Below are 72,089 nucleotides of genomic sequence, written 5' to 3' on the forward strand. Positions count from 1 at the left end.
AGAACTTGTTCTCAACTTGCCTACCTGGTTAAATAAAGGTGAAATAAATAAAATAAATAAAAATGTTGAAACACCTAAAAGTACACTCAGTTAGGAAGATACGACAATCTTAATTTTGTCATTCAAAGGTTATTTCTACCTCATCTCTGTCTGCATATCCTCCCCCCTCTCTTTGGCAGGGCAAAATTATTCTTAGGCTGTCATTTTTCACTGTTTGCTTATGTTTCACTCCTCAACTCTCCGCCGCGTGCCCACTTGACTCTGAAAGGATTTGGCCAGTGGTCATCGTATAAAAAACAACTCCGTCGCAGAGCTCAACACAGTCTGCCAGAGCTCTGCCAGCTCTGATCTATCTTCAAACGTCTGCTATTGGCAGAACAGTAAATCTTCTGTCACCACGGCACTTCAATTACCGAAAACAACAGTAATGTACAACCCCATTTACACCGAAAGTACTGGGCCGGAGAGGTGAGATCCTTCCCAGAATGCCAATGACAGAGCTCCCTTCTCCTTGGTCCATCCATAATGTCTGCGTCCCAAATGGAAGCCTATTCTTTATGTAGTGCACTACTTTTGACCAGAGCTGTATGTAGTGCACTATATTTGGGTGTGGGGAATAGGGTGCCATTTGGGACGCGGGCGCTGTGACCTCTAGCTGTAGGTCGTGCAGACAGATTCACTCCCAGAAGCAGGGTTTATAGATCTATCCCTCCCAATATCGATTAACACTGAAACATCCCAACAGACCCATTCATTTACTCTGCATTCTGCCCCATTCAGCACATTGGGGTTACTGGTCGTGGTGGTGCTGGGGCAGAATGAATTAGTTGTGGACCTCGTGGGGTTGAATTGAATGAAATACTTTCTGAGGGCTTCAATAACGCACGTAGACCACTTCACCACGTTTCTCCCATGTTTCTTGGAAAGATCATTATATAAATTATCTAGTAACCTTAATTAGACACAGAGCAGTTAACTGCCTCGTAAAATTGGATTTTACGACTGAGAATTCATCCCCTTTCCCTAGGCGTAATATGAGAGGAAATTGTAATATACAATAATACTGCATATAGTCATGCGTGCATACATATACACATATATGATGTATAGACAAATATTCTCCATGGCACTCCCTCCAATCCATCTTCCTGATTGATTCGGGTTTTATTTACAAATGTTGGGTCACCTCCAGTCTCTCCCTGACCTACTTTGTAAACACATACACACACACACGCATGCACACACGCACACACACGCCCAGTTTCTAGCTCGGAAACATGCAGGCATTCAATCTCGCTGACACACGCCCTGACCCTAGCAGCATGCCCCTTATTCTACCCACCAAAACGTATTATTATACTTATTGATTCATCACCGAAGCCGTCTCCGACAACACAGCTTTTATGCATCATTTCTCTTATTTGAACCTTCGAGGTCATATTCATATCTGTGTACAGCCATGAACATGGATTGACGTCATAAAGGTAAACTTGATCATGCTCCCTTTGAGCCCTGGTCAAGAGTAGTGCACTTTATATGGAATAGGGTGCCATTTGGGACAATGCTCTTCCTTTCCAGTACGCTTCCATGCCTGGGTTTGACATTTACAGGCTCTTATTCATCGATCACTGGTTTCATGCGCTGTCTACCACATTGACACTGACTGCACATATATCATCACACACACACATCAACACACACACACATCAACACACACACACATGACACACATGCATAGTTCAATAGCCTACATGACATTTATACCAATGCTTACTTGGTTCAGTAGGCTAAGTGACGGCTGCAGTGCCTGGTCAGTCTCAAGTGGTGATTAAGCTTTGGTCGATTTACTGAAACCCAGAAACTCACTCTACTGTATCTGCCCAGTCTTAGCCCTATTAAGTAAAAAAAATAAGTGAATTTCCCTGTGCAGTGTAAAAACAGTTCAGGTTGTGCTTTGGCACACATATTTTGTGCAATGCAAAAAAATAACAAGAGTTTCAACTCACTTTTATGGTTTATTTGGAGGTTATTATTAATCTATGCTGTCAGGTTGTGGAGATTGTTGTGTGCTGTTTCCTAAGTAGAATCTATTTTCTTAGTTATCATACCTCCCCATATACCCATGGTACCAGTGTTCTTTGTGCTCAGCACAATCTAAGAAAAGAAGAGATATTGCCTCATAGTGTTTAATTATTCAACTCTGCAGATTTTTTTATATATATATATATATTTGCTGTGCAAACAATTACCGCATCGGCTCACCGCAGTCACACAAGGGACAACCTCACAAAGACCTGCATACGTGCAATAAATCGAGTGACATCCTCCCTAAACCCCAGCAGAACACCAGCAGAAGATAAAAGGGGAACAACAATGAAGCTATTGTTGAACGAAGGCATTTTTAGCCAAACATTATGACCAGTAAACATATTTGTGTGAAAGCACATTTGCACGGAAATGAGGGGTTTGAATTTGATGCACAACTATTTCACAAAAGTTATACTATACTTACCCTGCTATAAATGACTACAGGGAAGAATATAACTGAGCAGAAGCAACCAAGTAAGGCCCTTATTCCCAGGAGAAAAGCTAACAAAAACGTGGTCTTTTAAAACATATTTTACAAAACGCTACAACCTTGTGGGCAGTTTAAGTCAGTACATAATGCGATACTTGAATTTTGGGTAAACTACTACTAACAACTACACAACACACATACCTGCTACTCAGTGGAGGCTGCTGAGGGGAGAACAGCTCATAATAATGGCTGGAACGGAGCCAATGGAATGGCATCAAACCGTGTGTTTGATGTATTTGATGCCATTCCGCCAGTACTTCTCCAGCCATTACCGCGAGCCTGAATGAAATCAAAAGTGATTAGGAAACAGATCATCCGAACAAATCATGCTTCTTAAACACCGACATGCATTTCCCCATGCGTCCCCATAAAACTAAACCTCCAGTGGTCCCAGTGGATTCTGGCTCCTATCAGATTGTGTTGTTGCTCAGGTTAACGCCACACAGATATATAATAAACAACAGCGGCTCCTAATAAACACCCCTGTACGAGAGGAGAGGGATAAAAGCCTTGATCTCAAGGGCCAGAGCCCTTACATTGTGTGGAGGGAACAAAGCTTCATCAGACAAAACCATCAGCAAGAAACAGTCCTTCTGCATAATTCATCAGTATAGATCTATTCATGATTGTAATTTTGAAAGAGACACAAGCTGAAAGAGAGGTGAAGACCAGGACGTCCATCTGAATGATGGGCAGCTCTGACAGCACAGCTGCCTCTTCCCTAGTGTGACACTAACATGACCTCTTCATTAACAGCTCACCTGGAGAGAAAATGGGCCTTGTATGACTTGCTGTTCACACATGGCACCCTATTCCCTTTATAGTGCACTACTTTTGACACCCGCCCATAGGGCCACGGCCCATGGGGCTCTGGTCAAAAGTAGTGAGCTATAGAGGGATGCAGCTTGTTTGTTCACACAACAGGAAGTGAAGAACAGGAAGAGAACAGTCAGACCAGATACTAGGACCATGTTCAGTAGGCAGGGAGGTACCACCTGAAAATGCGAGCTAATTTCAGTTTCAAAACGTTTTGCATGACCCAGATGTTTCAGATAAAGATGTTACGTACAGTACATCATAATCTCTTTGTAAATGAACTACGCCAATGACAAGGCTTCAAAGAGCTTAGAGCCAGTCTGAAATCTGATTAGCATGGTCAAGAACAGCCGAGGAGGTGTGGAGTTGCCAAGGTAACCAAACATGAAAGCAAAGCCACGTCTGACCCCCTAACAAGGTGGTAGTTACAGTAGTTACAATACAGTAGTTACAATTCTGGACCTAGACCACCATTGACGATGTAAGATCCAATCTATGCCAAACACAACTCAATCTTACCCTGTACTAGAAAAAACTTTTATTGAAAGAAGCAATTAATTTGTAAAATACATGTACATGTTTCAAATAATTACTTTTTTTCTTGAAATGCCTATTTTTAATTTCTTACAAATGTCTTTAGCTTTTCAGAGTAATGGTACACAAAGTCCAAATAAAGTAAGAACTTCCTTCATAGAATATCACAAAGACCTGCCAGAGCAGAGGAGGAGGGGATATTTAATAATATTTTAAAAACCTAAAATTCGAAAAAGTTTTATGACAGGAGGAATGTCTAGATTGTTCAATTTGAACTATTATTTGATATGATAAAAAAAAAATAGCTCAATAAAAAGATACTTTTTTTTTTACAACAACAAAAGCTAATAAAATATATCTCTACTCTTCAAGTGATACTTGAAACATCAGATTGAGACGGGCACACACTCACTGGTAAATACTGATCACCTGGCAAGAGCATTGACTTCACTGGAAAGTTCTCACAGACAGTTGTTATTGGCTGACTTTCCTACGTGTCAGCACTTTTCAAAATCTATTGAAATAAGATCTTCGCCTAGGTAGAGTGAGCTCAGGGACAATGAATTGAGTATTACTGAATAGTAGCTAACGTTAGACCTATCCACTGTATGTAAAGCGCCACTGTGTTTGCTTAACAGTAGCCAATAGAAAAGGTACCAATTTCATAGCACGCGCAGAGACATTTCAAGCTGAGGTGAGGTTACGAATCAAACTCTGCTACATTGTGTGCCCACCCACTGGCGTCAGCCGGCCGTCCGCGTTGTGCTAGCTAGCTGGACTGACGGCAGCAGGTCAGAATCAGGGCCGTGGGGATGTCTTTGTTGAGCTCCTTGTAGGCTGTGAACAACAACATCTCTATTCACAGCGCAGCTAACTGAACTGAGAGAGGCAATTTCATGTCTGAGAAGAGGTGACATGGAGTGTTTGAACATGACGTCTCTCTAGCGTCTGGTCATTTAGGTAGAGTTGAATAAACAATAGAAACTTGAGCTAGATAGACAATAGAAAACGACGGTGGAAGGAAAGACATCAACAGATTCATGTCTGTATCGTCAACACAAAATACTGTCATAAACAACAACAAACAAAAAGTTGAAATATTAGATTAATTTAAGGAAAGAACATTGAAATAAGGTGAGACATGCCGCTAAACAAAATGATGCCCAACTGCTATGGTAAAATATTCAACTGCACACAAAGTGTGTGGAACTGGTTAAGTAAAGCCTTCCAGCTTCCGAAGAAACCCTCTCTTCAAGAAGACACATATAGTCTTTTCCATTCGTCAATCCGCCAGTCTTTAATTTGAAAGTTGTGGATCCACGCACCGACACATCTGTAGGTGCAGTGTAGGTAGGCACAGACATAGAGGTCAGCCCCTATAGAGAGGTCATCCTGGGGAACTCTGTCCCCTGGCCCTGTGCAGCTGTCTGTTGTTGTGTCCCAAATGGCATCCTATTCTCTAAAGGGCCCTGGTCAAAAGTAGTACACTATACAAGGAACAGAGTGCCATTTGGGATTCAGCCCATATATAAGTACAGAACTTCCTCCAGATTGATGGGTGGGCAGGGGGCTTCGGCCAGACCAGGCCAGACCAGGCTGCTCACCCAGTGGTCTGTTCTGAGTTAGGGGGCGGGTTAGGGGGCGGCTCAAGAGTCTCAGCGATCTCCCCCAGTTCATCCAGCAGCTCTATGAATGCCGGCCTCCTGAAGGACTCCATCTGAAAACACAGAGGAAACATAAGGATCACCACCGGGTCTTGTCTGGGGTTTAAAACAAAATCAGAGCCTGTATACACAAACCGTCTCAGAGTAGGAGTGCTGATCTAGGATCAGTCTTTAAGATAAATGGACAGGAAAGACCTGATCCTAGATCAGCACTCCTACTGTTTTGTGAATGTGGGTCCTGAAATACTACTTCTGACATATGAAGTCTGTCTGGCATCAGACCAGAGACAAAGAGATTTTGGCTTTTCATTTAAGTTTACATATAGCTAGGGCTCTATACTGGTCATCAGGCTGTAAGCAGCCATGTAACGTTCACTACAGTAAAGTTATGGTACCTAATTCTGTATCTACTACAGTAAAGTATACTGTATCTGTAGGCAGCCATGAACCGTACTGTAAAGTATACTGCACTGTGTCTACTCACCAGGCAGCAGCTGGCTGCCAGCTCCAACACGCGCTGAGGACACCCGCTCGCCAGCTCCCTAAACGCACTCACATCCAGGCCGTAGTCCTGTCAAACACGCACATGCACAGCAGACATTACACATGGTGCATACGGCAGAGCTTCCACACAGGGTACACGGCAGAAAACCTGGATCGATGTCCAGTCGTGCTCTATGTCTCCTGCAGCTCTCTATTCAGTATGTGTGTTTGTGTGAGTGTATATCAAAATGAACAAAGCTTTTTCACTGTACGGTCGTGCATAAGGTGAATACAGAGTTGAGCTTTACCTGGGTTCTTGGTAGAATCTCTGGGTCTGCAGAGATCCTTGCCAGTATTTCACAGAGTACAATCCCAAAGGAGAATACGTCCACCTGGTGACAACACAGACCCACATGCCAATCATCCAACCAACAATGAGCTGTGTTCAAACAACGAGAAAATGAAGAAAAAAACCAGAATCTTTCCGTTAGCCTCCAAAAGAGTGTTCTTAACCACATCTTATCCAATGAAGGGTCTTGGTGGCATGTATACCTTCCGGTCGTAGGGTTCCCCGCGAAGCATCTCCGGGGCCATCCAGAAGGCAGATCCCACCAGGGAGAGCTTCCTCTCTGGGTCTTTAACCGGCAGCTCCACCACCTCTCTGGCCAGGCCAAAGTCTGTGACTAGGGCCTCCCTGCCCCGCGCTGTCACACGGATCAGACAGTTCTGCAGAGACAGACATAAGAAATCATATGTGAGTATACAGTGCCTTCGGAAAGTATTCAGACCCCTAGACCTTTTCCACATTCTGTAATGTTACAGCCTTATTCTAAAATTGATCAAATAAATAAAGCAATCTACACACAATACCCCATAATGACAAAGCGAAAACAGGTTTAGACATTTTTGCAAATGTATAAACAAAAAAAAATGTCATACCTTATTTACATAAGTATTCAGAACCTTTGCTATGAGACTCGAAATTGAGCTCAGGTGCATCCCGTTTCCATTGATCATCCTTGAGATGTTTCTACAACTTGATTGGAGTCCACCTGTTGTAAATTAAATTGATTGGACATGATTTGGAAAGGCACACACCTTTCTATATAAGGTCCCGCAGTTGACAGTGCATGTCAGAGCAAAAACCCAAGCCATGAGGTTGAAGGAATTGTTTGTAGAGCTCAGAGACAGGATTGTGTCGAGGCACAGATCTGGGGAAGCGTAGCAAAAAATGTCTGCAGCATTGAAGGTCCCCAAGAACACAGTGGCCTCCATCATTCTTAAATGGAAGAAGTTTGGAACCACCAAGACTCTTCCTGAGAAATCGGGGGACAAGGCCCTTGGTCGAGGAGGTGACCAAGAACTCGATGGTCACTCTGACAGAGCTCCAGAGTTCTTCTGTGGAGATGGGAGAACCTTCCAGAAGGACAACCATCTCTGCAGCACTCCACCAATCAGACCTTTATGTTAGAGTGGACAGACGGAAGCCACTCCTCAGTAAAAGGCTCATGACAGCCCGCTTGGAGTTTGCCAAAAGACCCTTAAAGACTCTCAGACCATGATAAACAAGGTTCTCTGGTCTGATGAAATCAAGATTGAACTCTTTGAGCTGAATGCCAAGCGTCACATCTGGAGGAAACCTGGTACCAACCCTACGGTGAAGTATGGTGGTGGCAGCATCATGCTGTTGGGAAGTTTTTAAGCGGCAGGGACTGGGAGACTAGTAAGAATTTAGCAAAGATGAACAGAGCAAAGTACAGAGAGATTCTTGATGAAAACCTGCTCCAGAGCGCTCAGGACCTCAGACTGGGGCGATGGCTCACCTTCCAACAGGACAACGACCCTAAGCACACAGCCAAGCCAATGCAGGAGTGGCTTCGGGACAAGTTTCTTTAATGTCCTTGAGTTGCCCAGCCAGAGCCTGGACTTGAACCCGACCAAACATCTCTGGAGAGACCTGGAAATAGCTGTGCAGCAACCTGACACAGCTTGAGAGGATCTGCAGAGAAGGTGAAAAACTTCCCAAATACAGGTGTGCCAAGCTTGTAGCGTCATACCCAAGATGGCTCGATGCTGTAATCATTGCCAAAGGTGATTCAACAAAGTACTGAGTAAAGGGTCTGAATACTTATGTAGATGTCATATTTCTGTTTATTTTTCATTTTTATTAGCAAACATTTGTAAAAAACTGTTTTTGTTTTGTCATTATGGGTTATTGTGTGTAGATTGATGAGGGAAAATAACGATTTAATACATTGGCTGTGGCACTTGGATGGGAACCTGGTGATATGGTCATATGAGACAAAAATAGAGGTCTTTGTCCACGCACAACAGTGGTGGGTTTGGTGTCAAAAGAAAGATGCATGTGCAGAAATGAACCTCATGCCTACTGTAAAATATGTTGGTGGATATTTGGTGTTATGAGGCTATTTTGCATCCACTGGTCCTGGGGCTCAAATTAAGGTCAACGGCATCGTGAACTCTACAAAGTACCAGGGAATGTTAGCCAAAAAACCTGGTTGCCTCTGCCAGGAGGCTGAAACTTGGCCACAAGTGGATCTTCCAGCAAGACAATGACCCCAAGCACACATCAACATCCACAATGAAATCTACATTTTCCTATGTCTATCCCATGTGGTTTGAATTGAAGAGGGCAGTCCATAAGTGCCGACCAAGTGATATCAAGAATCTGGCATGTGTTCTCCAATCATAAAACATTATAGAATAGGGCTCGGTGCCATTATCCTTACAAGAGGAGAATGCACAATGTATTGAAAACGACGGTGCCAATAAGTTTGATCCCTATCTTTCTGAGTGAGAAAAATAGGACTTGTTGTCGAACAAAATATCTTTCTCTGAGCAATTGTATTAGTATATAATTTTTTGTTTTTTTGTTTGAGTATACAATATAGCTCAGTATTTCTATTATTTCTTTTATACAGTATTTTTTTTGCTCATCTTTATTAAGGGTGCCAATCATTTTGGAGGTTACTTTATGCCATTAAGCAGACACTTTTATCCAAGGTGACTTACAGTAGTGTCTGCATACATTTTCATATGGGTGGCCCAGTGGGAATTAAACACCCAACCCTGGCAATGCCACAATGGACTACAGTATACACATCAATATACCAATAACATGTATCAATATATACTATATAGAAAATGACTTTCCCCAATACACACCAGTATGCCAAGACATTTCAACATGACGTGGCTAGATCCAGCCAAATAAACAACATGTCATATTAAGGAGATTTCATTATGTCCCTTTTTTCCCAATACAGTAGTCCTGCCACCAGTAAAGCATTTCTGTTATGACATCTGCTTGCCAGCAGAGGGTAGTGTAACACTGTTATAGTACGATCACGGCAATAATCAAGCTCTACCATACTGTAACACATTGAGTAAAGCAAATGTGTCTGAATATACAGACAACTCAACTGAACATTCTCTGCCTTGGAATCTCACACATGAACCTGACGTGTTCAACATTACACTTGTCTGTAGGTCTACTTAATGCTTTAGCTACCTGAGCAAATCAAATCAGGCGTTTTGAATGCTGAGAAAAACGTGATGACAGACATGTCATGGAACGACTCTTAATTCTCTCCGTAGTATAAGCAGATATAACTGTATGTTCCTCATAGGGTTCTGGAAATATGAGTGCCGTTTGGGACGAAGCCATTATGAAGGGGATAACCCAGACCAGACACTCTTAAATAGCCTGACTCAATGGAATCTGCACTCATCACCTCCCCGCCATGCTAAATGATTCAGTTCTGACCTGGGATCTGTTGGTGGGCTACAGAGGTGACAATCCACCTGCTTTGGCATCTATGCTTACAGAGAACAAAGCCCAACTGTGTGTTCGGTGGTGATTACCATAGCAGACTATTTATTGTAAGTGTGGAGAGAGTGCATGGGAGATGACTGGGGCCTGGGCTCAGTAGCAGTAGGTAACCTACTATAGAGGACCCAAGATTCAATAGTGGAGTGGTTACATAAGCCGAGCAGGTAAAGAGACAGGCAGGCAGGCAGGCTGACAGGTAGAGAGACAGGTAGGCAGGCAGGCAGGCAGACAGACAGGCCGGCAGGCAAAGAGACAGTCAGTCAGGCAGGGCAGGCAAGCAGACAGACAGCAATATAGGCAGGCAGACAGGCAGACAGGCCGAGAGACAGTCAGGCAGGCAGAGCGGTTAGGGTGTAGAAAGGCAGACAGACAGGCAGGCGGAGAGAGAGTCAGGAAGAGAGGCAAGTCGGTAATAAGAAGGCAGGTAGACAGGCAAGCAGACAGACAGGCAGACGGTGGTGTGGAGCAGAGACATCCCAAGAGAGACAGAAAGGCAGGCAGGCAGGCAGGCAGGCGGGCAGGGGTGTGGAGCAGAGACAGCCCAAGAGAGACAGACAAGCAGAAAGGCAGGCAGGCAGGCAGGCAGGCAGACAGGGGTGGGGAGCAGAGACAGCCCAAGAGAGACAGACAAGCAGAAAGGCAGGCAGGCAGGCAGGCAGACAGGGGTGTGGAGCAGAGACAGCCCAAGAGAGACAGACAAGCAGAAAGGCAGGCAGGCAGACAGGGGTGTGGAGCAGAGCAGGAACTGCTGATGAGGGAAAGCAGGCGGAGGGAGGGAGGGAGTGAGGGAGGGCCCTGTTGGCTGACATCCTCTAAGCATCTGGATCCCATTATAGAGGGAGCCACAAGCTCTCTCTCCCGCTCCAGCGTTTCCATTCAGTAGCCTGTTATTATCTGGAGATCGCTCCAAGCACCAGACCTGACCGCTAAACTTAGCATGGGCCCTCACCCCAGAGCCAAAGAAAGGAACAGATTTAGAATGGAGAGTTTGAGGGGAAATAAAAAAGGTCTGTGCCACTGGAACTCTGAGGAATTGGCATGAACTGCAACCAAGGCTGTGTCCCAAATGGTACCCCTATTCCATATACAGTGCATTCCTTTTGGCCAGAGCCCTATGATCCCAGTAGTGCACTATAGTGGATAGGGTGCCATTTGACCTTCAGAGCTAACTCTGGATTCCAGTTACTCATGTAAAGCTCACTTGTAAAGCTCACTAAAATGATCTATGTTTGCAATTGCATCCACCATGCCTTTCCTTACCGTGGTCATTTTACACTGTAATGACTGCTTCTACAGGAGAGATGTCAGAAGCCCTGCGCTGTGCAGCCAAACCTCATGTCTCTAACTGAAGCAGTGATTGGTTTAACCTTACATTACCTCTTCAGAAAATACACTGCACATGTCTTATTGGACGTAGTGAATGACCTTGCATGTCTGGCTTGGATCCTTTGCTATTTATAGGCGTGGAAGTCCCTTCTTTCATGATTTAAATAGATTGCACATGAGAAGATGCCTCGTCTTGTCTATATGCTTCTGTCATACATCCTTACAGTGCTCTTTTGAAAGACTCTGCAATTGTTTGTTGGTCATAAGATAGATGTTTGCATCCTAGTGCCAGCTCTAATGATACCGATGGGGGGGATCTAGGGGGGAAAAAAACAACAGTATTATGTTGCAGAAACACAAATTCGTTTCCGGTAAAATGCCACCATTGAGACCAGAGCAAAATGGATTGTCTTTCTGGGTGACGTGCTAAACGTCAATATGGAACACGCCAGTGTCACCATCAGTGTCCCCAGTGTTAGAGCAGCGAGGGAGAAAGAGAGGGTTCGCTGTGAAGACTTGTGCAGAGAGAGAGAGAGAGAGAGAAAATATATGGGTGATGGTTCCTCTACTATTGATTCACTGACCCGACTTTCCCAGACTAAGCGAGACTGGCTGGCTGGATGTGCGTTTGTGCATGCGTGTGTGTGCAGAGTTGGGTAGGTTACTTTCTAAATGTAATCTGTTATGGTTACTAATTACCTGTCCAAAATTGTAAACAGTAACATACATTTTGGATTACCCACATTTAGTAAAGTAATCTGATTACTTTCCCCTTAAGATGCAACCAGAAGAAGACAAAAAAGATCCATCAAACGCATTTGGTATTTCATCATAGTGGTCTCTGGCTGTATTGAATATCATTGAGAAAACAGAAACCTGTCATAATGTATTTGTTTCTCTCACAAACATCCTTTCTGAATTTAAAAGTAATCCATTAAGTAATCATTTCGTTTTTCGAAAGTATCCGTAATTGGCTATTTTTGTGTGTGCTGGTAACATAACTGATTACAGTTACAGGTTTTTAGTAACCGATTACATGTAATCAATTACTCCCCAACCCTGTGTGTGTGTGTGCGTTCATGTGTGTGTACATGTCTGTGTGTGTGTACAATAACACCGCTCAGAGTGGGAGGACATTAGCATGACAATGGACTGTGCTTGTTGCTTGGCTCCTCTGCATAACATAACTGACCTGCACTTCTGAGGAACCTGGCAACCGGGAGAGAGAGTCAAATGATTTTTCTACGCTGCTGTCTTCTCCACATGGGACAGAGTTATCCTCAGCTTCAGTCTGACTACTGAATAAGCCACAATTCAACCTTATCCTGCATTGTCCACAACAACAAAAAACTATTTATTTAACCTTTATTTATTCAGGAGATCAGGAGACCTCTTTTACAATGGAGACCAGCCAGTTGGATCACTACATTATGCCACAGCACTGATGTTGCAAACGTTTGACGTAAGAGTAGGGGTTTACCCAACGTCAAAGAGAGTAGTCAGTGGCTGTTGCCACGCCAAAAGTAGTGCACTATATAGGGAATAGGATGCCAGTTCAGTGACAGCCAGTGTGTGAGATGACATCTCCTACTGTTTTTCCTGAGTGTGGACCTTTCTACTGTTCCTGTTCATAAATGGTTACCTTTTGGTCTATGCACCACAAATACGACAATAATCTACAATTAGATGTGTGTGCAGTTTTCCTTTTTTCAGTGACGTCCCTGGTCTACTGTACCTTGGAGTTGGGGACCCCGGTCTACTGTACCTTGGAGTTGAGATCCCTAATCTACTGTTCCTTGGAGTTGAGGTCCTTGGTCTACTGTACTCTGGAGTTGAGGTCCCTGATCTACTGTTCCTTGGAGTTGAGGTCCCTGGTCAACTGTACCTTGGAGTTGAGATCCCTAATCTACTGTTCCTTGGAGTTGAGGAACCCGGTCTACTGTACCTTGGATTTGAGGTCCTTGGTCTACTGTACCTTGGAGTTGAAGACCCCGGTCTACTGTACCTTGGAGTTGAGGTCCCTAGTCTACTGTACCTTGAAGTAGAGGTCCCTAGTCTACTGCACCTTGGAGTTGAGGTCCCTGGTCTACTGTACCTTGGAGTTGAGGTCCCTGTGATAGATGTTCTTGTAGTGCAGGTAGATCATTCCCCTGGTGATGTCACAGGCCAGGTCCACCTTCTCCCTCCAGCACAGAGACACATCCTTCCTGGCTAACAGCTCTTCCAGACAGCCCCCACTCACGTACTGCAACAGATAAACAACCCATCAGCCCCCAATAACAAACTGAGAACAGACCAAGAGACCAATCAGCCTCACTTACTCACTTACTAGGTTTAAGTTCAAAGGAAAAGGAACACTGCCACTACCTTACTCTCCAACCAATGTGAATGAATTGAGTAGCAAACTGAAGTGAAGAGGAAATTCTTGGAAGTTGATAAAACTGCTTCTTTATTGAAAAACCAACATGTTTTGGCTGCTGCAGGCCATATTTTCCCAGATGAAGGGGCTCACACAGACACACAACCCAACCTTATATACACAACATGACCAAAAGTATGTGGACACCTGCTCGTCGAACATTCCAAAATCATGGGCATTAGTATGGAGTTGGTCGTCCATTTGCTGCTATAAAAGCCTCCACTCTTCTTTCCACTAGATGTTGGAACATTGGTGCGGGGACTTGTTTCCATTCAGCCACAAGAGCATTAGTGAGGTCAGGCACTGATGTTTGGCGATTAGGCCTGGCTTGCAGTTGGCGTTCCAATTCATCCCAAAGGTTTTGATGGGGTTAAGGTCAGGGCTCTGTGTAGGCCAGTCAAGGTCTTCCACATCGATCTCGACAAACCATTTCTGTATGGACCTTGCCTTGTGCACAGGGGCATTGTCATGCTGAAACAAGAATGGGCCTTCCCCAAACTGTTGCCACAAAGTTGAAAGCACAGAATCATCTAGAATGTCATAGTATGCTAGCCCGAACCATTAAAAACAGCCCCAGACCATTATTCCTCCTCCGCCAAACTTTACAGTTGGCACTATGCATTCGGGCAGGTAGTGTTCTCCTGGCATCCGCCAAACCCAAATTCGTCTGTCAGACTGCCAGATGGTGAAGCGTGATTATTCACTCCAGAGAACACATTTCCACTGCTCCAGAGTCCAGTAGTGGTGAGCTTTACGCGACTCCAGCCGACGCTTGGCATTGCACATGGTGATCTTAGGCTTGTGTGAGGCTGCTCGGCCCGACGAACAGTTCTTGTGCTGATGTTGCTTCCAGAGGCAGTTTGGAACTCGGTATTGAGTGTTGCATCCGCCGAGGACAGATGATTTTTACGCGCTATGTGCTTCAGCACTCGGCGGTCCCGTTCTGTGAGCTTGTGTGGCCTACCACTTCGAGGCTGAGCCGTTGTTGCTCCTATATGTTTCCACTTCACAATAACAGCACTTATAGTTGGCTGGGGCAGCTCTAGCAGGGCAGAGAGTTGACAAACTAACTTTTTGGAAAGGTGTGACGGTGCCACGGTGCCACGTTGAAAGTCACTGAGCTCTTCAGTAAGTCCATTCTACTGCCAATTTTTGTCTATGGAGATTGCATGGCCGTGTGCCCATTTCAAGGGGTGTCCATATACTTTTGCATATCAAATCAAATGCTATTTGTCACATACACATGGTTAGCAGATGTTAATGCGAGTTTAGCGAAATGCTTGTGATTCTAGTTCCGACAGTGCAGTAATATCTAACAAGTAATCTAACAATTCCCCAACAACTACCTAATACACACAAATCTAAAGGGGTGAATGAGAATATATACATGTAAGTATATGGATGAGCGATGGCTGAGCAGCATAGGCAAGGTGCAATAGATGGTATAAAATACAGTATATACATGTAATATGAGTAATGTAAGATATGTAAACATTATTAAAGTGGCATTATTTAGAGTGCATTGTATAAAGTGACTAGTGATCCATTTATTACAGTGGCCAGTGATTGGGTCTCAATGTAAGCAGCAGCCTCTCTGAGTTAGTGATTGCTGTTTAGCAGTCTGATGTCCTTGAGATAGAAGCTGTTTTTCATTCTCTCGGTCCCAGCTTTGATGCACCTGTACTGACCTCGCCTTCTGGATGGTAGCGGTGTGAACAGGCAGTGGCTCGGGTGGTTGTTGTCCTTGATGATCTTTTTGGCCTTCCTGTGACATCGGGTGCTGTAGGTGTCATGGAGGGCAGGCAGTTTGCCCACGGAGAAGCATTGTGCAGACCGCACCACGCTCTGGAGAGCCTTGCAGCCGAGGGCAGTGTAGTTGCTGTACCAGGCTGTGATACAGCCCGACAGGATGCTCTCGATTGTGCATCTGTAAAAGTTTGTCAGGGTTTTGGGTGACAAGCCAAATTTCTGTTGCGCCTTCTTCACCACACTGTCTGTGTGAGTGGACCATTTCAGTTTGTTCGTGATGTGTACGCCGAGGAACTGAAAACATTCCACCTTCTCCACTGCTGTCCCTTCGATGTGGATGCCCACGATCATCTCCTTTGTTTTGTTGACGTTGAATGAGAGGTTGTTTTCCTAATTGTGTGCATACGTACAGTACATGACTCAGAAATAGACATTAGAGTGTGAACATGTCATGAATCCAAGGTGGAGAAAGTAACAATCACCTCTAAAATAGGGTAGAGTTTATCTTCTTTCACACAGATCCCCAGGTACCTAGAACGAATGACAACAACAGAATTATAATGGGGAAACATAATGGAATTCAGAATATACACTACCGTTCAAAAGTTTGGGGTCACTTACAAATTTCCTTGTTTTTGAAAGAAAAGCAAAATAAAATGTCCATTGAAATAACATCAAATTGATCAGAAATACAGTGTAGACATTGTTAATGTTGTAAATGACTATTGTAGCTGTAAACGGCTGATTTTTAATGGAATATCTACATAGGCATACAGAGGCCCATTATCAGCAACCATCACTCCTGTGTTCTATTGGCACGGTGTGTTAGCTAATCCAAGTGTATCATTTCAGAAGGCTAATTGATCATTAGAATACCCTTTTGCAATTATGTTAGCACAGCTGAAAACTGTTGTCCTGATTAAAGAAGCAATAAAACGAGCCTACTTTATACTAGTTGAGTCTACGGAGCATCAGCATTTGTGGGTTCGATTACAGGCTCAAAATGTCCAGGAACAAAGAACTTTCTTCTGAAACTTGTCAGTCTATTCTAGTTCTGAGAAGTGAAGGCTATTCCATGTGAGAAATTGCCAAGAAACTGAAGATCTTGTACAATGCTGTGTACTACTCCCTTCACAGAACAGCGCAAACTGTCTCTAACCAAAATAGAAAGATGAGTGGGAGGCCCCGGTGCACAACTGAGCAAGAAGACAAGTACATTAGAGTGTCTAGTTTGAGAAACAGACGCCTCACTGGCAGCTTCATTAAATAGTACCAGCAAAACACTAGTCTCAACGTCAACAGTGAAGAGGCGACTCTGGGATGCTGACCTTCTAGGCAGCATCTCTTGTGGACAGACAAAATGTCGAGAAACTCGCCTGGGCTGCCGAGATTAACAACCTAAAAACACCATCCTTCACTGAAAGGTTATTACTAATTACATGAACAAGTCAGTCTCCATTTTATTATATTGCTCTGACGTCGGAGCCTGAGAACATTGCCTTCCTCAAACACAGTGAGTTTGTCCCAAATGGCACCATATGGGCCCTGGTAAAATAAAAGGGGCACTTTATGGGTAATAGGGTCCATTTGGGATTCAACCACTGTGTCTGAGGAAGGCAATGTTTTCACATCCTTGTTTGAGTAGTGCCCACTCACAGAGGGATGGATGGCCTGTCTGTGCCAGGTACATATTGTACTGGACTCAGATTCGCTTTTATCACAGCTCTCTATGCTCTGACATCAGCAGATAAACTGTGCCGTTTGATACCCACTGATACTGTGACCTTGCAAAAAGGCTAATAAGATTGCTTGGACAAACACTATGCCTTCACACCTTATGTAATCACTTCATAGGGGTAGAATGGGTCTACGTGACTATCAAAAACCATGCCAATCATTATCATATTTCCCAGCATGCTCTATTGTAGGTTCATTTTTAGAATTGTTTGTTTCAATATGTGTGTTTTTGCATTTACATTGATTGATTGATTGATTGATAGATCTTACGCTACACAAAGATAAATAACATATATTTTTCTAAACTAACCCAATCTGTTAGTAGTTGGGCCTGTTACAGAGATGGTTGTTCCCTTTTAGATGGTTTAGGTAGTCTCATTTATCAATTTTTCCTACCTTGGCAGTCATTCTAAATACATGTTGTTGGTGATTAAAACTTCAAATTTTGGGATATCCTAACTCTGCCTGTATTCCAATAGGAATTACAAGACAACATAATGTGACTTGCCCAATGTGGCCTGCAAACCAAAAGTTTCAGACCACTGTTAGGGTAAACAAAAAATGTACTTGAAAGGCACACTGGGAAAAAGCCTTTACACCCTACAGTGTTAAAACCATACCCTCAAAAACGTTTTAGAGGTAAATACACCCTACAGTGTTAAAACAACACCCAATTTTTGCCATTTAAAAGGAATAAATGGCTTTGTCACTGTGGTGGTACAAGCAGATGTGTACTTTTTCCAAAGGTACGCTTTTGTGCCTGTACTACCTTGTTCCCTAAAGTACACTATTGGCACTTTTAAAGTACGAACTGCAAAGGTACAATTATGTACCTATAACTTAAGGTACTACAGTGACAAGCGTTTGTGCCCCTTTAAGAACACATTTCTGAGTGTACAGCGTAATATAAATCAAATCAAATCAAATTGTATTTGTCACATACACATGTTTAGCAGATGTTATTGCGGGTGTAGCGAAACGCTTGTGTATATAAATATGTAAATACAGTATACAGATAATACAATGTAATACAGTATAATACAGTATGCCATGATTCTGTGGTGCATTTAATAATATCCACCTGAAACTATGCCTTCACAGCTTATCTAACCACTTCAGAGGGGTAATTGAACTAATTGAACTATTAAATTCCTGTGCCATTGACTGCACCACATAGTAGACAAAGCATACATTCCCTGCGTTCCAATTGTTATCAATAAGGACATATACCAAAATGTAAAGTGATCATCAAAAAGGTGTGAGTAACTGACTAATACCTGACTATGTTGGGATGGGAGAGCTTCTGCAGTAGGCTGATCTCACGCACGATGCTATCCTGGTCCACGTCATTCTTATATATCTTCACCACCATCACCTTACGGGTCGTACTGTGAATCACCTGAGAGAAACAGACAAGGGTTTACAGTTTAAAGGTCCAATGCAGCCGTTTTTATATCAATATCAAATCATTCTGGGCAACAATTAAGGACCTTATTGTGATTGTTATCAATTAAAATAAACAAAAATGCTAATAAGATTGCTTGGACAAACACTATGCCTTCACACCTTGTGTAACCACTTCATAGGTGTAGAATGGGACTACGTGACTATCAAAAACTATGCCAAGCATTATCATATTTCCCAGCATGCTCTATTGTAGGTTCATTTTTAGAATTGTTTGTTTCAATATGTGTGTTTTTGCATTTACATTGATTTATTGATTGATCTTACGCTACACAAAGATAAATAACATATATTTTTCAATTAACTGTGACTGTTATTAACTGTGATTGTTATTTTTCAATTAACTGTGATTGTTAGCAATTAAAATAAACAAAAATCTCAGCAAAGGTGATCTTTTCAAATAGCTCATACACTGAAAGAGCATTATCCTAATTTCCACAATCTCACAGTACTATTCCAACCTTACAGTGTGGAAATATGTATAAAACACAGGAAATCCAGTTTTTGACTGCCCTGGGCCTTTAACCACTAAAAGACCTGCTCAAGACCTAGTCATGTAACGGTGTACAAAAAAAACAAAAAACAATTAGGTGTCTGAAAGGAGCTGTTTTTGCAGGTAAATTAATTAAGACCTCCATTAATTGACACACCCCTCATTTTAATTCTGAATAGCCCCCATGGTTTAACAGTGACCTCTGACGTGCTACCTCACCATCTCACTGGCACTGCTCAATTCTATTCATATTTTAATGTGATTAAATTATCACATAACATAAAACGGATTAATGGCCAGTATTATCTCCAGCAGTGTTCTCTCTACTCAGAACATCCAGTGTTCAAATCTAGTAGACTAATAGATTCATTCTGTAATCATCCCATCTGTCTTTCTCCCCAGGCCCATTCCGCTTCAAAATCTGAAAGCATGCCTTGATACTCCTCCATTGGCTCTGCTTCTGTACAGAGTGCAGATTGGGGAAGTTATGTTAGCTGAAACACAGTGGGGTACCATTGCTCATAGGGCTCTGTTCTAAAGTAGTGCACTATAAAGGTAATAGGGTGCTATTTGGGATGCATCCTACGCTCAATACAGATGGCTAGGGAGGGACCAGGTACCTTGTAGACTTTGGAAAAGAAGCCGCTCCCGATGAGCTCGGCTGTGAAGTTCTCCCAGAACTCCAGCTTGCGGACGGCGGTGCGGAGCTTCTGCCAGCGGTCCACATGGTAGTATTTGTCAGAGGACTCGCCGTAGAGCGTGGGGCTGGTGGGCTCCGAGGACACGTCCACGTCACAGTCACACATCCTGGAGTGGGGAGTGATGTCTGCTATGGTACACAAACACACACGAACATGAAGATGCAAGCATGCGTGCACACACAAACAAATACACGCACGCACGCACGCACACACACACACACACCCCTCTGTGACAGATTACATTGAAAGAAGGGCTGTCCTTAAAGAGTCTGCAAAACCCCCAAATAACCCCATGCAGAAATAAAGTACAGTGGATGAAAGACAGAGCAGATTAGAACACAATAATTCAATCACACACTCGTTAACTAGATGGGAGGGAAAATGCCTACCCTTCGTGCCTCCCCTCTATGGAGTGAAACAAAGAGACACTAATGGTTCCTTAAAATAGAGAGTAGCAGGCCTGGTCAGTGCAGGTGAGAGACTGTCCAGTGTAGCCTACTCTAGTCAAGTGACTTGTTTTGCATCCTTGTTTATCATATCAACAAAGATGGAGAGGGGTTCTATTTATTTTTAATGAGATGATATGAGTGGCACATGAAGCCCACACACAGGATGAGAGGGAGACATTCGAAAATAAAATGTGTTCTTTTTTAAAATTTTATCTGGAGATGTATATTTTATTCATTTGTAACCAGTTTTTTTCCCTCATAAGATTATGTTCCTCTATTGCATTATTTATACATGTCACTGTGTGATTCTATCTTTAAGGTTTTGAGGCCTTCTTTCACCAAGCCCTTATCAAACACAAATTATTGGAATCGCCTGTCACAGGAAACTGTCGCTGAGAAGAGAACCTCTAACAGGAAGCTTGTGCAGCAAACCAAACCACACTGTCATTGTTTTTATAGCAGTAGGATAGGCACCTATGCTGTGTGGCGCAGACATGTGGTTTACAACATACATAACTGTCCACCCCTTACAACTGTAATGAATACGATGGAGAGACAGAGAGCTGGTTTCAAGCGCAGGGCGCAGCAGGTGTTTATTGCTAAGGACCACAGGAGGAGACAGGTAGCTGGGTCCAGGGGCAGGCAGAAGGTCATACACAGGGACGCCAAAAAGGCAACAGTACAGGCATGGAAAAGGCTAATAACGTAGTCCGGGAGATCAGGCAAGGGGTTGACGACAGGAAATCTGACAGGCAGAAGTACAGGCAGGGAATAGGCAAGGTGTCGTTAGTGAGGATGGCCAAAAACTACGATACACGGGAGGACTAACGCGGAAATAAAACAGAGCTCCGAATAGAACATGTAACAAAACATCACAACGATGGGGTGCAAAGAACTGAACTATATAGTGTGTGTAAACGACATACAGGTGTGTGAACAGGTGATTGGGATCTGGAGAGTGAGCTGCATTCAGGGGATCTGTGTGTCTGAGAGTGTGAGTTGGAAGCAGACAGTATTTTCTCTATTGAATCAAACAAAGTTTATTTTACAAGAACAATGTTCACCCACTGGACAATCACAAGCCTCTAAGCACGTCACTACATCTTACTTAAAGGTTCTTAACTTTCGGTATTAGGGGAACATAATTAAGGGCAGTGGGAGTTTGTTTTCCAGAAAAACAAACCCAGTCCTGACAATGACACCAGCGAACAGCACAGACTGACATGCTGACACAAGTGGGAATCAAAGCTAGCCCACACACACTTTTCAGCTCAACTGCACCACCCTAACCCAACTGGCGGTCAGAGAAAACGCTTACAGTGCAGCCTTATGTCTCTCGCTGACAACCCATGGTATATCATAAAGACACCCTCCTCAATCGCAGTTACTTTCACAGACACAGACGGATGCATCCAGACTCTCATCCACATCCCGTATGGCACCCTAGTCCCCATATCGCGCACTACTTTTGACCAGAGCCCTAATGTAGTGCACTATGTAGGGGATAGGATACCATTTAGAACACTGTTTTGCATGAATACATGTTGGTAGATTGATCAGGTCATTGTGACAGGCCTCCTTAGTGTCACGTCGGTCTAAAAGGGTTGGGAGACAGACGCAGGAATGTGTAATAGGGGTTTCTACTGACCCAAATTACAGCGTGCCGTGTAAAGGCACGGGGACGAAGACCAAACAAACACGTACACAAAACACAGGGTTGAAACCCAAACAACAAAAAAAAGCGAAGAGTACCTCGAATAAATACACAAGTGCACAATGATACCACATGGGACCAGACCCGTAATCATCTGCGTGATACAAGTGGCACGAAAGCCAAAACAACAGAGCACAGGTACTCACACGACCAACAGACATTAGAACAAAAATCGACAGCCTAATGGTGAAACAAAGGGCACATTTATACAATTACAATCAGTGGGAATGGGGACCAGCTGTGCGTAATGACACAGTTCCGGAGGGATCCGTGACACTTAGCATCAGTTTGCTTGCACTTCACGTTAATTGAGACTGAATCTCGGTGTGCAAACAACAAATCTCTGTCTCTAAATGGAATTTCATAATGTTTGGTTTCAATTTGGTCTATTTTAGCTTTATCTTAGAAAGTGCTTTGTTACTGAGCCAAGAGTTGCAAAAAAAGGAAGACACTTGTTAGTGGGTGTCCTAAATAGCTCCCTATTCGCTATATACTACTTTAGATCAGGGCCTTAGTAAAGTGATCTCCCGTGGAAAGGCCTGTTATCACACGAAACGAGTTTGACCTTTGACTAAGTGTCCGACCACAGAGACCTTTATGAGAAACACCACCAGTGGGACCGCCCTACTGACGTCCCACCTACAGATAAGGAATGTGAGTTATGAGACTTTAACAGTGAGATCAGTCCACACCAGGGTGAGGCTGTTCCTCAGGGGAATAACTCTCTTTCTGAGGAAGTTCCACAGATCTGACTGCTTTCTCAGTTCAGGGCAGAGAGAGCGGGACAGTGTTTCTAGTGAATACGCTGTGTGATAAATGTGGCCATAGAGAGAGAGAGAGAGTCAGAGGCATCTGAACGAAATACTTCAGCAAAGCCATTTCCGGACTGAGATTAAATCACGTCAACAGGTGATGTCTGAAGGGATTACACAGCCTTCACACAGACATGCAACCGACATAAGTTTCACTACAGAAATTCTGATATGATCCCTGACACTTTCGAGCTGCAACCTTTCACACACAAAGAAAGTGACTCTGCCACAGGAGCCCTGATGCTTCCTGTATACGTCTGCAGTTCTGTGATCAACACAGGAACAGCATGGAAGGATCGTGTTGTGTGGCTCTACAGCTGATCAATAGGTCTGAAACATACAGCCCCCAGCCAGACCACACATATCTGTGGTGCTGACTGTGCTCAGTATCAACTATAAGTCACCGCACATAGGTGGAATATGACAAAGCCACTGTCATTTTACATTTAAAATGTATGTATGTATGTGCCATGTCTGAGATTGTCTATACGTTTGGGTTCCTGTTGAACCTGTAGCTAATGGCCTGAGAGTCCAAATCAAGGCATAACTCAATATGAATGAACATCTGAAATGCTTTCTAGAGAAAAATTGAAAAATAGAGCGAGAGAGAAAGAAAGAAAAGAAAAAAAGAAAGAAAGAAAGAAAGAAAGAAAGAAAGAAAGAAAGAAAGAAGAAATGTACACTTCCATTGAGAATATTTCTGCCAGGAATAAGGTAGGTAATTGCATCAGTGTTGCAGCTCCTCTGTCTCTTACGCAATGTATTTCCTCAGAAAAATGTCATCATATTTTCTTGTTATATCCTTGTGTGGTCATGTGGGTGGGACCTCTAGTATCTCACATTAACCCTCTACTGGACTAGATCTCAGTACCAGCAGCCTAAAGCAAAGACCAGAGATTTGCCTGGAAATCTTCCCTACCAGTCAATCACATTTATTTTAGAAAGCCCATTTAGGCCCATTGACCATCCATTGACATCCATTTCCTCTGTAAACAAAAAAATACAATTTGAATTAAGTGTGGAACAATGTATGTACACTGTACACGGTGCTTACTTAGCTATAATCCCCTGAAACTCAAACTAATTCCCAGTGCCTAATCAAATGTACTAGGATTATGAAAAGAAATGATCAAATAAAAAGTTGTGATGCAGAACCGGGTTCCGTCTCAAATGGCATCCTATTCACTATGGAGTGCACTACTTTTTGACTAGGGTCCATAGGGGTCTGGTCAAAAGTAGTGCACTTTATAGGGAAAAGGGTGTCATTTGGGACGCAAACAAGGTGCAAGTGGCTGACTGAATCCGATAGGCTGCCCTATAGTGCACCCAAGTCATCAAATGAGTCCATAAGTATTCAATAATGTACTGGGATGAGGTGTTTCATTTAACCAATCAAACCACATCCAGACAGGTCAAAAAGATGGAGGCGTTGCTTTCTTGAATCAAAGCATGGGACCAATCATTTCTGGATCGATTGCTTACTGTACGTGTTTTGCTCACGAATTGGGAGCTCCTAATCAATAAACGCAGAGTTTCATAACACTAAGACAAAGATAGTCTGTCTTCTACCATCGTTCCATGGGGCAAGAACTTGTTCAATTCAACAAATGATGGTCACATGAAAGCAAAATTGTGAATTTAGCACAGTATCTGTTGCAAGAATAGAGCATATCAATAATGTCAGACAGTGTCCATAAATATGTGAAGATACAGTACCCCTGGAAGATACAGTAAAACAGGGTTCTATATAAAGAAGTAGCTAGACCGTAATGATGTGTAGTACAAGCACTTGCCATTAATGGCCATGCAGCGAGAGCATCAGAAAAGGGCCATGCTTCCCTTTGAATCCATTGAATTATTTGGAGGGCATTCTCAGCTCTGCCTCAAGCGTCTCTTCACCTCCATTGTTAGTCTGTAACTCTATCCGTTTAGGCCTTTCTCAGGCTGTTACAGACTCTGCACTAGTTCCTCTATGGGAGGCATGGTAGCAGGTACCCAGAGTTTAATTATTAAGATGCTGCAGTAGAATACCTACCTGGCACAAACAGCCTAACTCCAACCTATATATTCCATGTATTAGGCTACTCCCAATGAACACTATCCAGTCCAGTCAAAACTATATAAGCGCATATACACTGAGTGTACAAAACATTAAGAACCCCTTCCTAATATTGAGTTGCATCCCCCCTTTTTTCTTCAGATTTTTCGGACATGGACTCTACAAGGTGTCGAAAGTGTTCCACATGGATACTGGCCCATGTTGACTCCAGTGCTTGATGTCCTTTGGGTGGTGGAACATTCTTGATATACATGGGAAACTGTTGATCGTGAAAAACCTGCAGCATTGCAGTTCTTGACACAAACCGGTGCGCCTGGCACCTACTACCATACCCCGTTCAAAGGCACTTACATCTTTTGTCTTGCCCATTCACCCTATGAATGGCACACATACACAATCCATATCTCAAGTGTCCCAAGGCTTAAAAATCCTTCTTTAACCTGTCTCCCCCCTTCATCTACATTGATTGAAGTGTGTTTAACATCAATAAGGGATCATAGCTTTCACCTGGATTCACCTGGTCATTCTATGTCATGGAAAGAGCAGGTGTTCTTAATGTTTTGTACTCTCAGTGCAACGTTTGCTTAGATGCTATAGGATAAAAAATATATATCACAATTGAATTAAATATACAGTATAGGCAGAGAAGAAACCGTATAAAAGGCAACCTTACTTTGATAATGAAGCCTTGTTTACAAATGATACTGATGCAGACTGTGCAGGCCCACAACACACTGTAGTTGCTAACAGTTGTGGAAACGCTGGCATTGCTCATCATGGATCAATTGTGCACTAAATGCTTCCCGTTAGCATAATGACTTTTGAGAACAACACAGCATTGTGGGACGGGAGGGAGTAGGATGATGTACAGTATGGGAGGTCACACAAAATGTCAGCAGAACACAATGTAGCTCTGTCCCTCTCCAACGTGGCTGTGTCCTAAATGGCACTCTATTCCCTATATAGTGCACTACTTTTGACCAGGTCAACTCACAGGGCTCTGGTCAAAAGTAGTGCACTATATAGGGAATAGAGTGCCATTTCAGACGCAGCTTTGTCCTGTCTCCCACCGTGCAGTGGTCAAACAACCAACTGGATCTAGAGTTTGTTTAGGAATTGACATTTAGTGAGGGAGGAAGTATCAGGAACGTTGGGAGGGTAAAGAACACTCTGTTTCTTGGACAGTCTTGGACGGGAGACGCTTATAGGAAGGAACAACATCATTTGCAAGTCATCTCTCAGGTGAGGGAAGAGTGGCATGTCAGTGGGAATACATTTTTTAAAAACTCATAGAAATAGTTTTGGGTGTTTAAATACACCACCTGATACATAATTAAACATTCGCCATACATAAGTTAAAAACATATTGCGAGTCCCAAATGGCCCCCCGATTCCCAATATAGTGCACAAGTAGTGTTGCCATTTGGGATGACAACAGACGCACAGAAACCTGAGGTTATCCCCATGCATCCTTTACTATGTAACATACACTGTGACATCTGTGTGTGAGCTCAAGGCTAAGAAGTTTAAAGGGCAGAACATACACGTTGTAAGTCGGTCTGCCTAGTTGCCCAGTAATATGGGAATCCTGGTTCAGAGGAGGACAGACTAAAAAGCCTCAACCCCTCTGATTACATCATCATAAACAACAACAAACCCAGAGAGAGGAGAGGGATTTATGCCAGCCCCTCCCTCCTCTGAGTCCCCTCTCCTGACTCCCCCGCCTCTCCATTTCTCTCTCCCTCCCCTCCCCTTGCCATCCCCTCCCCTCTGCTCCAAAGTACTGACCCCCACCACAGACAGGCTTCACGTGATCCAGACCATTTGTTTCTTATCTGGTCAGATGGGGCGGCAGGGTAGCCTAGTGGTTAGAGCGTTGGGCTAGTAACCAAAAGGTTGCACGTTCAAATCCCCGAGCTGTCATTCTGCCCCTGAACAAGGCAGTTAACACACTGTTCCTAGGCTGTCATTGAAAATAAGAATTTGTTCTTAACTGACTTGCCTAGTTAAATAAAGGTAAAATAAAAGATGGCAAACAGAAACATAAAAAGGCCCTGCACATTCTCCATGGCTTCTATGAAAAATGTATCCAATTACTACTGTAAGTCACTGGAGAAGAGTGTCTGCTAGATTACTAAAATGCCAAATGTTCTGTAAGCAACCACTTTAACAGAAAATGACCATTTCCAGCAAGTCTTCACGGCATGTATTCATAAAGTGTCTCAGGGTAAGAGTGCTCTGATCAAGGATCAAGTTAGCATTTTTAATTACCGGTATAATGACTGGACAAGGGGACCTGATCCTAAATCAGCACTCCTACTCTGGTATGGCCCCAAAGGCTATTTTAGATGCTCGAGTCTCTAACATACCAGTACATCACTCTCGTCACATTTATTCACCTGAGGCCTCATTTATAAAATTGTTCTTAGATTTATACTTGAACTTAGTCGTAAGATCATTTCCAGGTCAAAGTAATGTTTTATAAATAACTACTTATACGTGGTTTTCTGCGTAAGTCCGCAGAAAGATCAAAATTGATCGTAAGTCTGTTTTATAAATGAGGCCCCCGGAGTCTGTTTAGAGAATGAGTCTCTGATCTCCAGGAGGATAGACGTATACAAGTAACAGGGTAACAGGACACTTTCCTGACTCAACACCTCTGAAAAAGGTTAGGATATTCTGAGGAAAGGAGTTTCTAAATTAGGACAATGCACCCTACTCCTTATGGGCTCTGGTTAAAAGTAGTGCACTAGAGAATAGGGTTCCATTTGAGACACACATTTGTCACACCATATGAGAGACTCAATGTCTAAACAAGGACACAGGGTGAGAAACTGAAGCTCCATGCACATACGCTATAATCCTAAACGCTGGGAAGCAGGCAAAATATTTGATTTAACTGATCATTTAGGATATAAAACAATTATGTCTAAAGCTTTGTTTACACCCTGTGCTAACATGTGAGTTCCGTGATCTGAGCAATATGATCCAGTCACTATTTGACCAAGGTTTGTCGAGTCTACACATTGCATTAAAATGTGTCTCATCCGTCCACATTGTGACCAGATCAATTGGTGGCTCCCTGCAAATTATTTGAAAGATATTATTTTGAAATAACATGAATGTATTCATTTTGAGACAATTACTGATGCCATGAGTCAATGGTGCTACATGTCAATGATTTTAGAGGCCGGCATAATGGTGATTTAAATAGTCTGACCCTCTAGATCTGTTTACACTTGGTTGATATCCAGGCACAATGCATGCTGACTACCTCTGGAGCTGGTGAGGAAGATCTGATCACGATCAGATCACAATGTGTCTTTTAATCGTCTACACCGGTCTAAAAATGTGGGCACAATCAGAATGTGGACAAGATCAGGACAAACGGTACATGTTAGCACCAGGTATAAACAGGGCTTAAAGGGTATTATGTCTAAGGAAGTATCAGTCAGACTCATAGGCATATGATTATGCCTCAGGATACAAATTCAAACACTACTTCTGTAAAGCTGTAAAACATTCCTATATTATACAGTTGTCATGGGAGAATCATAGGATATGACTGCAGGGGATTTCCATTGCAAGAGAAATTAGAAGGGCTAAGAAAAAAATGGTAGTTTTTACAGTACTTACTCCATTGATTTAATAAGCTATTCATATGCATCTTGAGGATGGGTGAAAATGCACTGGCCGTCAGTCAGTACAATACCCAAGCCAGCTGGGCAGTGGCTATAGTCCTTATCCAGAAGCTGGGGGAAAACCACATACATGCAACAATGAGCACACACACAGACCCAGGACTGTTAGTGTGCAGTGACAAACATTAGGCTTTTCTTTCATGCAGGCATTTAGAGGCAGACATAAACATGAGTTAAATAGGCAACCTGTTTCATTGACTTATTTTGACATTTTTAAGTCATTAACTCTTTAAAGCTAAAGTCTAGGTATCTTATTTTTATTAAACACATCAAATATTGAAACACAATGGCATTGCACATCTCACTATTAATATCCTCCCTATGATGAGGTTGTAATGTAAGGTTCCTATTTTCATTTTCATGTCCAAATCATCCTAAAGTATCAAAACATGACTGTGTAACTCAATGAATTTACGTATAGATGATTTAGACATGATTTGGAACATTCTAATTTAGGTACCATTGATTGCATTAATATCTTTCTAAACAAGTGGATCATTTATCTTTAGGCTCCCTAATGGTATGTAAACGGTGCTTTCAGTATTCACTCCCTTTAACTTTTCCCACATGTTGTTATGTTACAAGGTAGGATTCAAATAGATTTCTTAGCTCTATTCCATTTCTTTTTATCCTTAAAAACTCCCTAGTCCTTGCCGATGACAAGCATGCCCATAACATGATGCAGCCACCACCATGCTTGAAAATGTGAAGAGTGGTACTCAGTGATGTGTTGTGTTGGATATGCCGCAAATACAACACTTTGTATTCAGGAAAAAAAATACATTTCCACATGTTTTGACTTATTGCAAACAGGATGTTTTGGAATATTTTTATTCTGTACAGGTTTCCTTCTTTTCAGTCATTTATGTTAATATTGTGGAGTAACTATAATGTTGTTGATCAATCCTCAGTTATCTCCGATCACAGCCATTAAACTCTATAACTGTTTTAAATCGCCATTGGCCTCATGGTGAAATATCTGAGCAGTTTCCTTCCTCTCCAGCAACTGAGTTAGGAAGGGTGCCTGTATCTTTGTTAGTGACTGGGTGTATTGATACACAATCCAAAGTTTCATTAATAACTGCACCATTTTTAAAATGTATTTAACAAGGCAAGTCAGTTAAGAACAAATTCTTATTTACAATGACGGCCTAGGAACAGTGGGTTAACTGCCTTGTTCAGGGGGAGAACGACAGATGTTTACCTTGTCAGCTCGGGGATTCGATCTAGCAACCTTTTGGTTAATGGCCAACGCGCTAACCATTAGGCTACCTGCCGCCCCCCACCATGCTCAAAGGGATATTCAATGTATGCTTTTTATTTTTAACCATCTACCAATAGGTGTCCTTCTTTGCGAACTATTGTAAAATCTCCCTGGTCTTTGTGGTTGAATATGTGCTTGAATTTACGGCTCGACAGAGCAGATACTTGTATGTGTAGGGTACAGAGATGGGGTAGTCATCTAAAAATCATGTTCTACTAAGCTAACAGATGGAGTTGTTTTAAAATGGTCATACCATGGATCATTTAACTATTTGATTTTGAATATTAGGACCCCTTTAGATATAAAAAAAATATTCACTAATTATTTGATAAAATATTGAATTTGGCCTTTACTACTGTAGCCCATAAAATCGGATTGAATAACACATTCATAAAAGGCAAAAAAATACAGTCCAAAAAAAATAAATCATGAGGAATAAGGTTTTGCAGTGTCTGTCCTACACCTATGAGATATATGAAAGCTCAGGACAATATTTTTTTGGGGGACACATTAACCCCTTATTTTGTTGGCACAAAACTACCTCCATATTTCCATTCATTTGGAAATATGAGTCCCGTGACATTTGTAAAGGTCATAAAGCAAAACGGAGTGCACCATCATGTTCGCGAGAGTCTGATCTTTCCAAAGAGTGGCCAAACTGTTCGGATGCTACAGACGCTTTCGTGAGAAGACCAATTTTCGAGATGTCTCCTGGTCTGACAAACAGTTATGTAGCTCTGCCACTTTCATCCGCTGATGTGGAAGGGTGACATAGGCAGATGCGGTGGATTGAGGCGCAGTCCATGCAAATGTATAGATTCTGATGGGGATTTTTTATATGATGTTCATTATATTGACGCACAGGTCCGTCTATAGACTCTTAATTAACCACTATTATTGTATACCGAGTGAGTGCATGCAACTTATTATGTGACTTGTTAAGCACCCTCCTGAACTTATTTAGGCTTGCCATAACAAAAGGGTTGAATAGTTATTGACTGAATACATTTCAGCTTTTCTAAAAACATAATTCCACTTTCACATTATGGGGTATTGTGTGTAGCTCAGTGACACAAAATCTCAATTGAATCCATTTTAAATTCAGGCTTTAACACAACAAAATGTGGAGTGTATAGATCTAACTTCATTAGCTTATATACTGAATATATATAACCTTTTCTAAATGACAAAATATTAGATACATTTACCTTAAAATCGTTTTGTTGGAGTGACTTAAAAAATGTAGATGAGAACGTTTACATTTTTAGTTGAGACAGAGTTGTGGCAGTCAGGGGAAAGTGTTAGAAAAGATTGGTGACATAAACTGGATTTCTGTGAGAATCTGGGGGTTACCCAGAGGCCTAGTTGCCCCAAACTACCCTATCTAATAAAATATTAAAATGAAAAGCAGGATTACAATATGACAACTCTTAAAAAAATGAGATTAGATTTTTGAATAGGAGCCAGCCATGTGCCCAGTCATCATCGAGGTTATTTTCTATGCCTTAGTGGTATGCAGCCTAATCTTCAAGTATTCAATCAATTATATGTTGTTTTTAGAAAAAGAAGGGCAACTTTAGGCTACAACTCCAACCTTTGATACATCTGATTTACGACATACACATACTTGATCGGTATAAATTCTAGCCTACTTACATGGTTATAACAGTCCACTTCGTTTATAAAGGCAAGTAATGTGCTCTCCCAGAATTGTCTTGATTCTATTCTACACAGGATATACTATATTGGGCACCGAATTCTGGGCGCGCTTCACTGTTTCCGTGTAGGGTGTGCGGCTCTTCAGTCTCCAACCAACGCACTCGCGTCACGCAAGGTTCACAGTCTGAAAGCGGTATGGCGACGGGGGGTGAAACAAACTCGATGAAATACATGTTTGATGGTTTGTCTTAGGAACCAACTTCCATTACGTCGGTTGATTTGGCTCAACTCAGTCTCCACCCACTCTGCAATAAGAAGCGTGAAACTACATTATGAAGTCAGTTACAATAGAAGATAATGTTTTTTTTAAACTTCTGTGTCCAATTCAGATTTAGGAAATGTATGCCTTTCCTATGCACTTCTCAGTAGTTGGTATTCAGACGTATAGTAGGCTACCTAATGCAGCTATATATTTGGCTTTGCAGCGTGGTTCCCTTTTGCGCGCTGAATACATTTTGTTCAACCACTGAAAACCTAGCCAACACATTTTCACATGGAGTTTTCATTCAATAGGGTTTTCAGAACATTTACATCTATCCCTTTAAATTTGGTGTATCATTAATTAGAATTTTCTTGACGCACTAAATTACACTATATATACAAAGGTATGTGGACACCCCTTCAAATTAGAGAATTTGGCTATTTCAACCAGACCCGTTGCTGACAGGTGTATAAAATAGAGTACACAGCCATGCAATCTTCATAGACACACATTGGCAGTAGAATGGCTTTACTGAAGAGCTCAGTGACTTTCTTTCAAATTTCTGTCATGCTAGAGTTGCCCCGGTCAACTGTAAGTGCTGTTAATGTGAAGTGGAAACATCTAGGAAGCGATGTTAGCACAAGAACTGTTTGTTGGGAGCTTCATGAAACGGGTTTCCATGGCCGAGCAGCCGCACACAAGCCTTAGGTCACCATGTGCAATGCCAAGCGTCGGCTAGAGTACTGTAAAGCTCGTCACCATTGGACTCTGGAGCAGTGGAAGTGCGTTCTCTGGAGTGATGAATCACGCTTCACCATCTGGCAGTCCGACGGACGAATCTGGGATTGGCAGATGCCAGGAGAACACTACCTGCCCTAATGCATAGTGCCAACTGTAAAGTTCGGTGGAGGAGGAATAATGGTCTGGGGCTGTTTTTCATGGTTCGGGCTAGGCCCCTTATTTCTAGTAAAGGGAAAACTTAACACTACAGCATACAGTGACATTCTAGATGATTCTGTGCTTCCAACTTTGTGACAACAGTTTGGGGAAGGCCCATTCCTGTTTCAGCATGACAATGCCCCCGTGTACAAAGCGAGGTCCATATAAAGGGATTGTCGAGATCGGTGTGGAAGAACTTGACTGGTCTGCACAGAGCCCTGACCTCAACCCCATTGAATAACTTTGGGAGGATTTGGAATGCTGACTGCCAGCCTTCCCAGATGACTGGAGGATGTTATAGCAGAAAAGGGGGACCAATTACATATTAATGCCCATGATTTTGGAAAGACATGTTCGACAAGCAGGTGTCCACATACTTTTGGTCATGTAGTGTATGGAACGGTTCAGAATATTAGGGATCAATGAATGATGGCCATGTAAATACATGCATATTCATCTCCTTTCAGCACCAATATATCGATTTAAAAAAATACTCTGATATTATTTAGGGTTAGGAAAGTATTTAGGTAAAGTTTTCAAACAGGTTTGGAAAGCCTTTACGCACAGAATTAGGGGTAGACTGTGAGCAAAAATCGGTCTTGGCATTTCTAACCCGCCGCAAAAAAATATTCCTTGTGGCCCCCATTATTAGCCAGATAATGATAATTTTGCGCAATATAAACAAGTTAGATAGGCCTACTGGGCTAGAAATGGACCAGCCCTTGCACAAAATATATTGGTGAATCAAAAATACAGTGGTTTCATTTATCCCAAAAGTTGCCATATTCAAGTGTTCCATCCATGAAATATTGGAAGGGGAGAAAAGTGTACAATAGGGATGGAATAGTAGTCCTATAACTCTACACTGATAACCCTCACTTATCATGAAACTGTATAATGAAACCCATACTGATTCAAATAGGATACATGAATGCACAACTTGTAACACGTCAGCCTAACATGATCCACTGTTGCTCGCGATCCTCAGGAACAACCACATGAACGTGACAGAGGAAAGAAAGGTAAACTAACGATGTAATGGAATGATGCAAAATGTAAGGAGACCAACAAATACAGTTAGTGACAATTATACATGTACGTGAGTATAACTGAGCGTGGCTACCGATAGTAGCTAATATTTAACTTCAGAAGGCTTCAGAAGCCTATAGCTTAGGTACCCACATTTCATCCCAAATTATAAGGCCAGCATTTCATAAACGTCACTGTGGAAAAGTGTTGATATGCTTCAGTTTGCTGCCATATGACTGGTTTCACGTTTGTCTCCAAACGATATTTACAATCCCCTAATCCGTTTTACTCATTTACCTAGCTCTTATCAATTTGTAAATTATAGTGCATGGAGAATGGTGTTATTTCGTAAATGGTTTGTATTTTAGCCCCTTTTTCTCCCCAATTTTTCGATCTTGGCTCATCGCTGCAACTACCCAACGGGCTCGAGAGGAGAAGGTGGAGTCTTGCGTCCTCCGAAACATAACCCGCCTAACGTCCAGAAGCCGGCCGCACCAACGTGTCAGAGGAAACACCGTTCATCTGGCATCCGGGGTCAGCCGGCAGGCACTCGGCCCACCACAACGAGTCGCTAGAGCGCAATGAGCCAAGTAAAACCCCACCGGCCAAACCCTCCCCTAACCCGGACGACGCTGGGACTTCCGACCACGGCCGGTTGTGGCACAGCCCGGAAAATGAACCCGGGACTGTAGTAACACCTCTAACACTACTACATGCAATGCCGTGCCTTAGACCGCTGCGCCACTCAGGAGCCCGAATGGTGTTATTTCTATTGGAAAAAAATCAAGTATAATATACTTTTATGTTGTTCCACTTGGAAGTGACAGGTTGCTCTACCTTATTCAACGTTTGATCGCGTTAAAGTGGTGGATTTATGAGGGAACTAAATCAAGGTCAGAATACGGTGTATCTGTAGACACACCTCCACCACGCCTTCATTTATTTGATATCCACTGCCAACGAATAGCGGGTGAATAGCACGCTATTCTCATGCTTAAGTTCAAGGTCAGAATACGCACAGAGAGAAAAGTTCATAAAAAGGGAATTACGTTCCATTTACACGTGCTTAGCCCGGGTCAGAATCCCCCCCATAACACAATATAACAATCTGTAAAATGATGCAGTACTGAAGACATAGACATTATTCTAGCTAAGTCTTTAATATATAATCATTTTACACAGTGTTGACATAGACAGTCACTGTAACTAAACTCACAAACATTATATGAACCAGCTATATTTCTAGGAACATTGTGACGTCGAACAGAGTTTGCATGAAGATAACGTTAGAGCCGGTAAAGAGGAACAAGGTTGTTTTACAGGCCTGAGTGCACCAGCCTAAGCATAAACTCACTCTGAAAGTGTGGGAACCAAATAAATACAAAAGAGGTAAAAGTAGCTTAACAAAGAAATGCTGGAACTTGTTGTTCGTCACCGTCTTATGGCACTATGGTTCGTGTGGCTGGTCCTACAGCCTGAGTGTTAGTCAGCCATCTGCTGCAGGCTGGCTGAGAGAAGCGGGCTGCCAACTCTAATGTTCATGAATCATCAAGCCTATTTTTGACCCCTCTCACTAACGCATCTCTCTTCTGCTGCAGGGAGATTCTATCATTATATCATCTTGACCATCCATCCACCATGTGATCACACAGCATCTGAGGACATCTTCATTCCTCTGTTAACTTGACTATCTTCCCACAGCAATTATGTAACAGTCACCACCAACAAACGCTTCCTTATGATGATATGGATTACTATACTATAACATCAAATAACTAAATAAAGACCGAAACATATACATTTTCCTCAGTTAAATTACATCGCATTAAAGATAGTCAGGTGAATTTGGAGTATGGCCTACTTGTTCAATGACACTATTCAGTTCAGAGGATAAAAATGCGTTGTACATAATGTGGAATACATTTTCTGAGGTAGTAGTCGGACAGATTCATTATGTTCTATGACCAGAAGGCACTTCAGTAGACATGATTAAATAATACATGTGACTTGTAAAGATACTCTGGCCATGACACCACAGCCATTGCACTGTGACTCTGTTCTCTTCCACCTCATTATAGTAGAATAGTGGGTGAACTATGCCACCAGCTGTTTATCAAGTGTAACTGCAGATCTTTGCTTACGTTCGGAACGATTACATCTCATTTTACGTCAACTGCTTTAGTATTAAAGGTCAATAATAAACCTTTCATCTAATTTTAGCTTATAATTTTGCCAACAAACACCAGTCAAGTTCAAGATATTGTGTATGACATCAAAGAACATTGCCTCCACTAGTTGTAATATCAGAGAAAAACAGTGGTGTAAAGTACTTAAGTAAAAATACATCTAAGTACTACTTAAGTAGTTTTTTGGGGTATCTGTACTTTACTATTTGTATTTTTGACAACTTTTACTTTTACTTCACTACATTCCTAAAGAAAATAATGTACTTTTTACTTCATGAATTTTCCCTGATACCCAAAAGTACTCGTTACATTTTGAATGCTTAGCAGGACAGGAAAATGGTCTAATTAACACACTTATCAAGAGAACAAGCAGTCATCCCTACTGCCTCTGATCTGGCTGACTCACTAAACACAAATGCAAAATGTGTAAACTATATCTGAGTGTTGGAGTGTGCCCCTGGCTATCTGTAAATTTGAAAAACAAGAAAATGGAGTCCTCTGCTTTGCTTAATATAAGGAATTTGAAATTATTTATACTTTTACTTTGAATACTTAAGTATATTTAGAACCAAACACTTTTAGACTTTTACTGAAGGAGCACAATTGGGTACTTTTTCCACCACTGGAGAAAAAAAAGAAACATACACATTCATTTGAGGGCTAGTTATTCCTTTTAGTGCATAAGAAAGACTGGACTGAGACATCAGCAGGTGACATGGCTTTCCTGAAAGTCCCCCCAAATGTCCACCAGCTCATGTGGTTTAAATCCAGTGACAATGACCCGCGTGGCATACGTACACGTCTCATAATCCAACCGATTGATCTCAAACAAGTTCCTGGGAGGAAGCAGTGTTCGAGAGTACACAGGCCGGACCCCTAGTACCCTGAGACACAACCCCACATAGACATCCTCCAGGGGGATGGGTCTCACAAACCTGGATGCCCATGAGATCCTGCTGGCCAGGTCCATAGAGAAGACATACCCTGCTCCAGAGACATATGGGGGGAACGTGTCTTCAGGGTAAATGTCCTCAGACAGATGCCACTTACTCTTCCTATCCCTACGAGGCCTGCCGTCACTGATGACTGAGCCTGTGATGTACTTACGCCTGAGAGGGCCACCTCCAACTAACAGCTTATTGACCAGGTAGAACACGTTGACGAAAACATCCGAGTCCACCTTCATCGCATAAGAGGCACCCTGACAGTGGGTGGCGAGCCAGTCCATGATCATCATGGACTTGATGGTCAGGTTGTGGTAGCTGTCCAGGAAGTCCATTTGGATGATGTCAGCGTGTTCTTTGCTCTCCTTCTCCAGGTCCTGTTGAATGTGGGAGCTCTGTCCCTCCTTGGGCAGGCCCACATAGAACAGAGTGAGGATATCCACATTAGAGATGAGGCCTGGTCTGCCCCATGTCTTTCTGATAGCATCCCTGGACAACCCATCAGCGGGTGCCACTGGAACCATTAGCACCAGAAATGGGCTTCTTTCCTTACACACAGACACATGGTCGAGAAGGTATTTGTAGGTCTCTGGGGAAATCACCTTGTAACGTTCCTGAGATAGAGGACTTGGTGTTGATAAATCCGTCTTTGGCTGAGCTTTTTTGTTCAGTAAGATAGTAACAACAAATGTGAGTACACCTGCAATGATAAAGAGCTTCACTAACCTCCAGTAAGACGTTTTAAGCATTGCAAAGTAATCATATACAATCGGTATCTCGAGTGTATCTGATTTTAATTCCTAAACATATTAATTCCTAGGTTACTGTTTCTGTATTCCCGAAGCACCAAAAGAAATGCATTCACGGTGGCGACAACATCAAGCGTGCCTCATTTCCTTGCTACGATTTCATGTTGCCACTCCCAGGCCGAAGAGCAACCAGGAAAATAGTTTCCGCCTGACTCAGACCTCCTTAAAAGCTCTGACTACTAAACAGTATACGAGTTATACTGGAATGGCCGGCGGTGGTGATACTGACGGTTTGTCAGCACTGGTGGTTTGTTTACATAGTAGGTTACGATAACTAATGTAGCAGATTAGGTTAATAAGTTTACGGTTAGGGAAACGGGTTAGTTACTACGCTACAGCTGTCAACAACTGTTATCCCCGAAGTGACCACTAGATGGCACTATACTGGTAGCCACAACCTTACAAACTATCAGTCTCCGCAAACCATCAGTATCATAACAGCGGTGCTTTCGATAGGTCTACATGTGTAGGCCACCTACCATAAAAATACAATCTCATTATAATTATGAGGCGTGTATTCTTAGTGCTATAAATGGCCTCTAAAATAGGCTATGTAGAGACTATAGCTCCTTCACATGGGTGCGTCGATGAGTTATTGACGAGCCTAATCCAAATATCAAAAGGTTAAAAACACATTTATGGCGGTAACTGATAGGCGTCTTAAACGAGTTTAAAAAATGTTTCGCTTTTAGACAAGATTGAAGACTCGTCATTTTTAAACAAACTTTGTTTTATTGTAATACGTGTTACAGAGAAACACCTGTTGTTCACCCAGTTATAAACCAAAACAAATGTTAAACCACAGAAGCACAGAAACGTTTCATTTACATAGGTATTCAAGGGACGGGGGTCAGTGGTTTCGTCTCCGTGCCCGGGGCGGAAGGGAGGGAGACAAAACAGAATAAGAACAACTTCTCTTTAGTTCATTTTGGTGTGCCCAAATATATGTTTCCCAGCAAAATGAACGCTGTGACCTTACAATGTCAATTGGAATTGGCCATTAACCTATTTTCAGCATCAATATATTTTGTATTTCAACACAATATTCCCCTCTTAACTAAACTTCTCTTTAGTTAATTTTGGTGTGCCCAAATATATGTTTCTCAGCAAAGTGAACACTGACCTTACAATGTCAATTGGAATTGGCCATTAACCTATTTTCAGCATCAATATATTTTGTATTTCGACACAATATTCTCCTCTGACTCTTGTTGCATACATATATGTATCCATATATGTATTTCACATTTTGCAAAAATGTAACAATCACCCACCATTTCATTATATATTGAATAATAGGTCCTGCCTTGGATTTATAAAGGAAATAAAAACAAATCAAACACATTGACTTTTTCTATGGATCCTGTAGCTAATGCATGATAGCTGGAGGAACAAATAGTACTAGCTCAGGTAAATGTGTAAGAAACAATTGCACAGCACTTGCAAGGCCCACACAATCAATGGAAACACATCATGTCATCCACATATGTCTGTGTGGGATGCAGCAGATGATCTATATTCAGAATGTCATTTATTTTGCAGTTTGCAGGTTGAGGTGAAGGAGGGATTTCGGGAGAGGGAGAGAGGGAAAGATAAAGTGACAAAGGATGAGTCACACATAGACTAATGAATGACAAGATAGGACTTTCTCTGTGAGCTTTCTCTGCGAGCTTTCTCTGTGAGCTTTCTCTGTGAGCTTTCTCTGTGAGCTTTCTCTGCGAGCTTTCTCTGTGATCTCTCTCCATTTTACATAGACATTTGACATTTTAACGAGTCGTGCGGGTTTATGAAGAAAATCCTTTTTGATCAATAACATCACTTCAATCCGGATGATGGAATTGAATGTACCTACTGTACAGTATGTGCTTTTGTTGGGTGTTGTGTTATTCAAAGAATAGAATTTCTATAATCCAGTTGTGAGGTTACCAGTATTATTGAAGAGGCCCTGACACTAAAACAAGACCACATGTATGTAGACAGCCATGCCCTCTCTGCAAACACGCTAATGAACAAGCTACTGTGGCTGGAGAAGATGGACACACTGTAGAGGCAGAAAACATCAGTATTCTACATGTTAATGTGCCATGCCATACCAGACTCAAATATACCTCTCCGCTTAGTGCTGTAGCATTGTGAGAGTGAGAAGAACGAAAGAAATGCTTTATACTCGGATTTCATAGATTAAGCTCTCTTTGGTGCATGTTTAATCAGCGTGGGCTTGGTTTGTGGAGTTCATATTTTTTTCACATCAATTTGGCTTTGACAGTATTTATACTGCACACAACCATTTTGTATCAGGAGGGGTTGGATAGTGGAATTTGTAGTGAATTTGACTGGATCTGTGCTTATTTCTGTGAGTGAGCAGGAGGAGGGGTGTAATTTGAGGTGGCTGGGCTCTTGGCAGTGGCTTTGGTAGCTGCAGGGAGGTGTGGGCTGTGCCCCAAATGGCACCCTACTCCCTATGTAGTGCACTACTTTTGACGAGGGCCCGTAAAGTAGTGCACTACATAGGGAATAGGGTGCCATTTGGAATTCTACCCTGGAATCAGCAGGGGCAGAGGATGGAGGACGGGTTCAGGGGTCACGAAGCGGAGCGACAAGGAGAGGGGTCGGAGCGTGGATTGGCCGGTTGGTTTACGATCGCTTCCTTCTTCCCTCAAAGTTCCTGAAGTTGGATGGCCTGATCTTCATCTCAGCAAACTCAATGGAGTGCTCGTGGCCTTTCCAATGGAACCAGTTGACTCCCTGAAGAACATTTGATCTTATTAACACAAATGCCTTGCATTTCCTCCTTTACCTTTACATAGTCAATTTGTATCCAAACATTTCTGTCTATAGTTTCATACTGCACTACAGATGTAATTTTGAAATACGGATGTAGAAATTGCTGTTAGTTTTGTACTTCCAAGTATATGTGCACTCACCTTGCTATGACTGTCATCTCCATATCGTCCCATAAGGTTGACACGATGGCAATTCTTATACCAGAAGGCACCCTTGTAGGACAGGGCACAGTTTGTGACGGCGATGTCATTGTCATGGTCGTAGGTTGAGAATGGGCGACCATGGTGGTAGGTCATAGAATCACCTACACAGGGCAGCAGAGAGAAAGTGATCGGACTTGAGGAAGGAGGTTTTGAATCCGTGCTCACATCATACTCACACCGAACACCATGTCAAGTCCTTTATAACTTAAGTTTAGCCTATCTATTTGGGTTGCATCCCAAATGGCACCCTATGCCCGATATAGTGCACTACTTTTGGGCTCTGGTCAAAAATGGCGCACCATGTAGAGAATAGGGTGCTATTTGGGATGCAGACATGTAACTAATGGTTGTAGAGAATGAAGGCTGACCCGCGGTGCCACTGTAGCCTCCAACGTGGACCTTGTAGCGACTGCGGGGATCAGAGACAGAGAACTTGTCATACTGGGCGTAGGCTACTTCCCCTTTGTCTCTGAGGTCCACACGAAGTTCATACTGTCCTGCTACTGTGATCTTATGGAGGTTTGACAGGCCTTTGGAGAAAAAGATATCAAGTCAAGGTGATATGCTTGACTTTTCATGTAAATGTAGGAACTGTGGAAATGAATTTCCTCTGTGGAGGATAATAAAATAGATCTAATCTAAACGATTTAAGATTAAAGATGATTCAACATTTGACAAAATACTCCTAATCACACAATAGTCCTATAGCTAAATCAATTTGTGTGTTGAAATGTTTTCCATAATATGATCATACCGAGCCAGAACTCGTCGTTCATGTCACCAAAGCCAGCGGTGTAGTTCCTCCAGTTGCGGAAGAACTCCAGTTTACCGCTCTGGCGTCGGACAAACACCTGCATGGGATGGGGCCAAACTACATCAGCTCACTCATTCAAACATCATATGGACTAAGATCCATTGCACTACATTAGATACATCTGAATCTGTCATGCTCTGACCTAAGAGAGCTGTTTTTTTCTCTGTTTAGTTAGGTCAGGGTGTGATATGGGTGGCATTCTATGTTTTTTGTTTCTATGTTTAGTTCTTGTTTTTCTATTTCTATGTTGGCGTTTTGGGATGATCTCCAATTAGAGGGAGCTGGTTCGCGTTGTCTCTAATCGGAGATCATATATAAGTTGAGTTTTCTTTTCTATTGTGATTGTGGGTAATTGTTTTCCGTTTTGTTGTCTGTTGCCTGACGGAACTGTTTGCTGTCGTTTTGTTTCTTTGTAAAAGTGTTTAGTTTTCATTAAAGTATAATCATGAGCACTCAACACGCCGCTACTTGGTCCCCTCTATACGACGCCCGTTACAGAATCAACACGGTTTAGAACCGCTCATGAGTTTGTTTATATAGTCAGTGTTATAACACATTATAAAGCATGATAAAGGATGTGATATAAGGCATTATACGTATGCACTTCATAGGAAGTCTTGCCAAGTTGGGTTGTACAGTTTACGAGCCGGTGACTTACAATCCATCCACCTCCATCCGTGTCCATGTCACAGTAGACCTGTATGGGCTGACTCTCATCTCCACCCAGGTAGATGGTGTGAACGCCAGAGACTGTGTCTCCATTCAGCAAGGCCTGGGAGCAGTCCCTGGGGTGTTTGTACAGCACGCCAACTACGCACACACACACACACACACACACACACACACACACACACACACACACACACACACACACACACACACACACACACACACACACACACACACACACACACACACGTTACTAAACAGTTCCAGCCGCCCAACAAACTCTAAGCTTGAGATGAATAATGAATATAGATGGTCTCAGTGGATGGTGAACAGAACAGAGGGTATAGTGACAGTCCACTGAGACCATCTCTATTCGTTATTCATTAGACTTTTTGTTAAATATACACTACCGTTCAAACGCTTGGGGTCACTTAGAAATGTCCTTGTTTTTGAAAGAAAAGCGCATTTTTTGTCCATTAAAATAACATCAGATTGATCAGAAATACGGCGTAGACATTGTTAATGTTGTAAATTAGTATTGTAGCTGGAAATGGCAGATTTTTAATGGAATATCTACATAGGTGTACAGAGGCCCATTACCAGCAACCATCACTCCTGTGTTCCAATGGCATGTTGTGTTAGCTAATTCAAGTTGATCATTTTAAAAGGCTAATTGATCATTAGAAAACCCTTTTGCAATTATGTTAGCACAGCTTAAAACTGTTGTCCTGATTAAAGAAGCAATAAAACTAGCCTTCTTTAGACTAGTTGAGTTTCTGGAGCGTCAGCATTTGTGGGGTTTGATTACAGGCTCAAAATGGCCTTGGATTAGCTAGCACAACATGCCATTGGAACACAGGAGTGATGGTTGCTGATAATGGGCCTCTGTACACCTATGTAGATATTCCATAAAAAATCTGCCGTTTCCAGCTACAATAGTCATTTACAACATTAACAATGTCTACACTGTATTTCTGATCAATTTGATGTTACCTTAAGGACATTTCTAAGTGACCCCAAACTTTTGAACAGTAGTGTATATTTCCGTATTTTAGCGTTTATGGACAGGGACAGTCGGGGAGACAGGGACAGTCGGGGAGACAGATCCAGAGGAAAACAGAGAGTAGGGGCCGAGGCAGGATCCGTAGCCCTACTGCCGGGGGGTACGTTTGGTCCGGAGTCGCCAGAGCTACTGCCAGAGCTACCAGCATCACTGTGGTAACACACTCACTGGTGGTGAAGACGGTGGTGATGACTCTGCTCCTCTTGGGCCCTGCGATGGCCTGCAGTCTGACGGAGTACTCAGTGGAGGCACTCAGCTGGGCCATGTTGTAGGAGGTGGCTGTGGGGCTCAGAACAACCTCCTGGAGGAACACCACAACAACACAGTAGTCAGAATATATGCCAGAAATACAGAATGAATAATACTTAATAATACATTAGATTTAGATAGGACAGTGTCCATATTACCTGAAATTGTGAGACTGTGTCTGTCCTAACATAGACACTGTAATATAGTGATTTTGTAGATCCCAAATATGTATTCATCAATAGGTACTTTTTTACACCCCAATGACGCATCATTATGACCTCTTGGACACGCACTGTGGAAATGGAACAATCATCTATTCTAGAATTGAAAGAATGCAAGGTTGTTCCACCCATAGAAATAGGCTCCAGATTAGAATAGATTCTATTGGAATAGAATAGATTCTATTTCTACGGTTCTATTTCTGTGGTTCCAGCAGACCACTACTTACCCGGATTGCGCCATCAGCTGACTCGAAGCTGAGGATGTAGCCGGTGATGTCAGCGCGCGGGGCCTTCCAAGTCAACATGGCGTTCTCTGTCTGGATGTTACTGGCTGCCAGGTCCTGAGGGGCATCCACATCTAGGGGAGAGAGAGCATAGTTCAGACTGAGTACCTCTTCTTTTTTTACCTTCTTTTTGCAGGTTCAGATTGTCTGTTTGAAATGGTAGGGGGTAAAAAACAACAACTGGCAGACTTGGAAGTGAGAGTTTGTGTGTGGGAGGGAATGTTCTAGTTCTTGGCCCTTTAGGCCACTCACCAGTGGTGAACTCAGTTGTGGTGACGGCGCTCTTAGCAGCCGCTCTCATGGCATAGACCTTGACAGTGTAGTGGGTGGCAGGGGTCAAGGAGCTCATCTCAAACTCGACAATGTTCCCAGACACTCTCTCCATCACTGGGGAAACTACACATACAGAACACACAGATCCAGTAAGAATACAGAGATAGACAGACAGAGACAGTCAGAGACAGACAGAGACAGTCAGAGATTAGACAGAGACAGTCAGAGACAGACAGAGACAGACAGACAGTGACTGACAGAAACAGACAGACAGTGACAGTCAGAGACAGACAGAGATAGAGACACAGACAGACAGACAGAAACAGACAGACAGAGACAGACATACTGTAGACAGTCAGAGACAGAGACAGACAGAGACAAACAAGGACAGACAGTGACAGTCAGAGACAGTCAGAGACAGACAGAGACAGAGACAGACAGAAACAGACATACTGTAGACAGACAGAGACAGCCATAGACCGATAGAGACAGGCAGAGACAGACAGAAACAGACAGAGACAGACATACTGTAGACAGTCAGAGACAGAGACAGACAGAGACAATAAAGGAGAGTATCCGTACAGATACAGTAAGGGCCCGATCAGCATCTGTCTAAAATATTCTGTAAGGAGATTAAAGCAATCTGGCGATTTAGATCTCTTCTTAAATCCAAACAATGAAGGAACATACAACACACGCAATGGGAGGCCTAATGCCTTTTCTCCCATAATCCCTTGTAATATACAGTACATCCAGATGGTGTGTGTGTGTGTGTGTTTGTGTGTGTGTGTGTGCTTGTGATACTGTACCAGTGTCTGCGCTGTAGGTGATGACATATCCATCTACAGTGGCGATGGCAGGCTGCCAGTGGAGCAGAGCCTGAGTGTCAGTGATGTTGACTGCGGTCAGACCACGGGGCTTGTCCAGAGCTGTCACATAGAACACACACACACACACACACACACACACACACACACACACACACACACACACACACACACACACACACACACACACACACACACACACACACACACACACACACACACACACACACACACACACACACACACACACAATATGGTTACTCTGAGCAGAACCACATCAAATACCCCCCCAAGGATAGAGACATGTTCTGTTGTTAAACGGAAACACAAAGCCTATCCACCCCCAGCCATGCTCCATCTGTGCACACTAACAGCTTTCACAATGGTCTACGCGCTCAGCCTTTAGAGATGGGTTACCACCATTAGTGTTTGATGCTTTGTTTAGAAATATTGAAGGAATCCAACCATTTCTGCAGAGCATACAAAGACATGCCTATAATTGATGTGAGGATGTACTCTGAGTGTACAAAACATTAGGAACACCTGCTCTTTCAATGACACACTGACCAGGTGAATCCAGGTGAAACCTCTAATACCTTATTGATGTCACCTGTTAAATCCACTTCAATCAGTGTAGACGAAGGGGAGGATACAGGTTAAAGAAGGATTTTTAAGCCTTGAGACAATTCAGAGGGTGAATGGGCAAGACACAACATTGAATTGCCTTTGAACGGGGTATGGTTGTAGGTGCCAGGTGCACCGGTTTGAGTGTGTAAAGAACTGCAATGCTGCTGGGGTTTTTCCACGCTCAACAGTTTATTCAGCCAACTTGACACAACTGTGGGAAGCATTGGAGTCAACATGGGCCAGCATCCCCGTGCAACCCTTTCGACACCTTGTAGTCCATGCCCGACGAATTGAGGCTGTTCTGAAGTCAAAAGGGGGTGCAACTCAATATTTGGATAGTCTTCTTAATGTTTTGTACACTCAGTGTCTTAAGTATGTGTATGTAGTCTTGCGTTAACATAAACTAAAGTCTTGTCTGCATCCCAAATAGGGTTCTGGTCAAAAGTAGTGCACTATAGAGGGAATATGGTGCCATTTGGGACACATCCCTTGTGTTGTGAACAAGTGTGAACCTCACCTGTGGTGACGCTGCTGGACCCTGGCTCACTCTCCTTCTGTCCCTTCACAGAAACGACGGACACCTGGTAAGTAACTCCAGGGGTCAGGTTTGGCAGCACGGTCTGAGTCTCAGTTCCACCCACTGTCACAGTCTTGGGAGCGCCTGCTCGCGCGCGCGCACACACACACACACACACACACACACACACACACACACACACACACACACACACACACACACACACACACACACACACACACACACACACACACACACACGGACGGACGGACGGTCAAAAGGTCAGTCAGACGTCTGATTCTGTATACAAAGCATTCTAAAGCATTTTGCCTATGAACTTCATAGAATGTGCTCCCAAAAAGTGTTTTGATTATCATCAAGTAGTGAGGTGAAATAGTGAACCAGTAGCGAAGCAGTTGACATAGAAGTTGTGTTGACTCCCTGCTTTCAAACTGCCACATCCTCTCACATAGACAGAACAGCCACTAGAGGGCAGAATGAGACTAACATAGGATTGCACAGGATCGATCTCTTTACAGAGACTCAAAAAACACCTTATTTATTTTCATTGATTAAATGAAAATGAATGCCATGTGACCATACCATACGTGTGTCAATGACTTACCTCTGGTTTTGCAGCCACTGTATGTACAGTATAGGTATGTATCACAGGAGGTTTGTGGCACCTTCATTGGGGAGGACGGGCTCGTGGTAATGGCTGGAGCGGGATAATTTTTATGTGTTCGACGCCGTCCTCCCCTTAGCAGCCTCCACTGGTACATTTAGTATAGGTATATCTGTATGTACTCACCTCCCTGAGCTGCGACATAAGTGACCCGGTAGCTGTCCACTCGAGCTCTGGGGATTGCCCAGTGTACGGTGGCAGAGGTATCAGTGACTTCAGAGAAGCGGATGCCCGTGGGTGTGCCCAGCCCTGGCATAGGATAAATGATAGAGAGTACAACAAACAAACAGAAGACAGGTAGCTAGTTAGCTAAAGACTCCGTGGACAGACGTTTAAGTGAAGAGAAATTCATACCAGATCCTAAGATATCAAATAACGCCTCATCACATTTTTTAAATAAAATAATACTGGTTACAATTTTTTAATTTTTTATCCCTAAATCATTCCTAAAGATCCCATCCCTAAATACATCCATAAAGATCATATTAAATCCATTAATAACCCAGAAAATGCACATTATTCTATTATTCTAGTGTGAGCAGATACGCCAGCATTGAGAACAACTAGTTAAAGGAGATAGACTGAAACAAAGAGGCCAGGGCTTCCAACGCCTGTCGTCAGCACTGAGCCACAGTATCTTGCGTGACAGACACGACAGGGGGAGATTAACTTGCCCCCATTGCAGACACACTAAAGTGAAACATGCGGCAGGGCCATTGGACCCGAGAGTGAAGCCATACCCCAAGAGAAGGCAGGGGACAGCCAGAGAGAGAGAGAGAGAGCCATTCAGACACTCAACAGACAGACAGACAACTTTCCCTTTACAGTTTAAAGACAATTAGACAAACCCATTTGGGGCAAGCCAGCCAAAGACAACATTGGAGACAACTTGACAGATAGAGACAAAAAAAAAAAAAACAGGGCAAATGAATAGATGAGTAAATCTCCTGAGCAGTTCTCTGGACCCCCGTGAATGAGAGGCCATCAGAAGCTGAGTATGGTGTTTACACAGACAGACAGACAGACAGACAGACAGACAGACAGACAGACATACAGACAGACAGACAGACAGACAGACAGACAGACAGACAGACAGACAGACAGACAGACAGACAGACAGACAGACAGACAGACAGACAGACAGACAGACAGACAGACAGACAGACAGACAGACAGACAGACAGACAGACAGACAGACGGGTTTAAGATGAGAGGGCTGTTGGATGATTCCAGTGGAACCACTCAGGAGTGCTGACAGACAAGACAATGACAGGACAGTGAACGCTGAACAAACACGTCCAACTGGGTTAACAAAACCACGATGGGACACATCACACACAGCTGCTGACACATGACACACACAAGGCATCCCAAGCAGGTTTTAATAATTCATTTGCAACGCTAACTATTTATAATTCTACCAGATTGCTGCCTTGAACAAATGTTATCACACAATGTTATCAGGTTAGTCAACAAAAATGGCTGCAATGACGAAGATATTCAACACTGACCCAACATTGACCCCATTTCCATGCTGACATCGAGAATATACAATTTACAGTATTAAAAGAAGCTGACACGTTGTATGAATACATTCCTAACATAATCTACCCAGTAGCCCTAGGCCGTTGCTGGTGTGATGTCATACCGCGTACCTGTTTTTGCCACCACGGAAATAGAATTGGAGAGCTGTCCCGAAATGACTCCATAGAGCTCAATTTTGTACTCTGTGTCCTCAGTTAGCTCAGTAAGCACTGTTGTTCTCTCCTCCCCGGGCACCACCACCTCTTGCGGAGAAGCGAGGTCGTCGTTTGTATCATTGATCATAATGACAAAACTATCAAAGAGGTCCTCTTCAGCTGACCAGGCCAGTTTACAGCTGTCTGGTGTGATGTCGGAGACCAAGAGATATTCCACGATGGGTTCAGCTTCTGGGTGATAAGGGAAGACATGTTGTTTTCATCCCCTGGACCTCAAGAGTACTTAAATAAGTTCTTATGAAGATTACAGAAGATCAGGAAGTAACAGTTATTCCATCTGTATGTACAATAGACATCACAATTAGTTATGGATCCATATCAGTCTATGGATCCATATGAGTCAAACAAGAAGAGCAGGTTCACAAGATGCAATAATTAAGAGTTCCCCATCCTGGGGAAAATGAAGAGGTTATTTCCAAGAATTATAATGATTTTCATGTCGACTTTTGATCACTAGTACTCATTGTGTCAGGCATAAGTGAAGTGTTTATACCACTTAGGCATCTTAATAGGTTTTGACACAACTATACATGGGTAGAAAACCTTGTGCTTAGTGTATGTACCTATCACATCCACTGTGGTGAGTGTAACGTTACAAACTTCCTGGAATCTTAAATAAATACCCTGGTTTTCCCAGAATCCCGGTTGGAGGTATCCCAGGGGAATTTATTGGAAGTTCCAGGAAGTGTGCAACCCTAGGTAAGTATGAAAGTAACAACATGCATTGTATTGGTGTAGATAGGTACATTGTTATTAACCAGCTAGTTTGATCAAATTCAACCCTCAGTTTATCGATGCTGTGACTGCAAAAGAACATACATGGGATTTGTGCATCAGTTCCATAATACACTGATATGAAAAGTAATCTACATTCAGAAGAAAAGGAACATTAGACAGAGTCAGCCAGAGTTTCACTAGAGTTTTAAGAGCTTGGGTGACGTCAGGGCAGATGGGTCGGTCGTATACAGTGTTGTAAAAGCCAACTGTGTTAGTCATTAGCAGTGGCTAATAATGGCTGAGGAAGAGTAGAGGAGCTGAGCCAGCAGGAGTCTACAGCTGTTAGAGGAAGTGCTCGGCAGAAGTCAGAGAGAGAGAGAGAGAGAGAGGTTAGACCGACTGCCTGCAATGCAGCATACAGACAGCAGCTCATTAAACAAAAGCTGCTTCCTGGAGAAACAGAGTTACAGATGGATAGAAGGTGGCCCACAGTGGTTTTAAAGTATCTCTGCTGTATAGGAGAGACGGACTGCCGTAGACCTCGAAGTGGACTCACTGCCGCCTCAGTGCTGCCTGGCTAGATACAGGGACATAACTCATTAGAACACTTGACCAAACGTTAGGGTCGCAAGGTCTTGAGCCAGTGTGAACCCAGAGGATTCGGCTGACGTGAAACGAGGGAACTTGTTGTGAGAAGAAGTGGTGGGAAATGAAAACCAGAGTAGACAAATCCCAGGTGCTGTCACTCTTCGTTAGGAGCGGAGCAGGCCTGCTTTAGATACAGTAGTCAGCCAGTCAGTCAGGGAAGCGGGGAGGGTGGTAGAGAGGGACATGGAGGCCCTGGTCAAAAGTAGTGTACTATATATGGGGTGGCAGGTAGCCTAGTGGTGAGAGTGTTGGATTAGTAACTGAAAGGTTGCAAGATCGAATCCCCCGAGTTGACAAGGTAGAAATCTGTACAAGGCAGTTTCCCACTGTTCCTAAGCTGTCATTGAAAATAAGAATTTGTTCTTATTAACTGACTTGCCTAGTTAAATAAAGGTAAAATAAAAAAATATAGGGAATAGGGGGAATAGGCATTTGGGACGTACACTAGGAGTGCAGACATTTGTTTCTCGACTTCTTTCAGAAGTGTGTTGAACATACATTACACAAACTAATCAATCACTGGAGACAGACTGACAGTGTTTGTATGGATACTTCATAGTGTTGTATATGGATTATGTTTAGGCTGTCAATCGTCGCTGTCTGAAGAAAACATGGTAGCTACAAAACTGAAACTTTTCAGTAAATGGAAAAAACAGCCATATTTTCCATTTAACCAACATACAATTACGAAACGTTGGGGTTGGGGCTGGTTTCTCTTCAGATCATTAGCATGCAGACAATGGGCTTCAGAGCAGACTTGAATATGTGCCACATTGAGCCATGGTCCCAGCAAGCCGCAACAGTCCCTGGCACCCCAACACCAGGCACCAGGCTCTCGGCCACAGTGTCAATGTGAGCATGAGAATGAGGAGCAGAGGGTCTGGGAGCGGAGCAGAGCGGTCTAAGTCTAGGGATGGAGGGAGAACTGGGGGTGCATACAGAACAGAGCCTTCACAGAATGAAACAAAAGCTCCTCAGGGACTTGAAGGAACCACTGACTCTCCATCCATCCATTTGCTGAATCATCATTATCTGGGAACAGCTGAACTATCATGTGCTTTTGATGTTTACTAACAATGATACAATACCCGTATTGTTTATACTGTGAGTGTGCAATGGAAAAACTTCAATGTGTCAAAATAAAGAATCATTTGAAATTTGCTTTGAAAGGATCATTTCAAATATATCCCTTTTAAAGTTACCAAATAAGTAGATGAGGGACAACTAATTTGACGTTGTTGTTCTTAGCAGGTGAGAGGCAAGACAGAAAGAGAGACCTCAATAGGACAAAGTGTGTGTGTGTGTGCAGCCTGGTCTCTATGTGAGTGTTTTTGTAGAGTGGGTGGTACCAGGGGTCTCTATGTGAGTGTTTTGTAGAGTGGGTGGTACCAGGGGTCTCTATGTGAGTGTTTTGTAGAGTGGGTGGTACCAGGGGTCTCTATGTGAGTGTTTTGTAGAGTGGGTGGTACCAGGGGTCTCTATGTGAGTGTTTTTGTAGAGTGGGTGGTACCAGGGGTCTCTATGTGAGTGGTTTTGTAGAGTGGGTGGTACCAGGGGTCTCTATGTGAGTGGTTTTGTAGAGTGGGTGGTACCAGGGGTCTCTATGTGAGTGTTTTGTAGAGTGGGTGGTACCAGGGGTCTCTATGTGAGTGTTTTGTAGAGTGGGTGGTACCAGGGGTCTCTATGTAAGTGTTTTGTAGAGTGGGTGGTACCAGGGGTCTCTATGTGAGTGTTTTGTAGAGTGGGTGGTACCAGGGGTCTCTATGTGAGTGTTTTTGTAGAGTGGGTGGTACCAGGGGTCTCTATGTGAGTGTTTTTGTAGAGTGGGTGGTACCAGGGGTCTCTATGTGAGTGTTTTTGTAGAGTGGGTGGCACCAGGGGGCTAACTGATCAGAAATTACAGGTATTATTCTCTCCATGACAGCAGAAGTATGCAGAGGCCAGGCCATCTATGTACTCTATGCTGTAAAACAGATGGCTGTAACCAAACTGAAACCCAACTTAAATCCCAACTGAAAATAGATTACTACATTGGACAACACTCAGGGCCGGCCCTAGGCTTTTGGGGCCCTAACAAAGATTTGGTTGGGCGTCCCCCCCACCTCGCTGGCAAAACATTTTAGTGGCACCCGTCTTGATGGTGGAGAGAACATTTTGAAGTTGAAAAGTTAATTTCTTGCAATTCTATACATTTTGCCATGGGTATACATTTTGCCATGTGGTGGAGAGAAAATTTTGCAAATTTAGAACTAATTTCATGCAACTCTACTAGTTTTTCCACTGCATACGAATTCTTATTATTACTTATTGTAACTACTGCTTAACATGCCAACATCCTCAATGGCTTTAACAGCAAACGAAGCAAGTAGTCTTGAAGTGAGATTTTTCTGTACATTGTTCACGCTCCATTCAGTCCACAACATTGTAATCCGCAGAATGTGAATGGTTGATAATGACCATTATTGGTTGGTTCGAGAGGATAAATCAATGTACCTGTCTCTGCTGTCTCTTTGCAGTCAGTCACTACTCACTATGCATGGTAAAGATCACAACGCTGACAGTTTAGAAATGCTTCAGGTGCTTTTTCTATCATGGCACGTCCTGACAGGCAGATAGTGTGCTAAGGGTGGATCAAAGATTGATTCACCGCAGGCCATGCCAGGCCTAATGTGAACTGAATAATTTGTCTGGGTGGGGTGGTTCTATACCTTGGACGGTTGGTTTCAAAATATCTTTTACAGTCAGTGCATCAAAGTGAGGGAAACACACAATGTGGGAGGAGGTATTGTTAGGTGATAATGGGTTATGGGAGAGGCATGATTTGAGTGGCAAGAGGTTAAAACTTGTGGGTTTCTTGTATTGTGAGGTCGGGCATTAGAGAGGTCAGGCACTGATGGGTGATTAGGCCTGGCTCTCAGATGGCTTTTCAATTCATTCCAAAGTTGTTAGATGGGGTTGAGGTCAGGGCTCTGTGTAGACCAGTCAAGTTCTTCAAATTTGACGAACTGACTTGTTGGAAAGGTGGCATCCTATGACGGTGCCACGTTGAAAGTCACTGAGCTCTTCAGTACGGGCCATTCTACTGCCAATGTCTGTCTATGGAGATTGCATGGCTGTGTGCTCGGTTTTATACATCTGTCAGCAACGGGTGTCGCTGAAATAGCAGAGGCCTCTAATTTGAAGGGGTGTCCACATACATTTGGTCATGTAGTGTATTTTCTGTGTCCCAAATGTCACCCTATTCCAGAACCCTATCGGCCCTGGTCAAAGGTAGTGCACTATATACAGTTGAAGTCGGAAGTTTACATACACTTAGGTTGGAGTCATTAAAACTCGTTTTTCAACCACTCCACAAATTTCTTGTTAATTAACAAACTATAGTTTTGGCAAGTCGGTTAGGACATTTACTTTGTTTACATACACTAAGTTCACTGTGCCTTCAAACAGCTTGGAAAATTCCAGAAAAGTATGTCATGGCTTTAGAAGCTTCTAATATGCTAATTGACATCCTTTGAGTCAATCGGAGGTGTACATTTGGATATATTTCAAGGCCTAACTTCAAACTCAATGCCTCGTTGCTTGACATCATGGGAAAAATCAAAAGAAATTAGCCAAGACCACCGAAAGAAAATTGTAGACCTCCACAAGTCTGGTTCATCCTTTGGCGCAATTTCCGAACACCTGAAGGTACAAATCAATCCCAGAACAATAGCAAAGGACCTTGTGAAGATGCTGGAGGAAGCAGGTACAAAAGTATCTATATCCACAGTAAAACGAGCCCTATATCGACATAACCTGAAATGCTGCTCAGCAAGGAAGAAGCCACTGCTCCAAAACTGCCATAAAAAAGTCAGACTACGGTTTTCAACTGCACATGGGGGCAAAGATCGTAATTTTTGGAGAAATGTCCTCTGGTCTGATGAAACAAAAATAGAACTGTTTGACAATAATGACCATCATTATGTTTGAAGGAAAAAGGGGGAGGCTTGCAAGCCGAAGAACACCATCCCAACCGTGAAGCACGGGGGTGGCAGCCACATGTTGTGGGGGTGATTTGCTGTAGGCGGGACTGGTGTACTTCAGAAAATAGATGGCATCATGAGGTAGGAAAATGATGTGGATATATTGAAGCAACATCTCAAGACATCAGTCAAGAAGTTAAAGCTTGGTCGTAAATGGGTCTTCCAAAAGGACAATGACCCCAAGCATACTTCCAAAGTTGTGACAAAATGGCTTAAAGACAACAAAGTCAAGGTATTGGAGTGGCCATCACAAAGCCCTGACCTCAGTCCTATAGAAAATTTGTGGGCGGAACTGAAAAAGCGTGTGTGAGCAAGGAAGCCTACAAACCTGACTCAGTTACACCAGCTCTGTCAGGAGGAATGGGCCAAATTCACCCAATTTATTGTGGGAAGCTTGCGGAATGCTACCTGAAATGTTTGACCCAATTTAAACAATTTAAAGGCAATGCTACGAAATACTAATTGAGTGTATGTAAACTTCTGACCCACTGGGAATGTGTTGAAAGAAATAAAAGCTGAAATAAATCATTCTCTCTACTATTATTCTGACATTTCACATTCTTAAAGTAAAGTGGTGATCCTAACTGACCTAAGACAGGGAATTTTTACTAGGATTAAATGTCAGGAATTGTGAAAAACTGAGTTTAAATGTATTTGGCTACGGTGTATGTAAACTTCCGACTTCAACTGTAGATAATACTGTGCCATTTTGGGATTAATTGTCTCCTCCTCCTGTTGGTAGGTGCATTCCGGGGTCTGCACCTTGAGGGGGGGGGGTACTGTCACGTCCTGACCAGCAGATGGAGCTATTGTTTTAGTTTTGGGGTCAGGACGTGGCAGTTTTGTGTATGGTAATGTTTGTATTGTTGATTGGGACTTCCAATTGAAGGCAGGTGTGTTGAGTTGCCTTTGATTGGAAGTCCTATATAGGTGTGTGTGTTTTTCTTTGGGGTTGTGGGTGGTTGTTTTTGCACTGCGTTTGTAGAGCCTGTAAAACTGTTGCTGCTGTCTTGTTTATTGTTTTTCACCGTGAATGCTTTACTCTTTTTTTTAATTAAACTATGAGTATCCTCATACCTGCTGTGCCTTGGTCCATTTCTGAAGACAGCCGTTACAGGTCTCAGGTTTGGCCTTTAGCACATGCAGATGGATATGTGATAGGATGAATAAAATAACTTATTGTCAAGACGAGATCATCTCAAAAAAATGCAGGACAGGCTCTTTGTGCTCCATTTGGAGGAGAAATTGTCATGCAACATTTTTATATCAAAATAGTTTCAAAAGGGCCTCCCGAGTGGTGCAGTGGTCTAAGGCACGGCATCGCAGTGCTAGCTGTGCCACTAGAGATTTTGGGTTCGAGTCCAGGATCTGTTGCAGCCGGCTGCGACCGGGAGACCCATGGGGTGGCGCACAATCGGCCCAGCGTCGTCCGGGTGAAGGGAGGGTTTGGCCGGCAGGGACGTCCTTTTCCCATCGCGCACTTGCGACTCCTGTGGCAGGCCGTGTGCAGTGCACGCTGACACGGTCGCCAGGTGCACAGTGTTTCCTCCGACACATTGGTGCGGCTGGCTTCCGGGTTAAGTGGGCATTGTGTGAAGAAACAGTGCGGCTTGGTTGGGTTGTATTTTGGGGAGGACACACGGCTCTCGACCTTCACCTCTCCCGAGTCCGTACAGGAGTTGCAGCGATGAGACAGGACTGTAACTACCAATTGGATAGCAAGAAATTGGGGAGAAAACGGGGTAAAAAAAATATTGTATCAAACATCAAAACTTATTTAAAATTCAACAACATTTCTGGTCTTGTTCCTGGAACTTTGGTTTCAGTTCATAACGTCAGTGGAGTCTCCTCAGAGGAGGAAGGGGAAGACCATTCTCCTCAGTGAATTTCATAAAAATAGTGAAACATTAAAAACTAATAATTATTTTAGATAAAACTATACTAAATATATTCACGTCACCCAAAAATTTATTAAAAGACACTGCTTTACAATGAAGGTCTACAGTAGCCTCAGCAACACTGTAGGGTAGCACCATGGTTTAGCTGGAGGACAGCTAGCTTCTTTCCTCCTCTGGGTACATTGAATTCAATACAAATCCTAGGAGGCACATGGTTCTCACCCCCTTCCATAGACTTACACAGTAATTATGACAACTTCCGGAGGACATTCTCCAGCCTATCAGCGCTCTTGCAACATGAACTGGCGTGTTGTCCAGGATCAGAGAATGAATCTAGTCCTGAAAGCATAAGCTACAGCTAGCTATCACTGCAGTGCATAAAATGTGGTGAGTAGTTGATTTCAATTGAGAGAAAGACAATAGTTGAACTGTTTTGAACAAATCATTTTCATTTTACAAAATGAAGGAGAAGCAAGAGAGAGAGAGAGAAAGAGATTTGCTAGAATTTTTTTTAACTTTCACTTTCACTTAGCTAGAGAATGCAGCTACCTAGTTTAGCCTACTCAAATACCTGGCTCAAACAGAGAGGGTTGCTATGTTAGCTAGCTGGCTACGGCTATCCAACACTGGAACTCTTCCAAGTCAAGGTAAGCTTTTGGTTTCATTAAATTATTGTAACTGCTAAACTGCTTTCTGACTGTACACTGTACTGCATGATTGTAGCAGGTTTACTAACGCATTAGTTCTAGTTAGTTCTAATGTGTTGACTATGACATGATAAAGGTGTAGCCTGTGTGTAGTGGTTAGCAGTCATGATATGAAGGTTTGGCTTGGAAATATTTTTTCGCCTGGTCACAGACAACTGATGTGTTGTGCAGTGAAGTCCACAAGTGAAGGTAAAAGATGAGAGGAGGAGAGTGCATAGATTGTTGTGAGAAGGAATCATATAAACAAAGAGCATGTTGTTTTTATGTGGCTGTTGTGAAAGTGAGCTGTGTTTGTTTCTTAAACGGAAGCAAACTGAGTCGAAAAGGGGATAAACATAGCTGAATTTGGATGTCGATTAAGGCAGCCCCCCGCACCTCTCTGATTCAGAAGGGTTGGGTTAAATGTGGAAGGCATATTTATGTTGAATGTATTCAGTTGTACAACTGACTAGGTATCCCCCTTTCTCTAATTTGTCCAATAGAAACTCAAATTTGCAACTGTTGGACTAATGATTACACCCTAGATCAGCTAGATGCTGGCAAGACTGTGCAAGGCGGTATTGAATGCGTCACTGTCTGTCTCCTCAATTGATTACTCAAAATTTTCTTGGCCTGTGTGCACCTACGCTGTAAACTTTCATTCATAGGCTAGGTTTCACACATTGACTCTGTACCGGTACCACCTGTATATAGCCTCGCTACTATTATTTTCAGTGTCATTTTACTGTTTTAAAAATTTCTTTACTTATCTATTGTTTACCTAATGCCTATTTTTTACTTAAAAATTGCACTGTTGGTTAGGGCTTGTAAGTAAGCATTTCACTGTAAGGTCTACACCTGTTGTATTTGGCGCACGTGACAAATAAACTTTGATTTGATTTGTAGCAACCTCATGATGTTTACAGGGAAAACTTTAGTATCATGTAGTAGCCTAAAACAGAGATTCTTAAGATTTTTCAGCTCGAGACCCAAATGACAAATTGTCTGTCCTTGAACGACCGAAATTAAGAAGAAATAGTGTGTCATTATAAATGTTTACTCATAACTCGCGACCCACCGCTCACATCAGTGGCGGTCAGGGCCGTTTAAGATGAGGTAGGATGTTTTTCTTTTCATGAGCATGGCCTTATTTCACTTACAGCATATTGGATGACTCTCATTCATATGCCATTAACCCAGTTTAATGTAACAGCGATAGGTTTAGGCTACTATATGATACACAAATCTTCCCTATACCCATCATGAGGTTAGTACAACCTAGCTGTCACGTCTGCTCCCCCCCCGTCTCACAGTACGGACATTGCAATTTATTGCCGTGGCCACATCTGCAGTCCTCATGCCTCCTTGTAACATGCCTAAGGCACGTTCACGCAGATGAGCAGGGACCCTGGGCATCTTTCTTTTGATGTTTTTCAGAGTCAGTCGAAAGTCCTCTTTAGTGTCCTAAGTTTTCATAACTGTGACCTTAATTGCCTACCGTCTGTAAGCTGTTAGTGTCTTAACGACCGTTCCACAGGTGCATGTTCATGAATTGTTTATGGTTCATTGAACTAGCATGGGAAACAGTGTTTAAACCCTTTACAATGAAGATCTGTGAAGTTATTTGGATTTTTACGAATTATCTTTGAAAGACAGGGTCCTGAAAAAGGGACGTTTCTTTTTTTGCTGAGTTTATATATAAATATATATATATGTATATGTTTAGTATATTTTGTATAGTTATATCTGTTTTACAAAAAAAATTAAATAATGAAATTCACTGAGGAGGATGGTCCCCATAGTTTAAGAAACCCTGGCCTAAACCTATCGATGTTACACTGAGCTGGGTGAATGGAATATGAATGACAGTCATCCAATATGCTGTAATAGAAATAAGGCCATGTTCTTAAAAAAAGAATTATCCTCCCTCATCTTAAACGGCACCGACCACCACTGGTTCACGTGGGTGTATGGAACCATCACCAAACTACTAAAGAAGAGGGTTCTGTACAGCATAATCTTAATAAGGCTTTGTTTACACATCATATATGTTATACGTCATAGTATGTATGGTGTGTGCAGGGCACTAAAGCCAATATATTCTGATGTGTTTATTCTATTATTCCAATCAGGTTATTGACTCCTTTGACTATTGCTCAAGATATGATCAATCAAACAGTTCTCTCTCATTGTGCCCAAGTCTTCCGTTTACACAAAGGCTCCCCATAACTCGGTAAGACCCTGAATTTGCAGATTAGCCTAAATGATGGTAAAACTGCAGCTTTATTGTCTCCTGATCTTCCTGTACATTTCTGACTGCTGGACGGATCTGGTACTTTCAATTTACCGGGAGATGTATTATATCAAATCAAGTTTGGTTACTTGCTCAGCATTTGAAATATCCTCGAAATTCAGAACCGCTGTTCCTGAGCCTTTTTTCCCCGCCAGAGGTATAGTGTTTCTTATTTGCTCACTCCAGTGGGTCTCCAAACACTTGAACTCAGATTCTTGTAATCCTTTCAATGCCTGATGATTGTCAAACACAAGTAAGGCCCAGACCTGGGGGGGGGGGGCAACCCCCACACCCCCACACCCCTCCCCCCTTGTCCAATCCTTTTATATCCCTGCTAACACGCAGCACACTTTGTGTTTGCATTACCCGTCTGGAGACGATAAAACGGCCGGAGGAACGAATGCTGTATGCGGATTAGAGGAGTGTTCATTTCGGAGACACAATGTTTTAACAGGGGCTCCCGCATGTGTCCTTTTATCTGACAGACCCACAGTTCATCGTGGTCAAATCACACAAAAAAACACAGGGGAATGGGCTCACTCCAACAATTATCACATGAATGAGCCTTGTATGGAGCACACGCACACTGCCTCCATTCTGCACCTTGGCGGCATGGGACACAGATTCAACAAAATAAAGTTATTCTGAACCATCCCAGCGTTTTCTATCCCAGCGTTTTGAATTTTGCCCATAGCCATACACATTAATGGCTAACCCTGTTACATAACTGGAGGACTTTCTTCTCAAATGTTTGGTTTGGATGCACCCTGACCACTGGGGCTAGCAAAAGAAATTCACAATCATATTTTCTTTTTCTTTCCTTATTTCAGTAAAATAAGTTAAATAAACCCACATTCGGTTAAATTAAAGGCTTGAGGGGGGAAACAGAGACAGACAGAAAAGTAGCAACAATGAATTCAATTCATTGCCTTAGGTTTGGCTGCAAGCCTCGAGAGCAAAACTGAATCTTTGGTTAATGAGAAAAGGGCTGGGGTCCTACAGTACAAAACCATATAATAAAAAACCCTACAGCACTAAACCTCACTAAACACAGTCCAAACTCATTCTCACAGAATAAATAAAATAGCTTTCTTCTGTACCCCTACTATACAGCATCAACATGGATGATGGACAGTGTAAATCCCTCCTATAGATTTTTAAGATACAGTAAGAGATTGTTGATAGTTAATATACCTGTAAGATGAATAGTGGTAGTACTAAGGTATAGACTAACATAATTATTTTCTAAAACTCATCATGTGAAGAGATGTAGCCTAGACGTTCAGTCTGTTTGTGCTTTAGCCAATGAACAGCTTGACAATGTTAGAAGATAGAGTTAGGCTAGATACTGTACATACAGTCTGGAACCAGGCTAGGAGAGGTGTACTGTTAGTCTGGTTCCAGATTAGTTTGTGCTCTTGCCAACTCGTCATTGTCAAGACAGTTATTGTCAATTAAATTGAAGATTTGGCTTGACAATTCCAGTACTGTTTACACTGACCTGTGGCTCGTGTACATACTGTACACTCTGAGACCATAAAAAGATATGTATGGGACCAGGTTTGGAAAGGTTCTGTCCACACTGACCTGTGGCTACTGCAGTATGGGACCATATACTGTTAATAGAATGAGGGGACACTCAATATGGCCGCCAGTCCTCCCATTATGGCATAACTGACCTGAATGGGGATGCCTGCTCTATTCTTTCTAATTCTTTGCAAGGCTAGAAGAGATAGAGGTGTACTGTCCTCACTGACCTGTTGCTGCTGAGATGGTTGCGGGGCCACTCTGCTTGTGTCCCCTCTCAGCAGTCAGGGTTATAGTGTACAGCATGCCAGGCGTCAGGTTCCTCAGGGTGAACTTGATGTCATTGGAGAAGGGCGTCAACTCAGCCCTGTACCCGTCGGCTGACACATATAGCAACTTGTACTTGTCGATCTTAGCCACCGGCTTCTGCCACACCAGCACCAACTGAGTCTCAGTGGAAGACTCCACCTCAAGGTTTTTAGGCGCATCCAATGCTGAAGATTACAATATAGAAGGAGAATATTGAACAAATAATATGAAATATAGAAAGAGAATATAGAAGGATAATTTAGAACAAAGACAATGAAATAGACGAAGAATATAGAATATAGAATATAGAATACATAATATAGAAGGAGAATATAGAATAGGAAATATAGAAGGAGTGTATTTCAGGCTAACAAGACTAGGATGTCTGACTGTAGTTTTCAAATGGTGCAAGACAAGTGGAGGTAACTATTTGTGGATTGTAGGAGGTAAATAGTTGAATGGGAATTATAATTAGTAGATTCCTACTACTATCCATGACAGGAAACAACACCATGTATTTACTTACAATACAGTAAAAGTGAATAGATCTCACCTGTAACGGCGTTGGTGGTGGTAGGAAGGCTCTCGCGCTCACTCTTCACGGCAGTCACTCCCATCCCATACTCTGTCCCGGGTCTCAGGCCTACGCAACACACAGACAAATAACACGTATTGTACCGGATGTATGCGAACAGAGTACGAGAAACATATTTTTGTTGTATTGACCAATGATCAGGTTTGGATCTATGAAGATAGCGTAATAGAAAAAACACTCAGCTGTTTGCAGCTAATAGCTTCGACAACAATGAAAAAGACTCAAGCTCTTCAAGGTCTTAATTGCCTAAAAGAGATTCAAGCATAATTGGGTTTCAGCCTCTTCATCCTGGAACCTGTATTTGGAACCTCTATGTGCACTGATGGCTCTAGAAGAGGCTCTCTATGGGCCAGAAACAACATTTGCTGTGATATAAGAGGCTTTTGAGATCGCTGTGTGCGGTGCAATTAACACCCCTCAGCCCTACTGCCCTTATTTCCTTTATTAACTCCCACAGAGGTCACTAGGCAGCCAAGCACTAGGAGTCTTGCAGCATGAAATTACACCTAATGCGGAGGAAACTCATTATCAATAAAATCACAAGCGTGAAGGCAATTACAGATAATAACTGTGTGAAAAAGTGCTGAGGTGTGTGAGGATCAGAGAGGAGCGGAGGGGGACGTCAGTCAGCTAAATAGAAACACTGTGTGTGTCCCAAATGGCACCCTATTCCCTACAGAGTGCACTTTTTTTTGAGTAGTGCACTCTGTAGGGAATAAAACACTATGTAGATAATGGAATGCCATTTGGGATGCACACACTGCCTTATATACAGGGGATGGGCCTCCCAAGGACAAAGAATGGGCCTCAGACAAAGACACTATTAGTGGTTTGGAATCTTTTTCCTTTTTTTCTCAGCTAGGGAGCCTAATCCTTCAATGCAGTGGCACATGGTTGAGAAAAACACGTCCGTCCGCGCACCTCAAAGCATGGTGCATTCTGGGAGCCGATGCATGTGGATGAAAAAAGGCCCTCCCTGCTTTTCTTGTTTGACCAGGATGGAGCTCACATTGAAACAAGCAGCAGTGTGATTCCATTTAAGGCCCGAATGCACTCTCCTTTTGGCTGTTTTCCAAAAAATTGGGGGGCTTTTGTGGCCGGGCAAACGTTTCACGACACAAAAACAAAGCAGGCCATTTGGAAATACTGTAAGTGCATTGAATATAATGCAGAACATTTTTGAAATAGGACCACAAATGCTTGGCGGCTGAATAGTTGGCAGAGCGACGCCACCGTTTACATTGAAAAACAATACAGTGAGGGAAAAAAGTATTTGATCCCCTGCTGATTTTGTACGTTTGCCCACTGACAAAGAAATGATCAGTCTATAATTTTAATGGTAGGTTTATTTGAACAGTGAGAGACAGAATAATAACAAAAAAATCCAGAAAAACACATGTAAAAAATGCTCTAAATTGATTTGCATTTTAATGAGGGAAATAAGTATTTGACCCCCTCTCAATCAGAAAGATTTCTGGCTCCCAGGTGTCTTTTATACAGGTAACAAGCTGAGATTAGGAGCACTCCCTTTAAGAGTGTGCTCCAAATCTCAGCTCGTTACCTGTATAAAAGACACCTGTCCACAGAAGCAATCAATCAATCATTCCAAACTCTCCACCATGGCCAAGACCAAAGAGCTCTCCAAGGATGTCAGGGACAAGATTGTAGACCTACACAAGGCTGGAATGGGCTACAAGACCATCGCCAAGCAGCTTGGTGAGAAGGCGACAACAGTTGGTGTGATTATTCGCAAATGGAAGAAACACGAAAGAACTGTCAATCTCCCTCGGCCTGGCGCTCCATGCAAGATCTCAACGCAGAACTACACGGGAGGATCTTGTCAATGATCTCAAGGCAGCTGGGACCATAGTCACCAAGAAAACAATTGGTAACACACTACGCCGTGAAGGACTGAAATCCTGCAGCGCCCGCAAGGTCCCCCTGCTCAAGAAAGCACATATACATGCCCGTCTGAAGTTTGCCAATGAACATCTGAATGATTCAGAGGACAACTGGGTGAAAGTGTTGTGGTCAGATGAGGCCAAAATGGAGCTCTTTGGCATCAACTCAACTCGATGTGTTTGGAGGAGGAGGAATGCTGCCTATGACCCCAAGAACACCATCCCCACCGTCAAACATGGAGGTGGAAACATTATGCTTTGGGGGTGTTTTTCTGCTAAGGGGACAGGACAACTTCACCGCATCAAAGGGACGATGGACGGGGCCATGTACTGTCAAATCTTGGGTGAGAACCTCCTTCCCTCAGCCAGGGCATTGAAAATGGGTCGTGGATGGGTATTGCAGCATGACAATGACCCAAAACACACGGCCAAGGCAACAAAGGAGTGGCTCAAGAAGAAGCATATTAAGGTCCTGGAGTGGCCTAGCCAGTCTCCAGACCTTAATCCCATAGAAAATCTGTGGAGGGAGCTGAAGGTTCGAGTTGCCAAACGTCAGCCTCGAAACCTTAATGACTTGGAGAAGATCTGCAAAGAGGAGTGGGACAAAATCCCTCCTGAGATGTGTGCAAACCTGGTGGCCAACTACAAGAAACGTCTGACCTCTGTGATTGCCAACAAGGGTTTTGCCACCAAGTACTAAGTCATGTTTTGCAGAGGGGTCAAATACTTATCTCCCTCATTAAAATGCAAATCATTTTATAACATTTTTGACATGCCTTTTTCTGGATTTTTTTGTTGTTATTCTGTCTTTCACTGTTCAAATAAACCTACCATTAAAATTATAGACTGATCATTTCTTTGTCAGTGGGCAAACGTACAAAATCAGCAGGGGATCAAATACTTTTTTCCCCTCACTGTATCTATTCATTTACACAAAGATAACACGGTTGTTTTAAAGCTGTTATCACATTGAAGTAAATCATTTTTCAATACTTTTTTTTAAAGAGTTATTGAGTTAATGTAAACTCAAAGAAAACAAAAGTATCTAAAAACTGAAACTGTACCAGAAACACAGTTCACTTCCTGTAGAGTGGGAAACAAGACTAGCACCACCAGATATTACTCAACATCGCCACCACCACAGCATCCTGTAACTCTGGACTAGTGGGAGGGGTTCTGTCTTACCAAAGGGAACGGAACACCGCCACTACCTTGCTCTCCAACAAAGCTGATTGAATTGAGGAGCTAACTGAAGTGAAGAGGAAGTTGTTTGGAAGAGAAACTCTTGGAGGGCAGTTGAAGTACATAAAAATAACATCTTTATTGATATAACTAAGGCATTTTAGCCCTTTGCCTTCGCCGGGGTTTTACAGATATTCAAATGAGATCACTTACCAGTGATCTTGGCCTGGGTGGTGTCCAGGGGCCCGGTAGGGAACAGCAGCTCCCTGTGGTCTCCTCCGGAGAGGGGGCCGTATTTGATGCGGTAGTTGTCTACTTTAGCCTGGCTGTTCTTCCACTCCAGAGTGATGCTCTCGTCAGTCAGCTCTACCGCCTGCAGATCCCCCGGGGCATCCAGGTCTGGAACACATCCAGTCACAGATCAGTCGGAGTGGGAATGGTATGATCCTTATGTAAATACAGTACCATGTGTGGTCTAGACACCCAGTTGAGAACAGGCCGCCACTTCTTTTTTTTTACAGAATTTTGCAACCCTAGTGCTGTATGAAAGGCTTGTTCCAGGTTCCTTGGCTGCATCCCAAATGGAACTCTATTCCCTATATAGCAGGATTGGGGTTAATTCCACAAATTCAATTTTAATTCTATTCCATCCCTGTAAATTCCATTTAATTAAATTATTTGAATTCTGAGATAATTAAATTCCTCTCAATTCCAATGTTAGGTAATTCCAAGAATTCATTTCCCGATTCAATATTATCCGCAGAACTTCTACCAATTCAAATTCCAATTAAATTCCCTCAGGCTTTCAGGCTGATCTGTTCAGACAGCCTAGCTAAACTGGAAATATAGAAATACAAGTTGAAATGACTTAAACAAATCATGCAGTCAACTTTTGATACTGCATTAGTTATATTAACTGGGACATATACAAATATTGAATTCAATTCAATTCAATTACAAAGATTAAATGTTTTTACAATTCTAATACAAACAGTCTAATTACAATTAAATTCCAATTGTGTAAATTGACGATTGTTGAAATTCGAATTGAATTCAATATACATTCTCCACTTCATGAGTGAAATCAAGAATTTAATTGGAATTTCAAATTAAATTGGAATTAACCCCAACACTGCTATAGAGTGCAATACTTTTGACCAGAGCAGTAATGGGCCTTGATAAAAAAGTAGTGCACTGTAAAGGGAATAGGGTGCCAATTGGGACATTGCTCGTGTCTTACCTGTTAGGAAGTTCTCAGACACAGGCACACTAGTCATCTCTCCCCTCTTGGCCATGAGAGACACCTCATACTCTGTGTCAGGGTTCAGGCTGCCCAGGTGGTACTGTGTGTCGCTGGAGGACAGCTCCACTGTGTTCCTGTCTGAGGGGTTGTCGTTGGGCCCGTAGGTCACGCTCATCCCGTCCACCATGGCCACCGGCAGAAACCAGGTCACCAGCGCTGTGGTGTCCGTTACGTCACGCACATCCACCTCTCTGGGCGAATCGATCTCTGCAGAGAGAGGAGGCCAGAAAAGAGGGTGGGGTGAGTACAGGATGCTATATGAATACAGAGTGCTATTCCCTATATAGAGCACTACTTTTGACTAGAGCCCTATGGTACCTGGTCAAAGGTAATCCACTATATAGGGAATAGGGTGCTAAATAGGGTGAAAACTCTATTTTCTAGTATGCATCCATGCATGCGGTTGTTCATGTCAGTACACATCAAAACCTGGAGCATGAAAGGCACTTTCCCTACAGTGTGATGGAATTGATTTGTCACATTCAGCAACTTCAGGAAAGTCAAACCTTCTGCAAAAGGGAGATAAGACATGGAACCTGCATTGGAGCTTAACACAGATTTAACCCCCAATGAGAGTGGCTGTGTGCTTGAGCGCGTGTGTGTGCATGTGAGTGTGTGCGTGCGTGCATGTGTGCGGTTCCAGGGTTGCGATTGTCTCCTAAGTAGTGCCTCCGTCCCACACTCATACACACCATGGGGGGAGGGGAGGGGGAGAGTGAGGGGGGGATGGGATCACTCCATGCAATTAGACCCCCAGAATGCAAATCCCACTACAATATGTCAATGTGTGTTAATGGCAGACATAAAGAAGCCTTGAGTGACAGGGAGATATAGGGGACCCCAGCCCAGTGCTGCTGCTGCGTGTGTGTGTGTGTGTGTGTGTGTGTGTGTGTTGTGTGTGTGTGTGTGTGTGTGTGTGTGTGTGTGTGTGTGTGTGTGTGTGTGTGTGTGTGTGTGTGTGTGTGTGTGTGTGTGTGTGTGTGTGTGTGTGTGTGTGTGTGTGTGTGTGTGTGTGTGTAAATGCTAGTCCTATAGTGACAGTCAACGCGTTCATTTATAAACTACCCTCCGATCCTAAAGAGGAGGTCTATCAGAGGAGAAAGTCAGTCAGCTAATGTCTTCTCCTTGCCTTGCTCCGTTTACTCTGGCAAATCGGGGGTCGTTTTCAAACCATAAATAAGCAGAGAGAGTCTGACCTTGCTTTGGGATGGAGGTGAGGCAATAAAGGTTAGTAGAGAACCTTGTGAAGAACATTTTCTTCAGCATATTGAAATTGACTTATTCTGATTGGCTGTAACAGAACTCTCTGGGGCAGTGTCAAAAGCTCACACTCTGTTCAGATCCCATTTCAGTGCTGGAATGTTCCACAAAGCTTTAAAAAATATATATATAATAAAACACCATTCTCTATGACTACTAGTCTTGAATGTGTTGGTGGTGCAGTGTATTTTAACCTCCACTCGAGCCACCTAAAAATAGCTTGGCTGGTGAGAGGATTGGTGGGAACCAAGCTGGCAGGTGGAGTATAGTTTCAACCCTGAAACCTGTAGATATATTGATCCCAAACCCAGAGTACTTCTCACTGATACAAGCCATTAGCCTTGATAGCAGCACCCTGATGGATATATTATTTCCTCATAACTGTTAAACCTTCCAAGGGGGTAGTGATGGCTTTTTACTGCCTCTAGTAAATCAAGACGATGATATGAAAAGTAATGAGCTAATCACTCAATGTTGGAACTTCAGGATGCTTTGGACCGACTGTCCGACTGCATCCCAAATTGTACCCTGTCGCCTACATAGTGCACTACTAGTCCCATAGGACCCTGGTCAAAAGTAGCGCACTACATAGGAAATAAGGTGGCATTTAGGACATAGTCAGAGCTGCAGCAGAGGGGATATTCAAGAAATCTATTGGATCAAGGTGACAATGTGTTTCTGTGTGTAACTTTGACAGCTGAAAGCCGCTTCTGAGTCTCTCTGTATCACTGGAAATCATATTTAAAAATGTATGCAGGCGGTCAGAATGGCGTAAGAGGGGTTTATGGCTTATTCCCATGCAAATATGTCTTGAATACAAGGATTACAGTACACTTGATGCTGGCAGGTCCCTGTGTGAAGCTCTCCATATTTTGAATGAGTTATTTACCTGTAATTGTGTGTAGCCAGCATTGGCAGGCATGAAAAAAATTGAATTCTGAATGAATTCTGAACATTTAATTATTCTTCAGAGATAAGACATTCAAGCCTTGAGGCATTAAGTCAAAGACCTACTGTATATATGATTCTGTAAACCTTGGGTATCACAGTGCCACCAAGTGCATATACTTGGGGGGGGGGGGGGGGGGGGGGGGGTTCGTCCTATAAGCTACCATCTACCTCAGGCTCAACATTCAGGTACATTTCTCAAGTGAAAGTTATTTGCCTGGAGGAGTAATACACTCACTTGTGAAAACGTTCTTGCGTGCTGGGCGTCCGCTGGTGTTGTTCTTCACCACCTCCAGTTTGACCTCGTACTCCTGACCAGGTCCCAGCCCAGACTGCTCAAACATGGTGTCAGGGCTGCCCAGGGAGTTCAGAATTTCCCCGTTCTCCTCTTTCTGCCGACACCAAACAACACCAATCATTAAAATGATATGGCATGTTTCATAATGGCACAGTTCCCCAAGGGGATTAATAAAGTACCTATCTTTCTAGTGTATCAATCATTACCCACCTCAAAGGCAAGCTTAGGCTTTGGCAGCTTCCCAAAACAGCACCCTATTCACTTTACAGTGCGCTACTTTTGACCAGGGCCAATTGGGCTCAGGTGAAAAGTTATACACTATATAGGGAGTAGGGAGCCATTTGGGACAAACCCTTGGTGTGGGAATCGGTCAGCCACATCATACTCAGGGGTCCTGTCTGTGATGGTGGAACTATAGTAGGGTGTGTGGGGGGAACTGAACGTAGTTAACCGTGGCTTTCACGTCCTAGGACTATTTCTCATAGGCTCCTGAAAAGAAAAAAAGCTTCTAGAAACAATAATCATTATGTGCCTCATGGCTGCAGTACATGGCCATTAGAGCTGCCAATAGAAGCCTCGCAGAACATTTATTCACATTTAAACTTAGAGACTTAAAGAAAACAGTCTTTGAATACTGTCTCGGCTAAACTATTTTCCATGAAATACTAACCCTGTTTCACATAATCTCCCTCCCAAATGGCACCCTACACCCTATTCCCTATATAGTGCACTACTTTTGACCAGGACCCATAGACCTATAGGGCTCTGGTCAAAAGTAGTGCACTATATAGAGAACGATGTGCCATTTGGGACGTAGACACATAGCTAGGCCAATTACTGAAGCTTGGAGTGGGTGTCTGTCCTGTTATGGGGCGTATATGGTTTCTTCCACAGGGAAACAGGGATAATGATAGGCTGTGGGCTTCTGAAGATCTCAACCTCCTCCTTGTGGAATAGGTAGAGGGAGCTCCATTAACAACATGCAATGAACCATGGGAGACAGGAGAGGGGCGTGCTGCCCACTCACACTGTTTCTGAAGATGAGGGGTCTACTGTTCCTAACTCACAGTGTTTCTGAAGATGAGGCATCTACTGTTGTTAACCCACAGTGTTTCTGAAGATGATGGGTCTACTGTTGCTAACTCACAGTGTTTCTGAAGATGAGGCATCTACTGTTGCTAACTCACAGTGTTTCTGAAGATGAGGCATCTACTGTTGCTAACTCACAGTGTTTCTGAAGATGAGGCATCTACTGTCGCTAACTCACAGTGTTTCTGAAGATGAGGTTCCAGCCATCAAAGGGGATGTCCAAAGGGTCCCACTGAACCTCTACTGCAGTCTCCTTCACTGATGTGAACTTGAGTCCCTCAGGCTCAGGGAGATCTAAGGGGATGAGACAGACAAATAAGACCATATTTGATGTTCTGTTTACTTAACCCTCAGGACACCCAGCACATGGCTACATCTCAAATGGCACCCTATTCCCTATACAGTACACTGATTAGACCAGAGCCAGCCCTATGGGCGCTGGTCAAGGTAGTCTACTATAAGGAATAGGGCGCCATTGAGACGCAGACATGGACTCACGGCCAGCTGGTTCCAATGACGGGTAGATTAAGGGCAACATTGAAAAACTACACCATCCCAGGTACAAATTAGTGATTTAATGAAATTACATTGGCAACAGATTTTCGCATAAGCCCTGCAATCAATTTGTTGATATTTAAAGTTACATTGGATTTTTATTGACTGCCCTTAATGAATGGCACTTTTGCATTACCCCATAGCAGTCAGGCATCAAAGGTTAAGGTTGTACGGTGTCCATATTAGGACAGTCTCAGTCAGACTAGTCAGCCTTATCATGAGTGACTGCTGAGACAGAGAACGTCCGAATGTGGGCACCGTAGAGGTGTCTTTTGAATTTTCCCCAAGGTACAGATCTAGGAACGACTGCCCCTCCCCAAATCCTAACCTTAACCATTAGTGGGGAAAATGCTAAACTGACCTAAGGTCAGCATCTTGGGTCAAAGTTACGCTACTCCTGACTTACGTGTTGCCACTCTGGCACTGACAGGGACACTCCTCTTGTTGTTGAGGACAGCGAAGACACTGATCAGGTACTCCACACCAGGCTCCAGCTCACTGATGGTGGCAGTCTTCTTGTCCCCAGGCACACGCATGTCCAGCTCCAGGCCTCCAAGGGCGGTTGGCACATAGGTGACCAGGTACTCTGACACCTGCATCTCGTTAACCCAGGAGAGGTCGACTGTCTCCGGGGTGACCTCTAGCACTGTCAGGTCCTTGGGTGGAGACACTGGAGAGACAAAAAACCACAACATGTTAGGGGACATATTCATCTTTTTAGAAGTGATAATTGGTTTTTGTTGTTTATATCATGGAAGCAGGGAAATTAAAATGTCAAGATAGGCTAAGTGAAGCATTTTTTTGTATGAAAATTACAGCAACACAACTACAGTTCAATGGAGGGTGGGTTTCAACAGTATAATTTGACATTTTTCTCTGGTCTGAGTTATTTTAATGACCTAACTTCAACCAAATCATCAATTCTCCATGATGAAGCCAATAGCCTTGGAAAACTTCAACCCATGTGTCATCATTCCACAACCACATTAAACTGCAATATTATTCATTTAAAGCAATATAAACAATGTTGTGAGGTCAGACACGTCAGCATTTCAATGAATGTCATCATGTGGAAATGTTCCTTAAAAATATCAGCCATTTCCCCTGTGGTCCCGTGTGGCTCAGTTGGTAGAGCATGGTGTTTGCAACGCCAGGGTTGTGGGTTTGATTCCCACGGGGGACTAGTACGAAATGTAAAAAAAATACAAATAAATGTATGCATTCACTAGTGTAAGTCACTCTGGATAAGAGTGTCTGCTAAATGACTAAAATGTTACATAAACAAATGACATCACAACAAACAATACTCTCATCAACCAAAGGATCTCTCTTTCTCCTATATAGTGCACTACTATGTACCAGAGCCCTATTGGCCCTGGTCAAGTATAGTCAGTGGTGGGAAAAGTATCCAATTGTCATACTTGAGTAAAAGTAAGGATTCCTTAACAGAAAATGACTCAAGTGAAAGTCACCCAGTAAAATACTACTTGAGTAAAAGTATTTGATTTTAAATATACTTAAGTATCAAAAGTAAATGTCATTTCAATAATATACTTAAGTATCAAAAGTAAAAGTATAAATCATTTCATATTCCTTATGTATGGCAAACCAGACGGCACGATAAAAAAAAAAAGATTTACGGATAGTTGGGCACACTTCAACACTCAGACATAATTTACAAATTAAGCATTTGTGTTTAGTGAGTCCGCCAAATCAGAGGCAGTAGGGATGACCATGGATGTTCTCTTAATAAGTGTGTGAATTTGACCATTTTCCTGTCCTGTTAAGCATTCAAAATGTAATGAGTATTTTTGGGTGTCAGGGAAAATGTATGGAGTTATGTAGTGGAGTAAAAGAAAAAGTTGTCAAAAATATAAATAGTAAAGTGAAGTGCAGATACCCCAAAAAAACTACTTAAGCAGTACTTTAAAATATTTTTGCTTAAGTATTTTACACCCCTGAACATAGTGCACTATAAAGGGAATAGGGTGCCATTTGGGACGCATCCTGTGTCTCTTACCCTCAGAGCAGTCTTCTCCGATGAAGCCCTCGTTACACAGACACACTCCGTTCATACATTTCCCCTGGTCCTCGCAGTCTCCTGGACAGGTCAGCAGAGAACAGTCCAGGCCCTGGAACCCCTCGAAGCACACACACTTCCCATCCACGCAGTAACCCCTCTCCAGGCAGTTATTGGGACACGTCTTCTCATTGCAGTCCTCCCCGGCAAAGCCCTGG

The 72,089-nt window shown here is 42.9% G+C and overlaps 3 protein-coding genes across 8 annotated transcripts in view; all 3 read right to left on the reverse strand.

The window, feature by feature from the left end:
* Nucleotides 1-3,915: 3,915 nt before the first annotated feature.
* On the reverse strand, nucleotides 3,916-32,146 carry LOC115164246 (dual specificity testis-specific protein kinase 2). 3 transcript variants are annotated; one of them, XM_029716528.1, is made up of 10 exons: nucleotides 31,473-32,146; nucleotides 28,488-28,603; nucleotides 19,737-19,942; nucleotides 18,437-18,558; nucleotides 15,905-15,953; nucleotides 13,350-13,499; nucleotides 6,628-6,801; nucleotides 6,384-6,467; nucleotides 6,077-6,163; nucleotides 3,916-5,645 (listed from the first exon to the last, which is right to left on the reverse strand). In XM_029716528.1, exons 2-10 carry the CDS (start codon nucleotides 28,516-28,518, stop codon nucleotides 5,529-5,531), a joined length of 1,020 nt encoding a protein of 339 aa, XP_029572388.1. In that variant the 5' UTR covers nucleotides 28,519-28,603; nucleotides 31,473-32,146; the 3' UTR covers nucleotides 3,916-5,528. The 3 variants fall into 3 exon arrangements, with proteins under 3 accessions (XP_029572388.1, XP_029572387.1, XP_029572389.1); XM_029716527.1 differs by having other exon boundaries at nucleotides 19,737-19,945; nucleotides 31,473-32,143; XM_029716529.1 differs by lacking the exon at nucleotides 28,488-28,603 and having other exon boundaries at nucleotides 19,737-19,945; nucleotides 31,473-32,145.
* Nucleotides 32,147-36,543: 4,397 nt separating this feature from the next.
* Nucleotides 36,544-38,006, reverse strand: b3galt8 (beta-1,3-galactosyltransferase 8). The gene has a single exon (XM_029716535.1). It carries the CDS (start codon nucleotides 37,582-37,584, stop codon nucleotides 36,595-36,597), a length of 990 nt encoding a protein of 329 aa, XP_029572395.1. The 5' UTR covers nucleotides 37,585-38,006; the 3' UTR covers nucleotides 36,544-36,594.
* Nucleotides 38,007-38,356: 350 nt separating this feature from the next.
* Nucleotides 38,357-72,089, reverse strand: part of tncb (tenascin Cb) — a 108,919-nt gene continuing 75,186 nt past the window's right edge. For 2 of the 4 annotated variants that reach the window (XM_029716532.1, XM_029716531.1), the window contains exons 3-22: nucleotides 71,872-72,089; nucleotides 70,258-70,521; nucleotides 69,475-69,590; nucleotides 68,148-68,301; nucleotides 65,639-65,908; nucleotides 64,612-64,797; nucleotides 61,274-61,363; nucleotides 60,642-60,905; nucleotides 48,516-48,791; nucleotides 46,987-47,109; nucleotides 46,176-46,319; nucleotides 45,014-45,133; nucleotides 44,184-44,327; nucleotides 43,875-44,005; nucleotides 43,346-43,478; nucleotides 42,104-42,255; nucleotides 41,386-41,482; nucleotides 41,000-41,161; nucleotides 40,569-40,732; nucleotides 38,357-40,389 (exon numbers count right to left, since the gene is read on the reverse strand). The exon at nucleotides 71,872-72,089 is cut by the window's right edge and continues 1,003 nt beyond it. In XM_029716532.1, the coding sequence (XP_029572392.1) occupies nucleotides 40,279-40,389; nucleotides 40,569-40,732; nucleotides 41,000-41,161; nucleotides 41,386-41,482; nucleotides 42,104-42,255; nucleotides 43,346-43,478; nucleotides 43,875-44,005; nucleotides 44,184-44,327; nucleotides 45,014-45,133; nucleotides 46,176-46,319; nucleotides 46,987-47,109; nucleotides 48,516-48,791; nucleotides 60,642-60,905; nucleotides 61,274-61,363; nucleotides 64,612-64,797; nucleotides 65,639-65,908; nucleotides 68,148-68,301; nucleotides 69,475-69,590; nucleotides 70,258-70,521; nucleotides 71,872-72,089 (3,319 nt within the window). In that variant the 3' untranslated portion in view covers nucleotides 38,357-40,278. The remainder of the gene's footprint in view (nucleotides 40,390-40,568; nucleotides 40,733-40,999; nucleotides 41,162-41,385; nucleotides 41,483-42,103; nucleotides 42,256-43,345; nucleotides 43,479-43,874; nucleotides 44,006-44,183; nucleotides 44,328-45,013; nucleotides 45,134-46,175; nucleotides 46,320-46,986; nucleotides 47,110-48,515; nucleotides 48,792-60,641; nucleotides 60,906-61,273; nucleotides 61,364-64,611; nucleotides 64,798-65,638; nucleotides 65,909-68,147; nucleotides 68,302-69,474; nucleotides 69,591-70,257; nucleotides 70,522-71,871) is intronic. The other 2 variants (XM_029716533.1, XM_029716534.1) reach the window with 2 other exon arrangements.

Source organism: Salmo trutta, chromosome 27 (genome assembly GCF_901001165.1).
Source record: "Salmo trutta chromosome 27, fSalTru1.1, whole genome shotgun sequence".
Lineage (NCBI taxonomy): Eukaryota > Metazoa > Chordata > Actinopteri > Salmoniformes > Salmonidae > Salmo > Salmo trutta.

Bases quoted from the DNA above. Each gene is read 5' to 3' on its own strand.
- b3galt8 (XM_029716535.1), bottom strand. From the start codon at position 37,584: ATGCTTAAAACGTCTTACTGGAGGTTAGTGAAGCTCTTTATCATTGCA.
- LOC115164246 (XM_029716527.1), bottom strand. From the start codon at position 28,518: ATGCATATGAATAGCTTATTAAATCAATGGA. The intron at 19,946-28,487 runs GTAAGTACTGTA...TGTGTACCATAG, and splicing joins TAGCTTATTAAATCAATGGA to CAGACATCACTCCCCACTCC. The intron at 5,646-6,076 runs GTGAGTAGACAC...CTGTGTTTTCAG, and splicing joins TGGCAGCCAGCTGCTGCCTG to ATGGAGTCCTTCAGGAGGCC.